Here is a 72,089-nt window from a genome sequence, read left to right on the forward strand (position 1 = left end):
CTTGCTGCTTTTAGAGATCCTCTCTTTGTTCTTCACATTTGAGAATTTGGTTAGTATTTGCCCTGGGATACTTGTACTTGGATCAAATCTGTTTGCTGTTCTCTGACTTTCCTGTACCTGAATATTTATCTCTTTCTCAAGTTTTGGAAAGTTTTCTGTTAATTCTTTGATTAAGTTTTGTACTCCTTGCTCTTGCTTAGCTCCCTCTTGAACACCGATAATTCTCAGACATAATCTTTTGAGGTAATTTCTATATTTTATTGGCAATCTTTATTCCTTTTTTTCTTTTGTTCTCTTCTTACTGTGTATTTTCAAGTAGCTTGTCTTTGAGCTCGCTGATTCTTTCCTCTGATCTATTTTGATTTTATAAGCCTCTAATAAATATTTTAGTTCAACAAATGTATTTCTCAGTTCTATGATTTCTGTTTGGTATTTTTTTTTATTATTGCAATCTCTTTATTAAATTTATCTGATGAATTTCTGAATTTCTTTCTGTATTATCTTAGAGATCACTGAGTTTCCTTAAAACTGCTATTTTGAGTTATTGATCAAAGAGTTCACATATTACTATATCATTAGAAGATTACCATCTCATTGGTTTCTTGTTTTGTCCATTTGAGGAGATCATGGTTCCCTGTTTGCCCTGGTTTCTTGTAGACATATGTCTATGTCTTTGCCTTGAAGGATTAACTGTTTATTCCAGCCTTCTTTTTATGGATTGTTTTGTTTTTTATTGGATATGTTTGCTTACAGATGCTTTGTAATTTAGCTATTGTCTTTCTTTTTTTCCCACAAGATCACTGTCTCCTTTTTCATACCATATGGTGCCTTTAGCCTAGAATTATCTCGGTTCTAGTGAACAATCAGAATGCTGCCCATCCAGAATGGGGGAGGTCCCAAAGGGGATATCCCTGTGGTGTGGGAAGCCTAGGTGTTTGTGCCTGGGGGACCTGTGAAATGAACATGTTATGTCATGGTGCTGGTGAACAGCCACTCTGATTTGGTTTTGGTTGAGTTACAGAGCAGAATTTCCAGCATTAGGAATGGCAGTTCTACCTTCTTCTCTGGCTGTCTTCAGGGATATTTCTTGCTTCACGTACTGCCATTGCGCCCTGTGGGTAAAGACAGGAACATGTCTCCTCCCAGGGGAACCCAAGATGGTGAGGAAGTTGGTTATCCATCTCAATCTCACTTTTCCAAGTGTAGAAACTATGAGTCAAAGGGAAGTTTTTCAGGTACTAGATGCCAAGCAGATTGAGGGGAGGAGCATTGTAGATATGGAGTCCAATTCTCTTATTATCTGCTTGGAGTTTTTTTTTCACTTTTCTATGGCCCTAAAAACTGTCTCATCCACATATTCAAATCCTAGGATATTGCTGGTAATAATCCCAGCACTGTATATTTATTTTATTATTTTCTAGTAGAGTTGGGAGTGGGGAGTGAATCCAGCTTGCTTCTATACTGCCATTTTGGAATCAAAAGTCCCCTAGAAGGAACTCTTTAAAATCACTAGCACAGGGAAAAGCTAGCTCCAAAACCGGCAAATAACTTCAACACATTTCACAAAAGAAGATACACAAATAGCCAATAAGAAAATTAAAAGACGCTCAACATCATTTGCTATCAGAGAAACGTGAATCACACCCCTGATGGGATATCATGTCATACTTACTAGATATACTCAAAAAGAAAATTCTGGTAATACCAACTGTTGAAAAGAGTGATGCAACTGGAACTCTCATATATTGCTGGTGGAACTGTTAAATGGTACAGCTATTTTAGAAAATAGCTTAGAAGTTTTGTATATAGTACACCTACCATACAGCTACTCTGTGGCCCAGAAATTCAATTCTATATAGGCAGTTTTTATAAGATCACCCTCAATAATTCTGATTTTCTGCTATTCACAGGCTTGCATAATCCCCTCCCCTTGAGTAACATGCTTCTAACAATAGAATACAGCAATATTGAGGGGACATTTCTTCCATAATTAGATTACAGAAGATGGTCACTTCTATCTTGCTAACAGTCTCCCTCTATTGCCTTCCCAGCTTGAATGCTTTGATAAATCAAGCTGACATCTTGGAGAGGCCCACAAAGCAAGAAACTGAGAATAGCATCCAGCCAACTGCCAACTAGGAACTGAGGCCTTCAGTTCAATTGACTGAAAGGAACTGAATTCTATCAACAACTATGTGAGCTTGGAGGAGATCCTTCCCCAATCAATCTTTCAGATGAGACCCCAGCCCAGGTGACATCTTAATTGCAGCTTTGTTACAGATTCTGAAGCACAGGATCCAGTTAAGTGGTACTCAGATTTCTAATCCACAGAAACTGTGTGATAATAAATGTGTGTTGTTGTAAGCCACTACATTTGTGGTAGTTTGTTCTGCAAAAATAAATAGCTAATATAAACTCATAGGTATTTTCCAAAGATAAATAAAAACATAAGTCCATTCAAATGATTTGTACAAGGATTTTCATAGCACTATTATCTGTAATAGCCAAAAATTAGAATGTTGATCAAAAGGTGAATGGATAAACAAATTATAACATATTTATGCAATGGAATGCTACTCAGCTATGTTAATAACATGTTAATTACTTTAAGCGTTTTGATTGCTAATAGGATGCACAAAACTTAAACAGTTTATACTCAGGAAACAACTTTGATATGGGCAAAGGATACAATACAGCAATAACAGGAGGTCCTAAATAAAGACTTCTTTATTATTCCAAAATGGTGTTGGGTTTCCCTGGACATGCATTAAGTTCAGCTCTCAAACCACCACTTGTATGCATACAAAGATCCTTGGAACCAGGAAGCCAAATGTCCGCTTGAGGCAGGAGTCTCTTACAGTGAGTAGGATGCTTAGGTAGGCACATTACAACTACATCTCCAATCTCTAATGTCAATATTCCCCTGGTTTCACCCAAACCAGGTGAATCCACAAATGTAATTGTTATTAGTAAACAAGGCTGATAGGCTTATATATCCTGCCCCAAAATCACTTACATGCACATAGTAGTAAAATATCATTTAACCCCAATTATTACATTCTCTAGCTTTGCTCAAGTATTAATACACTCCAGGAAATTCTAGATATAGATACATGGTCAATCTGACTGAGATTAATTAATACTATACATAAGTACATAAGCAATTAAAAGAAACAAACTACTGATACACGTACAAGGATGGATCTGACAACCATTATGTGAGCAAAACAAAAGCCAGTCACAAGAGCGTATTCTGTGAGGTTCCATTCATAGGATATTCTAGAATAGGCAAACCAAGATGGTGATAGAAATTAGAAAGTGGTTGTCTCTTTTGGAGGGAGAAAGGGGCAGGAGGGGGGAATCGAATGACAGAGCACACCAGGGAACATTCTGAGACAATAGAAAAGCTTTATAACTTTATGGTAGATACATTTATTTAGCAGGTAAATAAATTGAGCTCTCCCTTCTGTGATCTTCTGCAGTGACCACAGACACCATGTGTTCCAGATGGCACAAGTACACAACGGCAGAGTTTCCGCTGGTCTGGGGCCCTAAGCAACTGTGTGGAGAAGAGTTTGCAACTGACTTGTGCTGAACAGGTAGCATGTGTGATAAATCATATGTTAAAGCAATGGTATTTATTTATTGCTACTTCATCATAGCCTAGCTATCCTAACTAACATAGTCAGGATATAGATTTTTCTCTATATCTCAAAAGCATCCCATATACTTTCCTAAAGCGATAGTTTCTCCATGAATAGACAGTGAATGAAAACAATCAAATCCCTATTACTTTTCAGGAGAACACAAAATGATCAACTTGGGGGAAAAAAATGAAAGAATGTAATAAAAAAGCTTAAAAATTATATCAAGGAACCTATTCCCATTAAGTCTTTCAAATAAAATGGAAGACTATAAAACATAAATGGATAAAAGACCAGGCTTTAGAACTACATTTGAGCTCAAGCCAAGGAGAGAGGCCTCACTTAGAAACCAACCTTGCTGGCACCTGGATCTTGGATTTCCAGTCTGTAAGAACTGTAAGAAAATTTATTTCTGTTGTTTAAGCCACCTAGTCTATGATATTCTGCTATGGCAGCCCAAGCTGACCAATACAGCCTCTGATATTATCATTATCATCTTCATTGAACATCCTCAATAAGTGGTTTTAGTTAGAGGGATGCTTTCATTCTTGCATATTTTGTTCAACAAATTCGTGTGCCTACTATATGCCTGACACTCTGCAGGGCACCAGCGCTTGCAGAATGAATAAGGCAAAGTCATTGTCCTCATGGAGGTTACATTCTAGTAGAAGAGATTAAAACCAGATAACCAACTACTATATAGCATCCTGTACTGATAAATGCCGTGAAGAAAAATAAAAGCCTGAGGGATTAGGGTATAACCAGAGCTGCCAGTTTATACTGAATGATTCATTCAGGCATTATACTGAATGACTGGAGACCCATGAGCAGAGATTCAAATGAAGTACAGGAGACTGTCACAGAAATATCTGGGGGAAGAACTTCCAGGCAGAAGGAAGAGCAAGTGCAAAGGCTCAGAAATGGCAATATATTTGTCAAATTCAAGAAACTGCAAAGAGGCCAATGTGGCTGAAGCACAGGAAGCAAAAGGGATTAAGAGTGGGAAATTAGGTGAAAATGGTAGCAAGAGTTCAGATAAGGTGGGGCCCTGTGGACCTCAGGGAAATCTCTGGTGTTTTATTCTGAGAGATGGAAAGCTATTCAGGGATTTTATGCAGACGGTAACTTGACTTGACTTATATTTAAAAAAATCACTCTTGGCTGCTGGGCTGCTGAATGGATTGGGAGTGGGGACAGGGGAGACAGCAAAAGCAGGAAGGCTGGTTGGTTGGCAGTTTATTGCAATGTGCATGTGAGATAGATTTGTGGACTGGTCTAGGGAAGTCACGGTGAGATGGTGAGAAGACGTCAGATTCTAAATGTATTTCCAAGGAGAATTGGCTGCTAGATCGAATGTGGAATAGAAGGTAAAGAAAAGAGAAGAGATGATCTCAAGGATGTGGATGTAGCAGGAAGGGCCCTTGCAAAGAGGCAAGATCATCTGGATTATAATTTTCCACCCTACTTCTAACTTGTGACCCCTCTGTGTGTTGTATGATAAACCTTTAAAGTGGGATTAATGATGTGAAGATCAAATCAAACTCAAAAGGCTTTGAAAAATCAGTAACACAAACCACCAAACAGTTATCCTTTATTCATCCCCAAACACATAACCTGGGTGAACTGCTGCTGCTGCCTCACTGCCTGCCTGGTCTTCACCCCCTCCCTGGCATGCAGTGATGCAATAAGTCATAAATAATACTGGCACAGAAACCACTACTATCTCTGGCAGTGGACAGCATGTGGCACTCTATGAGCGATGGTGGCCCAGCATTCAGGTTCAGGTGGCTCAGGAAAACAAGTTACTCACTTTCCTGTCACAGACACTCCTGAAATGACAAAGCGGGCAGGGTCAGGGGCTATCCAGGGACCTTGCCTCTGCCTCTAGCTGCCCTTTATAAAATGTCCATAGCACAATCTGCTGTATTCCTTCACTGTGGTATGCTCCTGAACAATAGGACAAGAAATATTGGCACTTTCAAGAAAATTGAATTTCAATTTAAGTAAAGCAGAAGTGACCCCCTGCCCTTCCTGTCCCTGTCCCTGCATTATTTTTCTCCATACCCCATCACCACTTGACATACAATATCACCACTTGACATACTCGTTAATTGTCCATCACTCCCTCCTGTAAAATATAAGTTCCTTTAGAGCAGAGACCTCTCTGCCCACTCTGTCCACTGCTCCATCCAAAATGTTTGGTAACAGGCAGCCAAGGCACAATAAATCTTTGTTGGATTAATTAATGGATAGCTTTTTGAAAAGTTCTCAGCCATTTTTGGAGATCATGATAAAGATGTTCTTTTGCTTATAAAAATGTATAGACATTCAAAACATGTTGGCATACAAATTCAGGGAGTTTACAGAAATCTTGACATCCATCCATGAATCAGTCTCTTCCATTAAAAACCCATTAGTATAATCAAGAAAGCCTGCATCAGCAGCCCAGGTTTTAGATTCTAATCAAGCTCCACCAATGCCTTGCTTTGTGGCTTCGGACAAGTCATTCCTACAGTCTAGACCTCACTCTCAAGATCTGTAAAGTGGCTGGAACATACAAGGTGATCTAGCACATCCATTTCAGACCTAACATTGTTAATTCTCTAGTGCTGTAGAAGTAAAATACTCTAATCCAGATCCTTCACTGTGCAGACTGAAAAATTGAGACCCACAGAAAATCAAGCACTAGCCATTGCCCCAGAATGACTCTGCTTTGATCTGGAATTTTCCCATTACCCAAAGTTGTGTGTCTTCCTGTTCTTTCATTGCTAAGATGTGGTTTCCAGTTCAAGGCTTGATTGATTGGTTCAGTCAATGCTTTTTTATTGATTTGACCCAATTCCAGAGCCATGGAAAGTTGGCCACTTATGGTTGATGGGAAAAATAAAGGAAAGCTATAGCAGTCTTCTTACCAACTCAGCTATCCTTATCAGCCTATTTTTTTCACATTTTCTTATCAAAGAGGCTCATCCACATGGTATAAATTCAAGGTAATGATCAGGTGGGAAAGGTTGGACTTAACTGGAAGAAGACATTTTGGAATAGGGAAAATCCACATGTCAATGCCTGTCAGTGCTCTTGATTCAGAGTAGGTAATCGGTCACTGGAGGGAAGGATAAAAAAAGTGTGGTAGACACTGGATGATTTAAAGTTGTTGTTTCCATGTCTAACTTTCAGATTCTATGAAGATCAGGGGATGAGGAGGATGCTTTCTGTAACTTCTTCCTTCCCCAAATTCTATATATGCCACTTCCCATAGTTAGAGAGTAGGACTCTGAACTAAAGCCAAGTGCAGATACAGCAGCTCATTACTGCATTAGTTTTCTGTGGCTGCTATAAAAATTACCAGAATTGGTAGCTTAAAAAATGTATTCTCTCACAGCTCTAGAGGCCAGAAGTTCAAAGTCAGTTTTACTGAGCTGTAATCCATGTTGGCAAGAGCACACTACTCTGGAGGCTCTAGAGCAGTGTCTGTTCCTGGTCTCTTCCAGCTTCTGGCGATTGCCACCATTCCTTGGCTTGTGATTGCATCACTCCTCACTCTGCCTCTGTGGCCACACTTCCTCCTCGTCTTCTGTGTGTTGGAATCTCCCTCTGCCTCTGTCTTATAAGGACACTTATGATTGGATTTAGGACCACCCAAAAATCTCAGAATGATCTCACCTCAAGATCCTTAACTTAATCACATCTACAAAGATTTTTTTTTCTTCAAGGAAGGTAAATTTACTAGTTCCAGAAATTAAATGTAGACATATCTTTGGGAGGCCATTTTGCAGCCTAATGTAGTTTCCTTCAGAGATATTCACCCAGGACAGCTGTTCTGGACAGTAACACCTGTGGGAGTTCAGTCAGGCTGGTGGGAAAAGTTTTAAGATGAAGTTATAGGATATTGACACAAATCTTCTTGGAAGGCTGGAAGGTTTTTGCAAAAGTCTCAGGATAGGGTTATGGCTGAAAGCAGCCTAATCCTTACCTTGAGTAAATAACTTAGAGGAGACACATAGGAATGTAGAGAAGTTTATCTAAATAACTTGTTTACTCATGTGGTCCTAAAACTAACCTTTGATCATTCGCGGGCAGCATGGCTCCCTGGGGGAAGGCGACCCGGTTGGTTACCCTCTATGCTGACTCAAAGCCTTTGTCATTTAATGTGTGCTGAATAAAAGCCAGCAGGGCCAGTGAGTCAGGGCCATGGCTGCAACTCTTCACAGCACTCTCCTTGGAGTCTGTAAGTGGCCCAGACCCTCAGCTGGACTGACAAGCATAATACCTGTATCAGTGTAGGTTATTCATCCATCATTGGGTCAGGGGCTGTGGACAGACCCCTGCAAACACCCTTGTCTCCACTGTTACCTAGATATGAAGACAGATGCTTCCTTTCTAATTATTCCCCTTGAATATAATTTGAGAAAGTTATTTCTATGCTTTTTACCACTGTTATTATTCTGAAAAGGAAGAATAAGAAAAGAGAATGAAGAAGAGTCTCCTTCCACCCTGTTCATACAGGGATAAACTATTTCATGCTGACTGGGCTGGGTCATTAGAAATCAGGCCCATAGAAAGTCAGGAGGTCAGACAGGCTGGGTAAATTATAGTTAAAACAAAGTTTGTGAGCATAGCATGGCAGGAGAACTATGAACCACTGTTTTCACAGTTCAAGGTAAGAGATTCAAGAAGGCATCAGGCAAAATCAAAACAGAAATATGGTAAAGGCATTAGGAGCCTACTTTTAGCAAATTTCAGTGGCTTTGTATGGTGTGCTCAGTTCTGCACAGTCAACTTCTCTTTACATAAAGGGACTCCAAATCTCAGGCCAGGATCCTTCCCTGGTGGAACACGTTGCCAACTAAGGGGGCCTTTCTGGGGCAGCTACCTTCCTTACCCAGCCCCAGCTCAAGCCCCTGACTGTAGCACCCTGATGGGAACACAGGAAGCTGCACAGCATTTACCTCTCAGGAAGCAGGTTAGGAGTAGAAGTATGAGAGAAGATGCCTTATAGTCTGCCTTGACAACACTGTTATGTCCCTGTAAGCGAGAATCGTATAAAGGAAATTGCAGATGAAATAAGAACACCTTCAAAGCTGAAAGTTGCCCCAGATTTGTGGCCTTGCATTAAGTGCATGGCAATTGCTGTACAAGTTTCCATAATTGGCTAAGAAATCACACAGCTGGGGCTTTCACTCAGCCCAGGGAGATGGAAATGACTTGTAGTCCTTGCAAACAGAGGTTTTTCATGTCTCTCCCCAGAGTAACCTGAATATTTGCTGCCACACAGAGCATATTACTGTCCCAATTTGTTCTTTTTACATTCCTCAGGAGACAGAACACCACAGGAAAATATTCCTGTCTTATAGAGGCCATATGTGTCTTCCCATTGGCCTCCTCCAAAGACTTCTTGCCACTTTCTCTCTCCCAGCTGTCTTCTCTTCCAAATCTCACTGCCAACAGCCAGTAAGGCTCACATCATTTGTCCTGGAGTTATTGAAATAATCTTCTCATTGTTCTCCCTGCTCCAGTCCCCACAACCCTCATCTCATCGTGCATAGCCTACAGTTTATATGTCAGTTTTATCATGTCACAACCTTGTAAGGGACTCCTCCACTGCCAGCCTCCACGGTTCTGCGGGTAGTGTCCATCAGCTTTCAGGGCTGGCACATCATCACATTAAAAACATTTACACTAATGAAGATTGCAAACAATATATTAATTTTCCATATTAAACCAAATTAAAAGGTACACTTTATAATAAAGTCACTTTCATTGACTCATCGTAGACATTCCCAAGTTAAGAGAAAAATGGGTGAGTTATTTTAGCCAGCAAAGTGGGAATTTCATATGACTCATGGCCTCCTACCTGTACTCTTCATTTTGCAACAATTATGAATTACTAAAATGTTATAAATTTGATTTTCAGTGACTTTCATTTTTTAGAATTTTACTCACATAGTAAAGTCACTTTTTTTAGTTTTACTCACATAGTATATGGTTGAATCATAATACATTAAGTTTCTGTTTGTTACCTCATCTTGTAATAACAGCTGAAGAACTTTCACCTAATTTAAATAGCACATTTGAAATAGTAAGTATAGGTAAAGATAGGAATCCAAGTCAATTCAGATGAAAGTTAATTTGCCAATAGCAAGTTCACTGAATGATGAAGAGGCCACGTCACCCACATGAAGCTGCCTGTGATTGAGAAAATATACTATAGCTTTGAACATGAGACTCAAAGCAAAAGTCACAGATCATAATGCAGGTGAAGACATGATTGAGCTGCTTCTCCAGTTGGCAACTCTACATAGCAGGCTCAACACAGGCTCCACAGATTTTTCAATGGCTAACAAATCTCCTGAACACACTGAGGAGGTCAGCTAATTTTTAATTAGGAAAACATCAGAGATAAATAAAAGAAGAGTGAGCAGTTTATTTCCATCATTTTACATGGAAATTTTACATCACTTTACATTTTACATTATTCATTTTACATGAATAAGAATACTATGAGAAACATTCATGGCACCAACAAATCTGTGATTACAGCAAATGCAAAGCAATGATGCAGTGACATGCACATATTAATGAGATGTCAGAACTGGTCACTTCTTTTATTATTTAACAATATAATATAACAGGATTTATTTATGCATGTTCTTTCAGAGAATATTCTTGCTTTTGTAGAAGTAGAATAGACACCTAACAGAAAAAGCTAAAACTCATTGTCAAAGATAAAATTTAATTGTGAAAAACTTATTTTTACTTTGTTTTCCTCATATATGTCAATGTTTTAATACTTTAAGTAGTTCATTTGCTCGTATGCATGCTTGTTAAATTTTTTTGTGAATACCACAACAAAAAAGATTATGGCACTGATTGCTTTAATTTCCTGAAAACGTGAGTTTTGCCAGGTAGAAGATGAGTTAAGAGGTGGTATCAAAGTCTTCACATGCTTAGTACAATGTGTTGTGCTGATAAATACAAAAAGTCCTATGTATTTCATCAAACAAACAAAGTGATAGAGAACTGTTGATTGGTTTTCCACTATCATGTCTCAATCACTTTTTTAGGCTTACTGTGCATATTAACAAACAGGTACTACCATTTGCTCCATCCGAATTGCACACTGCCTGCACAACTCTTGCTCCACAACTTTCTGGCTTTGTGCCAGCTCTCCTGTACCTGGAAAGTCCTTCCTGCTCCTCTCTATACCTGGCTCAGATCTTTCTTCTTCCATGAAGCCTCCTCTGGAAACCAACAATTCTCCTACTTCAATGGACATAAAGGGGAGGGAAGAGGAGAAAACATATTTAAAATGCTGAGCCACTCCCTCAAGATTCTGACTCAGTAGGTTTTGGAGTCTAAGAATCTTTATCCTAATATCCCTAATGAGCCTGAAGAACATCAGTTGGTCCACAAAACACTTAAGAGTCACTGCAAAGACTTGACTATAGGCATCTTGCTCTCTGACCAACTCTTATAAACAAGCTCTTAACCAAACCTCATTCGTCCAGTCATGTTTCCAACTGGACTGTCTTCCTCCCTTAAATCCACCAGCACATGGAAAGAGCATAGTAAACAAAGGATTGTATTGATGGATATTCAACACGACGTAATGCACCATATTTGACAGAGAACTTCAGCCTCAGACACTCCTCACCTCACACATGGCATGCCTCCTCCCTTCCTTGTGGTCTGGGCATGGTTCATTCCCCGTTGCAGATCATCATAGCAACTCTGCGGGTAATGTAGAAAAGAGACAGACCACTCTGCTGGAGAAGGCCAAGGATAGATTTAATGATAATGACACTCTGGAGGCTGAAGGATAATGTCCAGTTGATTTCCCTAAAGGTGGAACAACAAAAAAAGTATTACATTTTCCGGAATGAGTGATGTAAATTAAATGTACCAAACACATCCCTGTTTAGAATGCTAATTAGGTTAGCATGGGGTGTGGAGGCATAGTCCATCTCTAGAGGATCAGAGAGTATTAGAGCTGGGAGGAAATGGAGCAATCTTTCCACATCCACACACAGCCCTCTTGCTGCAGGAAAAAAAATGTATGTGTGTCTCGCTATCCCAGGCTAGTTTCTCTCCCCAGGTGCACTGGACATACTTCATATATTCATGTGTATATGTGTATGTTGGTAATTTATATACATATTCTTTATATGAAATTTACATGTATTATTTATACACATATATATATATATATATATGTATATGTACCTTTTTTAATATAGGTAAGGTCTCACTATGTTCCCCAAGCTGGTCTTGAACTCCTGGGCTCAAGTGATCCTACCACCTTAGCCTCCCAAAGTGCTGGGGTTACAGGCATAAGCCACCATGCCCAGCTCCTGGACACACTTCTATCTTTGACTTCAGTGACCTTGCCCATCAATAATGCCCTTCCTCATGCTTTTTAAACATTGAGTGGATTTTCTCATAATAATACAAATATACACAGTCTCTTTTCTGCTAGACATGAGCCAGCAGACTTCTCCCAGCTCCTATAAGGGTGGAGAGGGACAGCCTGGCCACAAAGGCACTATGGTGAAGTTGAGCTGAAAGATGAATCCTAGAGATAGCAAAAGTGTCCTGAATCAAGCTAAGCTGTACTTTCTAGTTTAAATCACTGCTGAAATATTAGAAAAACAGAAATTAGAAAAATTCAATATTTCATTGCTGAAATATTAGAAAAACAGGAAGACACAAAGATAAAACATCCAAAACTTCACCATGCAAAGAAAAAGTTAAAATATTTTTTTTTCAGTATTTGTTCTATATGTGTGTATATTTATAGGTTTCACAAAACTAATATTCCATTTTTAAAAAGGCTTGTGGAACATGACACTTCCCAAATATGTCCTTCTCCAAATTGATTGTTAATGACAACATAATATTCCAGTAATGGATAACCATCATTTATTTAACTCAACCTATATTGTTGACCTTAACCTTCTTTCAGTTTTTCACTATTCTAAAATACTTCTTATTTGTTCATGGGCAACATCTCTGAATATTTCCTTAGGATAAATTCCTAATGGTGACATTGCTGGATTAAGAGACATAACTTTTTTAAAGACTTTTGGCATACCTTATCTCTCTCCTAATTGCCTCTCAGTATCGGTAGAGTCAGTTCTTTTATAATGCTTGTTTTGAAAGTGCGTTGCAATATGATTGATTTGTTAGGGAGCAATTCCAACATATCACAAATTTCACATTTGCTTTTATGAAATAATGTCCTCTGCAAGAAACACCAGGTGAACTCAGAAAACTGCATCCTACTCAATGGAGGCATGTAAGAATACACAAAATGCACACATGAATTTACCCCAAACATCTACCACCTACCTCAGTTGACCATGTACATTGTGAGCCACATGTAAGCACATCTGGTGTCATAACTTTCTCTAGTTTCAGATAGCCCTCCCTCCACTTCACAGTAATTCACAAGCTGCAATCTTTCTGTTGCTCACTTTCATAAGCAAAACTTTAGGTCTGTTGCAAGGTAAAATGTTATATTTACTGCAGATTTTAAGAATTTTTTAGCCATCCAACATGTGTAAAACTATGCTATCATCTTTGCAAGGTTACTATTTTCTTTTTTAATATATCACTGATTAATTTTCAAGTGTTGTACTCTGAACCTCATTCTCCCCTTAAACTCTGTGGTTTTTATTGTACAATTTTATGTGGCACGATGATTTTTAGGAACACATATGTCACATTCTAACAGAACTGACTGTACCTGAAACTTAGCACACCTGAAACAGCCTCGATTTGCAATTATCCCAGAACCTCTTCTTTTTCCCATGTCATCTCAGAAAATGCTATTAACATCTATTTTGTTACCAAGTTAGAAACTCAGACATCACCCTCAATGATCAGCAGTAGAAACAACCAGTTCCCTTCACTGTGTGCCTATTGTGTGGTAGACAGAGTGCTGGTTGTTATTCTCCTTGATTTGTCATCAAAACGATTCTATGTCCAGTGATTCCTTAGATTCATTTCATGTTTTCCATTCTCACGTTCCCCATTCTGGCAGGTTCTCATTAACTACTGCATGGCCTATTGGAAATCCATCAACAGACACCAAATTCTCTCTGTTCTAATGCTTCCATTATGCTACTTCATTTGCATGGAATGACCTTCCTCCTTTTTATGCATGATCAATTTCTGCTGAGTCTTGAAGTAGCCGCTCAAATAGAAGCACCTTTTCCAACTCTTCTTTGACTTTCTTAGGCAGCGCATTGCTGCTTATCTTTGTCCTCACAGCACCATTTTCCTCAAAATAATTTAAATGAAGTATATTTTAAATGGATGGGCAGCTTTTATTTATGTGGCTAATTCTTTAATTAACTCATCTTAACCATGTTAGTGGCACACATAAACCGCCAGCCCTCAATAAACTCTGGGATTTTGACAAAACTCTATATCTAACGACATGGACTTCATCTCCTTCCTCTCCACCCACCCAATGTAATCATTGTCCTGAATTTCACGCTCATCCTTTCTTTGCTTCTCTTTGCTTTATCGCATCTGTATACACTTCTAAAAATTATTTATTTTTATTTTCCTGGTTTTCAACACCATAAAGAGTAGCATGCTGTATGTGACTATTTAGAACATTTTTTCACTTCATGTTGTATTGTAAAGTCCATCTACATTGTTTATGTCACTATGATGCACTTGTTTGATCTACTGTATATGTCCATCGTATTGAGCTTATTAATTGGATAGTTCAGATCTTCTACCCCCTTGTGGATATTTTTGTCTTCTTAACAATAATTAAGACAGACGAAGATTAAAAGCTCCCATGATAATGGTGTATTTATCAATTTCTCCTTGAAGTTTGACCAATTTTTGCATCGAATTCTTTTAAACAGTTGTGTTATATTTAAATTGTTGAATCTTTCGGCGAATTGATTCTTTTATCATTATGTAGTGATCTTCTCCATCCCTGATAAATCTTTCTGTTTTTATTCTATATTTTTACATTATTTATAATACAATGTTATTACATAATAAAGTCTATTATTATTTATAATCTGATGTGAATATGACTATTCCAGCATTCTTTCATTAGTCTTTGTTTGATATGTCTTTTTTTAAATGTATTATTTTACATTCAATTTGTGTGTGATATTATACTTTAGGTGTGGTTCTTGTGAACCGCATGTAACTGGACTTTTTAAAACTAGTTTGTCTATCTTTATCTTCAAGCCGGAAGCTTAGACCGTTTACATTATTTGTGATTTTTTACTCCTCTTTTTATATATTTATATATTTTTATATATTTTGTGTTAATTCTATCTTATTACCAATTATAATTTCTTATTTCCAATTATAACATATAATATATAATAAGAAATTTAGCATATTCTAACAACATTTGATCTTGTCTCCACACACCTATCACATTTGTTTTACATATGCTTTAAGCTACTAAGATGTATTCTTATTCTCTCATTATTTTTTGCTTTTAAACAGTATTTTTAAATACTTGATTGTCTTCTTGCATTTGGGGCTCTGTTGAAAAATCTGTCTTATGTTTATTCCCTTGTATGTGATTTCTTCTCTGGAAACTTTTGTAATTTTTCTGTTTTTGATATTCTTAAACATCACTATAATATTCCTAGGTGTGGGGCTTTTCTTCTTTCTTCTTTGGCATTTCATGAACCCTTCCAATATGAAATGAGCTTTCACCTTTTTGAATTGAAATGTTTAGGGCAATTACTGTAGAGTCACATAGCTGTACAGAATAATATAGCAAGATCCCTATATACTTTGCTCAGTTCCCCCAGGGGAAACAGTTTACATTTCTGCTTGGTTATTTTTGTGATTGCTTGTTCTTGTTTCATAATTTTAATATCTTCCCCAATCTATTTTTAGGTTAATGTGGCATTCTTGGTTATCTGGGTTGGAGGTGTTTTTTCCCCAATATTTCACTAATATTTTCCCTAATATTTCTGCTTATGATAAAAATTCGATGTTGTTTTTCTTTTGAAATACTCATGCTCTCAAACATACTGTTACGTTGGCCTGACCCCTGGGACGACCAGCTACTTTGCCAGGCTTCAAACACAGGAAAAACCCAAACGCCTATCTGTGTCAGCCCAAAGAAGCTCAGAGAAGGGAGAAAGCGGGGAGGTGCAAAGACCTTGGCAACCAGAACACCACTGTCAATCCTCCTTACTCCACAAAACAACTCTTTATGTTTAAGCTTTAACTTCTAATCCCCAGGGAATAACAGTTTTATGTGGGAACATTTCTTACATTATAATTCACCAGTGCTATGATTAGAGGAGGAGGAGGTAGGTAAGCAACTATCCTAATAGTGAGTTCTTGCTGATTTTTTTCAGCTTCTCATAAGCAAAGGGCTTCTGTTGTTGCCTCTTTCTCCTCAGGACACTTGTACTAGAGATCGGAGCCAGTGCAGATGTGGTAGCCATACTGCTAGCCTTAAAGTAATGGAGTGGGGGAAAGAGCAGAGCATTAACATTTGCAGAAGCTGAAATCCAGTGAGCCACTTTGTCTTTCAGTGAGTTTTAAACATTATGAGAATATAAGGGTGGGCATTTTTTATATGGCTATTCTATGAGCTGTAGATTTAGAAAGCTGAATACTCATCTTTCTACTCATTATAAATATATATATTAAAAAATATAAGACTTTACCCTGCAGACAAGTGAACCTAACTCCCCGGAACAAGCAACCCTCAGTCCCATGGGAATGCCAGAGAGAAGGCAAGGAAAGAACTTGGAATTCTAAAGCTTTCAGTAAGACCCCACTAGAAACAGAGAAGGCATAGTGAGAACCTTAGGGGAAAATATCATTGCCTACTTTCCCTGCTTCTTCCTTGCCAACTCTCATATCCACAGGTGATAGCACTGATTTAGCAAAGAGATTAGTGACACTAGTGCCAAATGCAATGAAGGGGCCAAAGACCATTTTCTAAATAGTCTTTTTTCTAAATGGTCATAAATGTGTCTAGCAGTTCCTCCTCCTGCCCATATCTAATTAGCACTATGGAAAATGGGCTCGTCTTTCTACAGACAATTCTACCTCCTAAATAATTCTTCTCTACACCTGTTCAAACCAAATTCTAACATCATCCAAATACCCAGTAATAATAATTAATAAATATTTTAAATTTGATAATAAGAATTACAGAAAGTCTGTATTTAGTAAGGCACTGTGTTAAACATTTACATGCATAAATTCTTCATGATAACCCTACTAGATAGTTGATACTATTTTCTCCATTTTTAAAAGAACAAGACTTAGAAAAGTAAGTAACTTCAGCACTTTGGGAGGCTGAGGCGGGTGGATCACCTTAGGTCAGGAGTTCAAGACCAGCCTGGGCAACATGATGAAACCCCATCTCTACTAAAAATACAAAAAGTAGCCAGACATGGTGGCATGTGCCTATAATCCCAGCTACTCAGGAGGCCAAAGCACAAGAATTGCTTGAACATGGGAGGCAGTGGTTGCAGTGAGCCGAGATCACGCCATTGTACTCCAGCCTGGGTGACAGAGCAAGACTCTGTCAAAAAGAAAAAAGAGAAGAAGGAAGGAAGGAAGGAAGGAAGGAAGGAAGGAAGGAAGGAAGGAAGGAAGGAAGGAAGGAAGGAAGGAAGGAAGGAAGGAAAAGGAAGGAAGGAAGGAAAGGAAGGAAGGAAGGAAGGAAGGAAGGAAGGAAGGAAGGAAGGAAGGAAGGAAGGAAGGAAGGGAGAGAAAGAGAAAAAGAAAGAAAGAAAGAAAGAAAGAAAGAAAGAAAGAAAGAAAGAAAGAAAGAAAGAAAGAAAGAAAGAAAGGAAGGAAGGAAGGAAGGAAGGAAGGAAGGAAGGAAGGAAGGAAGGAAGGAAGGAAGGAAGGAAGGAAGGAAGGAGAAAGAAAGAGAGAAAGAGAGAAAGAAAGAAAGAAAGAAAGAAAGAAAGAAAGAAAGAAAGAAAGAAAGAAAGAAAGAAAGAAAGAAGAAAAAAAGAAAGAAAGAAACTTGCTGAAGTTCATATAGTTAAGAAGCAATAGAGTTTGGATTCTAATTCAGGCAGGCCAACTATAGAATCTGACTTCTGAGTGTTAAGATCTTCCTGCCATTCCTGAACACCAACAAAAGTGTCTCTGCCACATATTTTAGTGCTTGTTTGTGTTTAACATAGCACTTGGTCTATTTATTTCTATTACTGTTACACTATAATGGTCTCAGGCTTGTGATCTTTGTTTCTCTGGTGAGATTATTAGACTTGTAGAAGACATAGGCTGAACTGCCAATATTTGTTTCTCCTGGGGTGCTAGGCAAATAATAGCTGTTGAATAAATATTTATTAAAATCAAGTCAAATAAAGTAAAAATTAGAAAAATTACAGTGTGCAGAGGAAAAGATAAATTTACCTTTGAATTAGTAACATCGTAGCATGAGTTGAAAAAACATCCATCAGTTAACACTTGCCTCTGTGAAATACCATGTAGCTTTACATTGTCTTCTCATCCATGATATCCTTTGCAATGCAAAGCTTTATTAGAGAGTTCAAAGAATATTTGGTATTCACATTTTACAAACTAGAATGCCAGGATTCAGAGAAGTAGTTGGCCACATTCACGTGCATAATAATCAATTTCTAATGTAACGGTGGTAGATGGTGGACATTTGGAGTCTAAAGGGATTGGATTCAAATCCATATATGGAATACCCTAGAAAAAGAGACTTGAACTCTGAGGTCAGTTTCCACATCTGTAAAGTAGGGATAGCGTCTTTAATAGGGTTTTTATAAAGAAAGATATAATTCAGAAAGCAGTGAACACTCCCTAGCACCTAATAGGCCCTTAATACATAGTAACTATTATGAAAAGAATATAGTAATTATAGTGGATAAGAACATAGGCTTGGGAGTCACAGAGACCTAGGTTTAAATCCTAGCTCTGCCATTTACAAGCTATTTGACCCTGGGCGATTTACATAACTTCTCTGAACTTTAATTTCTTCACTTAAAATTGATATAAAACTTCCAAGCCCTGCTCTGATAAAGAAGTGTCAACAGGACTAACCCTCCTGCTAACTACAACTATAAAAGCTGCACAAAATCTGTAAAAACTGTTAGAACCCAATGTATAGCAATCAATGCAGGCAAAATATGAAAAGCTGTGATTCTGGAGAGATTCTGGAAAGGGGCTATCTTAGTCCATCTATGCTGCTATAAAAAAATACCACAAACAGAATAATTTATAAATAATAGAAATTAATTTCTCATGATTCTGGAGGCTGAGAAATCTGAGATCAAGGAACCAATGGGATTGATGTCTGATGAGGGCTGCTGTCTGCCTTGCTTTGTTTTGTTTTGTTTTGTTTTGAGACAGAGTCTTACTCCAACACCCAGGCTGGAGTCCAGTGGCCCAATCTCAGCTCACTGCAACCTCCGCCTCCTGGGTTCAAGCAATTCTCCTGCCTCAGCCTCTTAAGTAGCTGGAATTATAGGTGTGAGCCACCACACCCAGTTAATTTTTGTATTTTTAGTAGAAACAGAGTTTCACCATGTTAGCCAGGCTGGTCTCGAGCTCCCAACCTCAAGTGATCCGCCCGCCTCGGCCTCCCAAAGTGCTGGGATTATAGGTGTGAGCCACCGCACCCAGCTCATTTTTGTATTTTTAGTAGAGACGAGCTTTCACCATGTTGGTCAGGCTGGTCTTGAGCTCCTGACCTCAAGTGATCCACCCACCTCGGCCTCCCAAAGTGCTGGGATTACAGGCATGAGCCACCACACCCGGTCTTGCTGTCTGCTTTCAAGATGGTGTCTTGTTGCTGCATCCTCCAAAGCGGAGGAATGCTGTGTCCTCACAGGGAGCAGAGGGCACAAAGGAGACAAACACTGTCCTCACATGGCAGAAGAGCAGAAGAGTAAAAAGGCCTAAATTCGTTCCCTCCAGCCCTTTTATACAGCAATAATCTATTTATCAGGGCAGAGCCCTCATGGCCTAATCACCTCCTTCAGGCTTCAACTCTTAATACCACCACAATGGGGACTGTTTCGACATGAATTTTGGAGGGGACACATTCAAACCATAGCAGGGGCTATTCATCTTGGCTTTTTTCCCTGACAGTATTTTCCAGTTTATAGTGCAGGTGAATAGAGCCTGAGAAGAAAATGGCAAACTTACTGGGCTGAATAGGTAAAAGCCAGAACTCAGGACTGACAAAGCAGCTGGGATCTGAGGGTGAAATCCCAGAGACAATAGAGTCTGGGCACTGGGACCATATTCCTCTTAAATTATGGATCACATCGTAAACTGTATTATGCGATTGGGACTTCAAGCCAAGCAGTAGAAAAAAAAAATCAAATCAACTGGAAGCCAAAAACTATGAGCAAATATTTCAGCCATCATATGGTACTGAAAAGATGAAGATTGGAGTTCAAGCCCCATCAAGATGGACAGGTCTTTGTAAAAAATCCTGAGGTACCTTAAGGGCTGTTAGGGAATAATAACAACCACCCTCTAAGAGTAAGGGCAACTCAAACAGGTCAATCATAGGAAAGACTATGACAAGATCAAGATGATTCACCCATACTCTATGTGCTTGCTAGGAGAAATTCAGACTCTTTGGAGAAAGATAACTTTATCTAGAACTTCTACAACTTTTATCCATTGTGGGAAATAAAGAAAAAATTAACAGGGATGATTTTAAAAGGAACAAATCTTTATTTGACAATTAAATATTTTAAAATTAAAAGAAATTAGAAATAGGACCAAATGACTCAAAATCAAGAGAAAAGGATTAGTAGAAACAGATCCACAGATGATTAGGTAGTAAAGGTATCAGACAGAAACCTTAAAGGAACTATGGTTAATATGTTCAAAATAGTAAATAAAAATACAGATATTTGGCAAAGACCTGGACTCTATTAAATAATGTCAAATAAAAATTTTAAAACTTAAAATAGTATAAATGATACTAAGAATTTGAAATATGTATTTAATAGAAGTTACAAAAGGAAGAACAGAGGATTAGTGAGTCATTTTGTGAGCTTAAAATATATATATATATAACAAGAATAGCACAAAAAGTGAGAAGGGTAAATTGAGTTAAACTGTTGTAAGGTTCTTGCATCACTTGGAAAGTGGAAAAATACCATTCTAAAAGAATCTGTAATACATCCAGGATATGTAATGTAATTTCTAGGGAGACCACTGAAAGCATAATAAAACAATATCTAATTAAAAAGTGAATAGAATAGAATAAATATAGCAGAAATAATTATTTGACCAAAAATAAACATAAAAACAAATCAAATAGAAATTAAATAGCAAGATATAATTAAACACAACAATCTCAGTAATTAAATGTAAATTGAACAAATACCTCAATTATAAGACATTGATTGTCAGACTGTATGAAGAAGCAAAATATACTTATATACTGTTCACAAAACATACTCTCTGCATATAAGGGCATAAAAGGATTGTTGTAAAGTATGCATAAAATATACCTTCAAAAGTGATAAAGCAAAAGCTGACAAAACAGAAAGAAAAGAGAAAAATGCATCATCATAGCAGGAAACTTTAGCACATTTTTCTTGGTACCTGATAAAAAATTAGTTGACAAAAAAAATCAATAAAGATAAGTAAATAATATGACTGTCATAATTAACTTACATATCTATTTCCTTTAGTATAAAAAAATTAACATGATTAGTATATGTAGAACACTATTTGCACTAGTTCAATAACTGCAAAATACACAAAATTTTCATTTACAATAATAGATCAAATAATCTATGGAAATGATGACTGAGACCCAGGATTGTCTGGGCAACCACATCCACTCACATGGTTTCAGCGGCTCTTCTGCTCAGATGCTCCCAGACTATCTGGTTTACGGCAATAGGCTCTTAGCTGACTTTTCTGCCACCTTTTCCCTTCAGTTCAGTCCATTTTTCCACATTGCTGATCTTTGCTTTATAGTGAAGAGCAGAATGTTTGCTTAGCTCTAAAGCTTCTTCCTCCCCCAGATTATCTGTTGGTTGCAAGGGAAAAAAAAATCCAGCTATACAGCAGAGAAGTCAGACAACACCTTGACCAGGCGATCAAAATTAAAATCACCAGATTGTGGCAGATGAATGTGTGTGCCTCTAGATGTGATGCCCTGAGACGGACACAAAATCACTTACAGAGTATTCCATCTGGGAATGCATAGCCTGGTTCTATGAGGCTCTATGTGAGGAAATATCAGGCAAACCCAAAATAATGAGTATTCTGTTACAGAGGCAAAGGAATCCATTCTTCAAAGTCGTCAGTATTGTAAAATAAAGAAAGGCTTAGGAACTGTTCCAGGTTAAAGACTAAGTATATGTAACAATTAAATAAAACATGTGACCAAAGACTGGATTCTACACTGGAGGCCAAAACCATTATATGGGGCATTATTACTGTATTGATTTATAGTTGTTGTCAGTTGACAAAATTGGAATAGAGACTATAGAGAGACAAACATCACATCGATATTAAATGTCCTGAAGTTAATTACTGTTCTGTAGTTATACAAGAGAATATCTGTATTCTTAGGAAATACACAATGAAGTATAGAAATAAAATGTGTATTTTATTTCTATAATACACGGTGTATTTCCTGTATTATACACCATGTATTAAATATAATGCATGGTGTATTTAACTTATTATCAAATAGTTCAGGGGAAAATACATAGCTATTTTTTACATATGTGTATTTTTACATACATATTATTTATATGGAGAAAGAAAAACAGACAATACAGTGAGAGGTGACAGAGCATGCAGAGAGAGAGAGAGGATGATAAAGTGAATGAGAATATCCTAACAATCAGTCAGATAAAGGGTATAGCAGAAAGACTTTGTATTATTTTTGCCCCTTTTCTACAAGTTTAGTTATTTTTAAATAAAATGCTTTCTAAAAATGAGAGGAGAATAGCTTAGTAGTTTTCTACAATGTATGTGCATCTTTAAACGAAGGTAAACATGAGAATGGCCTGAAGACTTGGTAAAATGCAGATCCCTAGGCCTGCCTTCCACCACCAGCCCCAGATGTCCTAAATCCATAGTGGATCTTTTTAATAAGCTCTTTAGGGAGTTCCGAAGTTTGAGACATATTCACCTAGTTCATGTCCTGAGAGTGGAATGCTGGTGATTTTACAGAGTGCAAAATTTTATACTAAATAGTTATTTTCTTTGCAATTCTTTCTTTAATCTTTCTAATGGTATCAAGAAAACAGTCCATATTTGGAGATGGTTCATTTTTAACACCTCTTAATACATGTACATCTTCCCCGTAACAAAGAGAGAACAGGTTACCAGTTCAGAACTTGTGCAACAATATTGAGTTAAAATTTTAATAAAATTATCACAAATATGTTATTTTTCTATGTGTGGTAACTGATAACAGTTTAATATTAACACTAGTGATACAAAGTTTCTCTTAAAAATTAGTTAACATAATAGACTTGACTAAAAAACTATTATAATAATACAAGTGAAACAGATATGACAAAAATTCTAATTGCTATAAAGCAAATGACTGAAGTTTAGAAAACACAACCCAGAAAGAAAGATTCTGGTTCAGATTGTCCCAAGTATCCCTTCCAAGTTCACCTTTCACTACTCCACGGATCCTCATGCAGATTTCCAGCTCCTTGAGCAAGCCCTGCACTCTCACGGGTCTGGCCTTGTGCTGCTCTTTCTACTTCCTGAGTCTCCCTTATCTCCGCCTCATCCTGACCTCAGCCGGTTCTGTTCTGTGAACTGATTTTGTCAATGTAGAGAAGATATAAAGGTCTGGCTCTTTAAGAAAGCAGAGGGTGGGGTGGGGGGTTATGAAACATGTATTCCCTTGAAAAAAGAGCCCTGAGTCAGTGAGATAAGAATAGCCAGAAGAGCAGTTCTACATCTAGGAATGTACTTGGGGGTAATAATCAGAGAAGCACACAAATGATTGTGGGCATTGACATTTCTTACCATGTAATATATAATAGCAAAATACTAAAATTATCCAAGTCCAATAACAGAAGACTGGTTAAATAATATAATCCCTTATATAAAAGAACCACGGTTTATTTTACCAATAAAACCCATACATTTAAAGCACGTTTTATGATAAGGCGGAAATAGTCAAGGATGTAATAGACACTTTGATTTTCTCCCCACCATTCAGTTCATTCTTTCTGTTTTATATGGCCACAAAATATTTGGAGAGATTGAACTCATCTCCAAAAGGGCTCTAATTTCTCTAAGCCGGTGTGGTTCTCAAAGTGTGGCCTCTGGACCAGCAACATTAGCACCACCTGGAAGCTTGTTACAAATACAAATTCTTGGGCACCATCTTGATCTACTAAACCAGAAACACTGGAGGTGGAGCCCAGAAATCCATGTTTTAACAAGGCTTCAAAAGTCTTCAAAAGGATGCTGATGTGTGGTCAAATTTAAGAACCATGGATCTAGGCCATCTTGGTAAACCAATCTCTTACAGCTTGGTTCGGGAATGAGCACATTACTCAACAGGGGCCAAAGAGACATGAATGACAATTTGCTGGGAACTTCTGGGAAAGGTTTTTCCATGCTTAAGGGAGTCAATAGGAAGAAACAACCCTTCTTCTCCTGGCCTCCTTTGTGTACAGATGTGATGCCTGGGATTGCTGAAGCCATGTTGCCTTATAAATTAAAGCAGAAACTGATGGAGGAGAAGACAACAGAGCTGAGAGACACAAAATGGAGGCAGAGCCACTGGGTTAAGGGAATCCTAAATTCTATGCTACTTCTGGATTTTCAGTAATGTAAGCTAATCTCTTTCTTCATTTTAATCCCAGTTTGAGTTGATTATTTCATCACTTGTAGTTACAAATTCTCATCTGCTACACGGTGTAATACTAAGCTTTAAACACATATATAGGGAAAAAATACTCGAAGAAAAGATATTTAACATATAAATCCTTGTTTTATCTAGGTCAAAGGGTTATAAAACAGGGTTATTTTCCATGTATTTTTACAACTTTTTGATAATAATTACTTTTATAATCATAAAATATATTTAAAGATAATAGTTGGAGGAGGTTATTTTAAATGTGTTCCTTTTAAAAGAGAGTCAAGAACCACTAAAACAACAGAAGAGATCATGAAGACAAGTAGTATGGGACCTGGGCAGATGGCAAACCAAAGGAACCAAGAATACAGAGTACTCAGAATTAGTAGCAGTGAGGTGTTAAAGAGATAATTAACACTTATATTCCAAATAGCAGCTGAATATAAATGAGAACAGATGGGGCTCAATAGCTATGAAAAGACCCAGGGCAGCACAAAGATAAACAAGCAAATATTTAGAGAAAAGAGATTTATAATTAGGAGCACTGTGCTCAATTTGTGCCAGAGGTTTCATTTCCTTTAACCCTTGCTCCAACTCAGTTATTCCAGATTTATGACAATTAGCTACCTATATTCCTAGTATCTATCGCTTATTATACCTATTAGCTACCTATATTCCTAGTATCTATCGCTTATTATACCTAACAAGTATTGCATGCTTACTATATACCAACCACTGAATATATATTATCTCACTTAATTCTCTTTGAGGTAGGTACTATTCAGGTTAGGTTGCTAAAGCTTAGAGTGGCTAGCGCCTTATCCAAATTTACATATGTGGAAAATGATGAAGCTGAAATTTAAACTGTTCTGACTCCAGAACCTGCCTGCCTGCCTCTATGCTACCATGGCAACCAACAAATGTTTGTGGAATAATAAATGTCATTGTACACATTACCTTGCTTTATGTGCTACTGTCAAAATAAACACTTCAAAGCCTTCTCACTCTTTGTTATCTGTGAAGCCTAAACACTCCTGGTCAGAGACAAATGCAATTATTGAATGGGCACCCCTGATGAAAGGCCATTTAGAGCCTCCCAAAGGACAGAAGAGAGAAAACCTGAAGCTTGGAGCTCTGGACAGACAGTAAGTTAGATAAATATATTTTCAGGGTTCAGAGTTAGTGAGCTCCAATGAGGGATCACCTATCATTTCATGGACATGATGAGAATTACCTAGAAAGGATTGAAAGAATCTCAGCCTGCAACTCAAGCCCCGTTTATTGATGGGTACTACTTAAGGAGTAAATTGAACCAGATCAAGAGAAGCTGAAAAAAAAAAAAAAGAATATCTGTCTAAACAGGAAAGCAACTCAAAAAAAAAGAGTGAAGATTAATGGGGTAGACAGATGCATCATTAACCTATTCTCTCCCTAGATGCAGTTGTCCCACTAGCAGCTCCTTTCCAAGAGGACAGATTCTGAATGAAGCCACTACACTCCAGCATGGGTGACAGAGCACAACTCCACCTCAAAAAGAGAAAAAGAGAGCGAAGCATTATGGTAACCACACGATGCTCAGGAGGAACTAGTGCGTCCTGGGCCCCTACTTCCTTATATCTAATGAGACTTGGCTGTCTTCTTCGAGTGTACCCCCAGCCTGGGGTACAGCACCAGGAAAGAAAGCCTAGCCAGAGAAGCTTTCACAGTCTCATTGTTACTACTCTGAAAAACAATATGGATGACACGGTACCACCAGTTTCCCTGGCTCCAGCAAAGTTGGTGCTTGAAGCCACATCCACTATAATTGTCACTGAAAGCTACTTGGAGACAGAGCCTGCTCTTGGCTGAGACATGCAGAGAAGGAACAGGGCAGAGAAGAACTTTGCTTGTAGGGAAATAAAAAGGTAGCATCAGGACCCTGAGAGCCAGCTGGCTTTTAAACAATTAAGCTCACTTGGGAAAACAAAAGTTATATCTTACTATACTTTCTACTATGACAGTTCTAACTGGGGTTTTCTGGCTTTCTGTTTGGCACTGGGTTTGGCCATTTAGGAGGTTGATGATCAAGAGGATTCTAGAATTATGGTGGGGGAAATGAACAATCTAATCTACCATACTGGATTATAAATTCAAATGTACAGAGACTAGGTGTGTTTTATTCACCAGTGTATACTCACCAGAGTAGGGAATGAATGGACACATGCATACTAACTTTCTAGAAATGCCTTAGAATCTCAGGTTGGAAAGTGACCTGAAAATATCTACCTCAGCCTCCATAAAATTAGGGACCCCTTTTACAACATTCTTGGCAAGAGTGCATCCCATGTCAACCAGCTCACTAATCCTTTACCTCACTCTAGGAAACATATTTCATATTCAGATGGCTATGATTTTTTATTCACCCTTACCCTGAACAAAAATCTTTCCTTCTTCCTGAAAATTGGAGACCCTGGTCCTCATTCTACTCTCTGGGAAGCCAAAAGTAAGTCAAGGCCAAAATATCAGACCATTTTAACAAGCCATCCCTTTGCATATCAATTGTCTTGACTCTACTCCAAGTTTAATATACCCTGTTCCTTTAACAATGTTTGACATTATTCCAAGTTCCCTGGCCATAGCATTTCCAATATTCCTTAGATCCAACACGTGACCTAAAGAATATTAGTATCCAAGTGTTACCCAATCAGTTTAGAATGGAGCAGGACTATCCAATCCCTGGTCTGAAGAGTCTTGACATAATTCCAGCCCAAAATGAGATAAGCATTTAGTCAGCAGAAAAGACTATTTAAAAATTACCTATGAATAAGCCCCCTAATGCTGAAACATTTGTTCACTCATTCAGCAAGCATTTACTGAGGACCTAATACATGCCATGCGCTGTACCAGATGGTGAATATACAGAGATCATTCCCACCACTGTAAAACTTGATTATAGTATACAATGGAAGCTACTGAAGGCTTTCAAAAAAAAAAAAAGGAAAAATAAATAAAAATTATTTTATCATTACTCAATTCCTTTCCTATCAAATGATCAATATGCCTAGGATCTTCTTGGTACCCATCTTATTTTCATGACCTTTTAACACTCTGGCCCAAGAACCCTCATTTAGTGTGGGGTAGTGAGTGGAAAGGGCATTTGCCTGGATATCAGAACTTGATTCTAGTCTTGGCTTTGCCAGTAATTTGCTTTGCAACTTTAGTTTTGTCTATTCCCTATTGATTAATCTGTTCATTAAAAAGGTAGTACTAGATCACTAAGACTTATTCTGAAATATTTTGTTTATCCCTACAGTAGCTATGTCTTTAAGCACCTTCAGGTGAAAAATGAAATCGCTTTCAGAAATAGGGTGCTCCCACTGTCATTGGTTTTCAAATGCAGCTAACTCCTCCTCTCTTTTCCTACACACAGATATTCCTTCGAGCCTCAAGGATAAAGGACATGTTTTTTTACACCCACAATATACAATTTATTACTAAGTCCTGATGTTTCTGCCTCCAAACACATAACTGAAATTCATCCTCAGCCCAGTGCAGTGGCTCACGCCTGTAATCCTAGCACTTTGGGATCCTGAGGTGGGTGGATAACGAGGTCAGGAGTTCCAGACTGGCCTGATCAACATAGTGAAACCCTGTCTCTACTAAAAATACAAAAATTAGCTGATGTGGTGGTACGCACCTGTAATCCCAGCAACTCGGGAGGCTGAGGCAGGAGAATCACTTGAACCCAGGAGGTGGAGGTTGCAGTGAACCGAGATCTAGCCACTGCACTCCAGCGTGGGTGACAGAGCACGACTCCACCTCAAAAAAAAAAGAAAAAGAAAAAGAAATTCATTATCTTGGCTCTTTAACCCAAGTACTGTGCTACCTCCTCAATGTCTTCTCACTATTGCCTTTCCACCCTGCAATGCATTCTCTGCACATAGCCAGACTGCTCTTCTTAAAACTTAAATCATGCCCCTCAACCCCTGAGAATCCTCTAGTGACTTCCTACAGCAGCCAAAATAGAATCCAAACTCCTTTCCTTAGCTTACAAGTCCTTTCCGAACTAGCCCTGCCTCCTTCTTTGTTAGCATCTTGCACCTTTCCCTCCCTTGTTCCGTATGTACCACCCTCCCTGGGCTCTTCCCGTCTATTCCACACACCTAGTTCTCTTATTCGAATCTCTTTGTACTTCCTGTTTCCTTTACTGAGAATGCTCTTTCCCCAGTCCTTGGCATGGCATCCTGCCTTCTCTTTTAGGCTTATGCTTCTAAACAATCACCTCAGAAGCTTCTCCTGACCACTCCATCTAAAGAAAAATCAACCAATCCCCATCTCTCTCTCTTCCTCCCTACCTTACATACATGCATGGATGCATACGCCATATACACATGCACCCACACAAACACATGATCATGATCATTTCTCTGTGTTTATTTGTATCAAAGTACTAGCCAACCTGTAATTATCTTGTTAGTTTATTTGTTTGGCATCTCTCTGCTCCACTAGAAAAAGTTCCATGAGAGCAAGAACCTGGTCTGTCACTCGATTCCCAGTGTTTTGAAGAATATCTGGCCAATAGCGGACACTTAAACGTTTGTTAAATGAGTAATGCATGAACCAATGAATGAGTGAAGGGATGAATGCCACTCTCATTTAATGCCTTTTAATACTTGGATGGGAGACAGGGAAGGGAAGGGTGGAAATGGAAAAGATAAAGGATATTGAAGAAAGAGTGATGACCGTGATGGTGAGAGTTTAGGAAAACATGACAGGGAGCAGTAATCAGCCCTCAAAGTTGTACTCAACATAAGAAAGGAAGTTATACACTTCTAACAACCAGGGATGTCCAACCAAGATATGGGCTGCCTTGTAAGTGAGTCAGTCCCGTAGGATGTGCAGAAGAAGCTGTATGGCCACCACCAGGGCTATTGCAGAAGGGATTTATGCATCTTGAGATTGGACGAGGTGTCTTTAAACAATGAGCTCATGGCTAGAGCAGTCCCAGGCCAGCGAGCATGGGAACACTAAACCCCTGCCGAGGAGCTTCCTCCTCCAGTAAATACACAATGTATGTTTCATTAGTTTATCTGCTCCAGGAGAACTATCTCTTTGTGCCCTCAGCAATGAGATTCTGCTAATTGAAAACACTTCATTCTATCTGCTTGAGAGGATTGGACTAAACTAGGCTATTGAAATGTAGCACATCCCTAACTGGGGCAGGGGAGCCACAGTGGAGCAGAAGCCTAGACAGTCTAGGCAGAGGGTGACAAGAAGTGCATTTCATTTCAGGCACTATTTCAGAGAGGCTAAAATTTCCAGTCTTAGAGAATGCATTTCAGATAAACAGTCCTCCCAGTTAGGGAAAACATTTTTCCCCTTCGCCTTGGAATGATTCATTTAAACAATGATAAAAATAGGGCCTCTCCAGGCCCTGAACCTGCTTGTAGGGAGATCAGATTTTAACCCAACAATTTTGCTTCTGAAAGAGGCATTCATTGGTATGTGAACTATGGATGGTAAGGTTAAGACCTAGTTCAGGAAAAAGGAGCACACATCAGAATTCAAGGCAGCAGTAGTAACAGCAAAAAGCAATAACAACAAAACACGGTATGCCAATCTCTGTGATAACTTCTCTGCCACATTGTCTTCTTTCATACATTCCAAGAACAAGTGCCACTGTGATCCCATTTTACAGACTAGAAAACTGAGCCCCTAGAGTTAAGAGACTTGGCCAGGGTCACAAAGCTAGAAAGTCATGGAGGAGGCTCAGCCTCTGGTCTGCCTCCAGAGCTAGGGCTCAAAATGAAATGTGTTCATAGATCACACAAAAACTTGTCAAAATGCAGATTCAAATGCTGCAGGTCTGGGCCAGGGCCTGAGATTCTGCAATTCTAACATGTTCTAAGGTAATGCTGATATGCTGGTCCATGAACCACACTTTGAGGAACAAGATTGTAGGGACAAAAGCAAAGATGGCACCTAAATGTACCCAGAAATGTTCTTAATTTACCACTAAGGCACATAAGTCTTAAATAAAGGAAATAAAAGCTGGTTTGTTTTTTGGTTCAATTCTCTGCCTTGAAGGCATTAGATCTTAAAGGCTGTAACCTACTGCTCACTTTAGCCCAGAAAAGATTTGTCACACTGTTCTCCAACCCGGCCCCTTTTTCCTCTTAAAAAGGAACCAGCAGTTGGCAATACATAAGGAGACAAACACAATTAAACCCCAAAGAAAAAAATCCCACAGCCCTTCCATTTCAATTAGAATCAGCGGCTGTTGGAAATGGGCAAATTTAGAGCTGTAATACCAACGGAAACAGTGAATTCTCAATTGTGATCAAAGGCTTCATTTAGCAGGCTGAAAAGCAAGCATGAGCTTAATTGAACAAGAGAGAGATCGCCTCCAAAGCAGCCAGGCATAATCAAATAGCATTGAAAAATATAATGCATCAGATGGAGAGGAATTAGCCCTAGGTTCCAAATGCCCTTGCCTGACCTATAGATCCCAGCTTCAGGGGAGAGAGACCTCAGCGGTTACCTGGTCCAATTCCCCATCTTATTCACTTTAGGCCAGGAGTTTCAAAATCTTTGGCTGTAGTGCACAGTTCAAAATATATTTTACACCCAACCCAGTGTACAGGCACCATCTATAGATGAATCTCTTTAAGTAAAAGCTTCACAATATGATATGCATTTTTTTAATGTGTAAAGTACCTGCTCTTTTTTCCTGTTTTTCAGTGCTCAAGAGCTGTGGAATTGATTTCAAGACCCACTAATGGGCCATGACCCATAGTTTGAAAAACACTGTGTTAGATCATCCCACTTAAGTGCACAACCAGCCCCTTCATCTTACAAGTGAGAGAGATAGACATTAAACAAATGATCACACAGTTACATATCTAAAAGGACAAATTGAAGTGAAAGTAAAAAGGTAGAACAGGGATGTGATGGAGATAACAGGGGGAAATATTTTGGACCAGAAGGATGGCTGGAATGAGTCAGGAAAAGTCTCTCTTGAAAGATACTTTAAGCTGGGACTAAACAATGAATATAGAGTAGCCAGGCACAAAAAAGAAAGAGGGGTCTCTTTAAACATCTCTTGTTCTGGGAAATGGACGGTTATCTATGGCAACCGCACGTGGTAATAGCAGCAGTAGCAGCAGCAGCATCTGCCCAACCCAGATTCATCAAGTTTTACTATTGTCAGAAGCTGAGCCAAGTGCTTCACAAGGCTACTGGAGCTTAAGGGAACCGACTGCCTGGTTTGAATCCCACCTCCACCCTTTACAAGGTATCTGATTTGGGGCCAGATAGTTCAGTTTTCTCATCTGTGGAGAAGGGATTATTCATCGTGCATGCCTCATCACATTGTTACTAGGATTAAATGAGTTAACACAAGTTAAGGGGCTTAGAACAATTCCTGGTGCATGGTAAGTACAAAATAAATTGCTAAATAAGGGGATGTGGACTTGAAATCTTCAACAACTTGCTTCAGGCAAGCACCACCTGTCTATTGGCACCAGAAAAGAAACCCATTTGCCATCCCTGAACTAGCTGGTTTCCAAGAGGTATTTTGGTTTATTTTGTTTTTTCCATAACAGTATTATAAACCTAGTGGGGGCAGAGGGCTGAAGTCCTAAACTCGGCAGAGACCTACAGACAAAGGAGATAAGGAGAAAGGGAATGAATCTGATTCCCTGCTCCTAATTGCCATCTCAGGGCCTGCATTCACCACTATTCTCTCTCCTGCCTGATGAATTTCCCAGTTCAGCACCAAGGATACAGTTGATTTCTCCAGAGAACTATATTAATGAAATTACAGTATGTTTACTTGATGCAGAAAACCTCTGGATAGATAGTAAATTAGTGGCCTCACAATGTTGAAAAATCTTCAAGCTTTCAAGAGGCCTAAACAGATCCAAAATGCCAGGTTCAAGTCACATCAATAATTAAAATTAAATTATCATGCTGAACTGAAAGTCATCTCCAATATAACATTTTTAAAAATGGTTCTCCAAAGAAGAACTCTATCTTGGCTTCAGGGAGGCATCTATCATACACCCATGGAATCAGAGACAAAAAAGCAAGCTGTGTCCATTGTGCACATGCTACAGCTAATTCCTCAGGATGGGCAAGAATAGAGAGGTTCGGCGGGGCATACAAAAACACTCATTGCTGGGGAGAGGCAATAAAAATGAGGAGCAAACCTGATATTTGTAGGTTTACTGTTTACATCCATCTTCCCAAGTTGTCCACTCATTGTCTCTGCAAAGTAGGAAAGGCTGAGATTTTCAGTCCCATTATGCAGATAAGGAAACTGAGGCTTTTAGTGGTATAGTGGCTGGAGTCAAGACACATGGCCAGTAAGTGGTGCAGATGGGATGAATATTCATCCTGGAGTAAAGGAAAGATAGGGAGAATGGAACGAAGTAGAAAAAAGGAAATTGGCATGCCTGTCTTAATAGCAGATGATATAAAATTTAAACACAAAAGACATGTTTGGGACAACTCAGCAAATTCACACAAAAATAGTAGTTATTAAAATTATGCTTGTGCCTATGCACTCTTGGAAGATGCTTATGATGTTATTATACTGCTATTAACATAAAAATACTTACCGTTAGCCAAAACTTTACCATGGGCTAAAGACCTGTCTAAACACTTTATATGAATTAAGAATTCTCCATTTAATCCTTATAAAAACTTTACAAGGTAGAAGCTATCATTTTATAGTCGAGACACCCAAGTTCAGAGAGGTAGGTTATTTGTGAAACACACACAGCTAGTGAGTCTAGGTCTGATGGCCACGCCCAAACCCCTAGTCACTTCAATATGCTGTCTTCCTAGAGACCGGGTGGAAAGAGGTGAGCATTAGTTGCACCAAGCTGTAGCAAATGGATGAATCCATATCAACCAAGTATTAAACTGAATGCACACAGTTCCGATGTGCCCCAGCAGGCCCCTTTTTGAGCTAATGAAATGGTAACTTCTGTTATTTGCTTGACAAATATTTATTAAGCACCGACTATGTGTCAAGCCCTGTGCTAACACTGGGAATATAGCAGTAAGTACATCAATAAAACTCTCTGCCCTCATGAAATTTTCACAGGGTACAGGAGCAGATAAAAACAAAACAAGTGATATAAATATTATGTTAGCTGGTACCAAGTACTGCAGAGAAAATTTAAGCAGGAATGGGAGATAGGAAGCAATTTTTAAAGAAGGATGCCCAGGAAAGGCCTCACTGAGAAAAGTGACCTTTGGGTAATGTCTTGAAACAGATGATGCAGTGAGCTGTGTTGATATCTAGGGAAAGAACATTCTAGATAAAAGGAGAGCAAGAGCAACGCCTCTGCAGTGGGAACAATATAGAAGAGCAGGTGGCTGGGATGGAGTTTTGAAGGAAATGAGGTCAGAGGACACGGGGCCAGGACATGTGGGGCCCAAGGGGCCATTATTAGGACTTGGGCTGTGAGTGAGATGGGAGCCATTGGAGGTTTCGCAGAGGAGTGACAAGATCTAAGATCCAACTCACCTTTATATGATAACTCCGGCTGCCATTTAGACAACAGACTCAATGGGCAAGGGTGGGAGCGGGGAGACCAGTAGAGAGGTGAGAGGTGATGGCAGCTCATTACTAATGATTATTATGATATGAGCATGATTCTTTACTTTTTACCAGTACCTTAATATAAATTATTTCACTTAATCTCCATTTAAATAAAGAAAAGGAGACTATGGCTTGTTGAAGTGACTTGCTATGTGGTTTGCTTAAAGTCCTTCAGCAAGTTAGTGGCAGAGCTGAATCTTAAATCTGGAATGTTTTTACTTCTCATGCAGTTCTCAAGTCCCATCTGATCTTCATCTCCCACGCAATTGCCTTGCCTCTGACTTCTGTGGGCTCAGATGATATCCAATTGACCATCATGGCCAGCCAAAGAGCCTGACTATAAATATCACTGATAAGTATCTGGTAACCAGCAGACAGGTGGCAGAACCCACACATCACAAGGAACAGAATCCAAAAAAGGAAAAGTCATCATCAAGCTCTGTCCTCACAAGGGCATGAGCCTCCTGAACAACGCATAACAGGAAAGGAGGGCAGGGGGCTCTTAGAATGTCAATTGATGTTTATTCAGCACTTCTGTATGCTCAGAACAATATTAGATGCCATTTCAGAGAAAGAAAGGAAGAAAATTCTCTGTTGTCAAGGAGATTATAATTCAGTGGGGAAAGAAGACACGCATTTGTGGGTAAGAAAGACAACGCAACTGAGCAGATGAGGTGTCACGCACAGACCGAGTGCTCAGGGTTTCAGAGCTCAAGGAGTTCTGTGAAGGTTGAGGAGATTAGACAAGTCTCCAGAGAAGGGGAGGAAAAAATCTTGAGAAAGAAAACTTCTGGATCCTTTCCAAAGGTAGTCACCAAATTCTATAATCTAAGTGCTTCTAACCATCTCAGGAAAGCCTTCAAACATCGCCTACAGTCTTGGTGTGCCACACAACTTTAGTGGGTCTATGTTTACTTTCCACATTGCTTTGCCCCTTTGAGGGGTCCACAACATGCATGCCACCAGAAGAGGGATTTTAATCATGAAGGCCAAGAAGTTGAAGCCAAGGAGAGCTCCTTACAAGATGGCCAATAGGGAATTTAAAACGTCCAAATGAGGATGGTCTGTAGTGGCTGTCTAGTCCAGGGATCAAAAAACTATGGCCCACGGGCTGGCCTCTTGTTTTATTAAAACACAGCCATGCTCTTTCATTGACATATTGTCTATGGCTGCTTTCACACTAGAACAGCAGAGATCAGTCATTGCAGCAGAGACTGCGTGGCCCTCAGAGCCTAAAATTATTTATTTTCTGGCCCTTTAGGAAACACCTGCTGACCCCTGTTCTAGTTCAACTCCTTTATTCTAGAGGCATGAAAACAGAAGCCCAGAGAGGTTAAGAAGATTGGCCAAGGTTATTGGGTGAGTTCAAGTGTTGTCCAGCCTAGAATAGGAAAAGTAAAGTGAGAATAAGTCATCCTTCATTCATTTGGTTATTCACTCAGCAATTTTTTTATCATCACCGTGGGCCAGGCACAGGGTAAGAATACTGCAGTGCATAATACAGATAAAGCTCCTGCCCTCTGGGTTCCTGTTTGAGGGAGGAGGGGAAGGATATTTTTAAAAGTGAAGAAAATAACTACAAAGTATGCAGACTGCTATAAAAGAAACTAACAGAGGGAAGGGACAGGATGTAAATTGCAGAAGAGAGGGAAATATTTTAGACAAGGAGTCAGGAAAGACCTTTCTGAGGAGGTGATGTTAGAACTGGGCAGCGAGTGATAAAAGCCATGAAGAGTAGGTGGAAGGGCATTCATGCAGAGGGAATAGCAACTGCAAAGTCTCTGAGGCAGCAACAAGCTTGGCATGTACAGGGAACAGCAAGTAGGTGCATATGGCCAGAGAAGGGTGATAAAGGACAAGAGTGGTATGAAGTAAGGACAGAGGTGAGCCAGTTCCTGTGGGTGGTGGCGACTATCTCCTGAGCATATTTTTACTGCAGTTACATCATCACCATCATTTTCATCATCCCCATAATGAGGTTCTAGGAAGCCCAGGAAGGGAACATGTGGTACCTGTATTTGCATGCTGTAGAAAGCAGTGCTGGGTATAGTTCCCTCCTAGCCAGGGGCTGTATAGCACTTTCAATGATTGTAAGGGCATATTTCACCTTCCTCAGACCACGAGACAGACAGCCCACTAGTTAGTCATTTGGAGTCTTCAACACCTGGATTTGAATCCCTACTCTTCCTGACCTTGCACAAGTAGCTTACGTGTTTCTGAGCCTTCAGTAATTGGAGGTAATTGTACCTACTTCCTTGGGTTGTAAGAGGAATTAGATAAGACAAAGTGGGTAGAGCTTAGCCTTTGCTCAGTGCTTGGGACATGCTCAACAGTTTGATAAGTATTTATTATTATTAGTGGGATACGCACTGGTAGAACTTGCTACTGCATCTCAATCTTTGTGTGCCAAAGAGACAGAAATTTCTTACTGCTGTCAAGTTATCAAATACATGGGTAGAAAAACCAAATTCCAGAGAAGCCAAATGACCAGCCCAAGGCAATGAAGGAGAAGGGTCGCACGATGACTCAGCCCTTCAGCGCCCACCCAGCTGCTCACTACATTTCACCAACACAGCAGCCTGAGTTGTACTTTGACCATTCACCTCCAAGCAAATACCACTGTACTTTGAAAACAAGGGTGGGAAGGGACCAAAGAAGTCCTTTGAACAGCCCTGCAGCATTCAAAAGAGTCCTTATAATGTACCTGCTATATATCACGGGTACAAAGACGAATGGTCCATGCTCACTGTACCCTTGAGGAATTCACAGGCTTGTGGAGAAGACAGTTATAAAATTATAATCTTAAGGGTAATCTGCCTATCAAATGGAATAATTTACTCAGCTCACGGAGTCAGGGACAGGAACCAGAGAGAAAGTGACACCTGAGCTGACTCTTGAAAGGTATTGAGTAAACCAGAAGGAGATTGGCTTGGCTGAGCAGAGAGTGATAAGACTGAAAAGCACAGCTCGTGGAGGGCCTAAACCCCTGAACCAAGGAGATTGGCTTGATGGGCAAAAATGAGGCATTGAGCAGGGAATAACCTGCTCAGAGTCACATTTGGCAAGGTCACTCTGGGTGCAGGCTACAAGGATGTGAGGGAGCAGGACCAGAAACAGAACAACCAGTTCTGAGCAAGTCCAGGCAAGAAGCAACAAAGACCTGAGCTATAACCATAAGGGAGGGGAAGGAAAGAAGAGACCGGTTCTGGAGCCTCTGGTGAGGAGAATCTCCACCATGTAGTGACAGCTGGATGCTAAGACGAAGAAGAGAGAGAAGAGGCAACTGCTGAGCTGGGTCTGCCTTTCACCAAGTGGGGAAATGGAGAGAAAGGGTAGGTAGGAGCAGGGAAGGAAGGCAGAGTTCATCACAGAAAAAGAAGCAATCAAGCATGGTGCTTTCCAATGGTTTTTTTTTTTTTTTTCTTTTTTATTGGTGATAATACTTTCAAACTTCTGTGACAAAAACCAGATGAAATGAGAGATGCCCCAGGTGAAGGGGAGGAAGGAACAGAGGCCGTTCCTCTCCTCACAGACCCCAGAGAAATGAGAGCCATTCAACTCCTTGGATCTTTGATCTGATGAAGTGGAAGCTGAGTTCTTAAGACCAGGAGAATGCAGTTTGAAAATTGCTGCTGTAAAGAAAAAAACAAATCATTCCATTAAAAAGTGGGCAACTGATATGAATAGATATTTCTCAAAACAAGATATACAAATGGCCGAAAAAGGTATGAAAAGATACTCAAAATTACTAATCATTAGGGAAATGCAAATTAAAACCACAATGAGACACCACCTCACTCCTGCCAGAACGGCCATTATTAAAAAGGCAAAAAACAATAGATGTTGGCATAGACATGGATGTGGTGAATATGGAATGCTTATACACTGCTGGTGGGAATGTAAATTAGTACAACTGGAAAACAGTACAGAGATTTCTCAAAGAAATAAAAGCAGATCTAACATTCCATCCAGCAGTTCCACTACCAGGTATCTATCCAAAGGAAAAGAAGTCATCATATCAAAAAGACACCAGTACACATATGTTTATTGCAGCACAATTCACGGTTGCAAAGATATGGAACCAGCCTAAGTGCCCATCAACTGATGAGTGGATAAAGAAAATGTGGGCTGGGCATGGTGGCTCACGCCTGCAATCCCAGCACTTTGGGAGGTTGAGGCGGGCAGATTGCTTGATCCCAGGAGTTCAAGACCAGCCTGGGCAACATGGTGAAACCTTCATCTCTACCAAAAATACAAAGAAGAAAAAAATTAGCCGCATGTGGTGCCATGCACCTGTAGTCCCACCTACTTGGGAGGCTGAGGTGGGAGGATCCCTTGGGCCCAGGAGGCGGAGGTTGCAGTGAGCTGAGATTGCACCACTGCACTCCAGCCTGGAGCAAGGCCTTGTCTCAAAAAACAGAAAGAACTAAAAAAGAAAATGTGGTATATACACACCATGAAATACTATTCAGCCATACAGAAGAATGAAATAATGTCCTTTGCAGCAATCTGGAGCTAGTGGCTATTATTCTAAGTGAGTAACTCAGGAATGGAAAAACAAACACTGCATGTTCCTACTTATAAGTGAGAGCTAAGCTATGGGTACACAAAGGCAAACAGAGTGGTATAATGGACATTGGAGTCTCAGAAGCAGGGTTTTGGAAAGTGGGTGAGGGATAAAAACTGCATAGTGGGTACAAGGTACACTACTTAGGTGATGGGTGCACTAAAATCTTAGGCTTCACCACCATACAATTCATCCATGAAACCAAAAACCACTTGTACCCTTACAGCTTTTGAAATGTTTAAAAAGAAAAAGAAAGAAAAAGTAACCTTGTGGTGTGTGAGCCAATAGGAGGCCACAGAGGAAAGGGCCAGGAGCCAAGAGCAATTGCAACAAATCCAAACTAGAACGAGGGCTTTGGAACCATTTTCCACCCTCCACTACCCAATAGCATATAGTCCATCTTCTATCCCTCCTCACAAAATTATGAAAGTGATAAGACCCAAATCTACATTACAAAAGAGGCCGGAGCTTTGGCCCTCTCTGCCCCATCTCTGTAATGGTTCTGTTCCTGAACAGGACCTTGCTAGCCTTTCCCTTCTACTTCCCCAGGCCCACCTTGTTGACTGAAACCACCCCAGATCCCACAACAGTCTGGACCCCTCCGCCAGCCCAGCCACCCCAGCACAGACAGCATGAGAGCTGCTGCTGTGTCTCTGCTACCACTATTCCAGGCTGCCTTTCTGTTTTCCCTGGGCCTGATTATTGTAAGCTGCCTCTGAGGCCCCACAGGGCTGGGCCCAGTGTTATCTCCTATGTACAGTCACCGCCTTGTTAAAAGGCAATCAGAGGAACTGACTTTAATAAATGTTAACACCCTCAATGTGAAGTCTGGCAATTAAAACCCCTCCCCAGGACCTCTGAAACAGGCCTGTGGAAAATCCCCCATCTTAATAAGCTCCTATCACCAGAGGACACTGAGAGAAAGCAGGGATAAGAAGGAGGCATTAAAACTTTCAAAGGGGAGGGAAGCACCAGGAAAGGCACCTTCCTCCATTTCTCATCCCTCCCTCTGGGGATCCCACTCCAGGCCAGTTTCATCCAACAAGTCTGAGAAGCAAAAACAGGCAGTCGGGAAGGCCTCAGGGATCATCTTATTCAGTGGTGTTTAGATTTTTGGTGCATTAGACTCACCTGGAGGGCTCCTTAAAACACAGATTGCCAGGGTTTAGTTTCTGATTCAGTGGATCTGGGGTAGGGCCTGAGAATTTGCATGTCTAGCAAGCGCTCAAGTGCTGCTGCCACTAATGGTTCAGGGACCACAGTTTGAGAACCACTGATCTAGCCCAATACTGTCATATTACAGATGGGGAAACTGAGGCCCAGAGAGATAGGAACTTGTTCAAGATATCTCCAGTTAGCACACCCCATCTGAAAGGATCAAAGCAAATCTCTTGAGAGCAATTCCCAATTGTATGTTTTAAATTCTTTTATTCTCCATAGAATTTAAAACATTGTGTTTATTAACAGTCATCACCATTGTCACCATTATCCTGAAATGAGACCTGTGATGTCAAAGCAAGAAATAGTTGGTAGTTGGCATGCCAAGTAACAGGACAGCCTGCCTCATCAATACACAGGAAGCCAAATTGGAAAAGAGTTTTCCTAAGTGAGTTCTTTGACAAGATTTCCTTTCTTTCTTCTTCCTTTAGATCACATTAGAGACAGGTTAGATTAGATTTAGGTCCAAATTGGATTTCAGGGCCCTTAGACATCACTTAGTCCCCTGATCACCCAAACAAAAACACATGCCATCATATTATTCTTATCACTTATTAGTGTCTGAAATTCATACTTATTTGTTTTCTTGCTTCCCACAATCTCCTCCACTAAAACCCATGTCCATGAGAGGATGGATATTCTCAGTGCCTGGCACTTCCAGGCTTTTAATAATTATTTGTTGATTAACTAACTGAATGAGAACCATATTAGCTAGGAAAGGATTCATTAATCTGATGAATTTATTGACATTTGGCAGGAATTTGAGTCCTGAGGCTATATAGTCTGAGAAAGATGTGATCAGGTAGAAGGCAGGAAGGTTACCCTGGCACCAAGATCCCAAGAGGCAGCAGAAAAAAATGTTGCCACAATGGAAAAGAGATTCTAAGGGCCAATCCCAGCCACTGTCCCTTACCCCCGCAACACACACACAAGCTCTCACACATATTTTCACACATGCCCCACACTCTGCCTCCCAAGAAAAACAGCTTAGCAGCTGAGCTATCCAAATCACACCATAAAGATCCCAGACAGGGGGAAAGATCATCCATTATAATTACCGTGTAGGAGCTTTCATATGGCACCCTGCTAAGAGCAGGGAAGCAAGACAGATCAGAACAGACAGCTTATTAAATTATCCAGTGCATCAACTCAATGAACACTTCCAAATGGTTTTCTTTTCCTCTTTTTTTTCTATCCACGAGTTTTTAATGTTTGCTCTCCTTTCTCCACTGTTTAGGATTCCTCTTAGGTGTTTGGATCACTACTTTCCTTCTGCTGGCTGCTGTCTCTTATCATCCACCTTCCTGAATCATTCACATAGTGTGGGAGATACAGCATGTCATGTTGCAGAGTGGACTCAGCTTTTGAAGTTAGAAGATCCACGTTTGGTCTTGGTTCTTCTGTGTGATCCTGGGCATGCTATGAACTTGCCTGAGCTGTGGGTTCCTTAAAGGTAAAATAAGGGTGATAGCACAACTCAGTTTGGGGCAGAGATTAGAGGGGATGATATATAGCAGCCCACTTTCCAAACTGCCAAAAGAGGAACAAGTGTGAGCTGCCAGGACTATGTCAGATGGATTTTTGGCCTTTGTCTAAGGCACAAAGTCATTTGACAAGTGCTAGGAAGAGGTCCTCTGCCTCCGGATAGCTCTACAGAAATGCACTACACAAGAGCTTTCAAATTGATTAGCAAATATCCACCTTGAAAATGCAAATAGACAGGTGAAAAAACACATCTGTCTACCTTCCAGTCATCCTCACTTTACTGTGACTCTGATTAAAAGCATTCCTTTCCATGAAAGGGCTAAATGAGCCCTGCCTGGATGAAAGAATGAATCATCTGGTAGTTTGGGCAAGCAGGAAGGAAATGTTCGAGCCTGGGAATACTACAAAAGTGAGTTTGTTAGAATCTGGGTGGCTATAAAGAGAAGTGAAATTCTCTAAGCCCCAGTTTCCTCATCTGTAAAATGAAGGTAATAGTACCTACCTAGAGTCATTATTAGAATTAAATAAGACATAGTATGAACCACTTAGCATGAGCATAGCACAAAAAAGAACTTAGTAAAACTTAACTACCACTACAGTTACTAAGAGTGGTATCATTATTATATAACATTTATTTTTATTACTACTACTACTAGCTGTCAATAAGCAGCATATGGCCCTCTGAACCTTGTTTGGAAAGATGCTTATCTTTCAAAGCCTCTTTTGTGTCATTAATCTGTTGCTGTTTAATAAAGCACCTCAAACTTGATGGCCTAAAATAACCATCATTTATTTTGCTTATGAATCCGTAATTTAGGCAGGACCTAGGGGAATGGCTTACTTCTGCTATATATGGCATCAGCTGGGGTAGCTCATCTGAAGACTAGAGGATCTAGTTTCAAGATCACTCACTTATACTGCTTAAAAAAAATGGTACTACCTCTTGGCTGGGACCTCAGCCAAGGATATGGGTTTCAGTTCCTCTTAATGAGTTGGTTGGGCTTCTAAACAGCACGGTGACTGGGTTGCAAGAGGGAGCTTCTCAATAAGATAAAAGAACATGGCATTTTTATGATTTAGCCTCAGAAGTCACATTATGTTCCTTCCTCTGTACTCTGTCTGTCCAGGCAGTCACAAAGATGCACCCAAGTTCAAGGGGAGGGGACACAGACCCTACCTCTTCATGTAGGAGTGTTAAGATTCTAGAAAAACATGTGGGATGGAAAATACTGTTGCAGCCTTCTTTAGAAAATCTGCCATACCTCTCAGGAAAGTCTTCCTGAATTCTTCACCCTCACCAGTTACATGATCTCCTTTCGTGTCCAACTTTCTTGTACCACTCACATTACCCTGAAATGTTCAGCACGGTCTTTCTATTTTCCCAGTATCCAAAATAAATGGCATGGAGATGGTGGCAGAAGAACGAAATAGAGATGCTTTACAATTTGATCTTGCTATCACTGTTTGGACACAGACAGCTCTGGAATATACTTTTATTCATTTAGAACCTTTAAACCTCTCAATTTCCTCATCTATGAAACAAGGAATAATAGTAATGACACCTCAATGAATTTTTTGAGAAAATTATATTAAGCACATCTAACTTCATGAAGCACTTAACTTACATTAGTAAACCTGGCTTTTAAGAGTTAGCACAAAAATGTTAGCTATTATGACACCACTAAGTTGGGATTTGCGACAATTCATACAGAAAATAGATTTTTCTTACCTTTAGAACTTCTTTGTGTTATAACTAGTGAAAATTAAAGGTGGAGAAAATGTCAGGGAATGAAGCAGGGAGGAAAGATATCGTAAATATTTATGGTACGGCTCTTTTAAGCCTTTCACGTAGAGGAGGTGGGGCTCGTATGGCATCCTCTAAGCTGAGTCCATTTTGGAGAGGTAGTGGAAGGGTGGAAGAGCATGAATGAGTTAAGAAAACTGGGCCAGTCTGAAGGGTCTGAAGGAGTCACATCAAGCAGAGAGTGCCCTGCCATGCCCAGCCAGACCACACAAAGAAGAAGATGACATTTCAGATGCCCTTCAGCTCAGCAAGTCTCTACTCCTCCATTAGCAGAGGTTCTTTGGCACAAAGAGAACCTCTTAAGCTACAAAGGGAACTTAATGGAAAGGTGCTGGAATGTTCCAGAAGAAAGGAGGTGGGCTGGCTCCAGGGGCTTGGGCAGCAGGGAAGGCTGTGTGGGCCTTCTTACCAGAACATTGCCGTGGAATGGGATTTGGCTCCAGGGACCACCACGATCAGAGTCTTTCCACCCCAAGTTTCCAATTCCCAATGTCTTACCCTGGGTTAATCAGCTATGGCAAGGGAAGCAGGATCCCACAGGATGGGAGTGGCTGCTGTTAGCTCATTCTACATAAAGAGACAACTGTAGAGAAAGAAAACGAGGCAGAATTGACACAGAGAGGCAGCAGTGGGCAGGGAGCCCCAACATAGAAAAGGTCCTGGCCAGCCTCCTCCTCCCTCTCCATTGTCACAAAAACTGCTCTGCACTGGGTGTCGCGGTGGAGTTCCAGAGAATTTAATAAGCAAAATGTGTTTATTATTCATCTATCATGTGCCAGACAGTGTGTTTAGCACTACACGTACAGAAACGAACAGACACTCCATTTTACAGCACGGGATATACTTAGTGGTTAAGAGCCCCCAACTGGGAATGACAAAGATCAGTGTTCAAATTCCAGTTCTACCCCTTATGCATTGTGTAAATTTGGCCCTGTTTCCTCAAGCTACAGTGAAGACTGGCTAATAATTGTGCCTACCTTACAGGTCATTATAGTTCGTTACAAGGATTTAACAAGAGAAGGTAGACAGCCCTCACACAATGCCTTACACCTAGTGAGCACTGAATATACTTGACTGTAAAAAAAAAAAAAAAAAAAAAGGACTTCCTTGCCAACTCTACCTGTCAGTGCTAGAAGAGACTGTATATTCTTATTCCAGGGTATAGGCAGATGTCCTGCCCATTGGGATCCAGCCCCACAAACATCAGAATCACCTAGGAAACCAGTTAACAGTGCAACCCCCAGCCTTGCTCCCAGATTGTCTGATTCAGGACATCAGGAGAAAGGTCTGGAATCTACATTTAAAGCTTCCCCTCACAATCTAAGTGATTTTAATACACAGTTATTATGAGTACCAGTGTTCTAGACTAGAAAATCCTGTTACTTAAAGGCAAGGAAACTGACAACGACAGAAAAAAAACAATTCGACTTGAGATCTCACAATAAGAATTACTGGGCAAATTAGTTTTCTATTGTTGTGTAACAAATCACCACAGACTTAGTGGCTTAAAACAATATGGTAAAACTATTTTTTCCTAGTTTCTGTAGGTCAGAAGTCTAGGCATAAGATGGCTGAGCCCTCTGCTCTTTGATCCCAAAAGGCTGAAATTAAGGTGTTGAGCTGCCATCCTTTCTACAGCTCAAGGATCCCCTTTCAAGCTCTCATGGTTGTAGGCAGAATTCCATTTCTTGGGGTTATAGGACTAAGGGCTCTGTTTCATGCTGGCTATCAGCCAGGGTTCACTCTCAACTCCTAGAGGCACTCTCTAGCCTTACCATGTGGCCCCCTCCATCTCTAAAAGCCAGCAATGGAGAATCTTCTCACATTGAGTCCTCCTCATGTTTTGAATCTCCCACTTTTCCTGTCTTTAACCTCTAGACTCAGATGTAAAGGGCCGATATGTAGTTAGGTGAGGCCCACCCATTTGGTTAACTCAAAGTCAACCAGTTAGTACCCTTTATAACAGCTACACAATCCCTTTTGCTGTACGCCATAACACAACCCTGGGAGTGACAGCCTGTGATAATCACAAGTTTTGTCTACATTCAAGGCAAGGAGATTTTACAAGGGTGAGGGTCATGGGAGGTCATTTTAGAATTCTGCCTACTACACGGGGAATATAATCTAAAACTTAGACAAAACACAGCTTGTCAGTCATGCAGAAGTCACCACCCCTTACATTACAGCAATAGCTTCCTAACTCCTAAATGAACATTTGTACCTCCAAACCAAATAATACAAGAAAAGCTCATCGATGTAAGATGTAGCTTATAACTGTTATTTCAAAGCATTCTAAGCATGTAGGCTGTCGACAAATTGAACAGACACTTTCTTTGGTGTATCTAGGTGAAAAAATGACAGTTGAGCTTACTCACCAACCCTGGCCTGTGTCCAACAAACACAACTGAAATGGAACTTAAACTGACCATCCAAGCCAACCACTCACAAAATCAAGTGCTCAAACAGAAACAGATGGGAATGACAAAGGAATCTAACCTAGTACAAGTTGAGTTTATTTTGTCTGAAATGCTTAAGACCAGGAGCATTGCAAATTTTGGATTTTTTTTTTATTTTGGAATGTTCACATTATACTTACCAGTCTCCCTAATCTGAAAATGCTCCCATGAACATTTCCTTTGAGCATCATGTCAGAATTCCATAAGTTTTGAATTTTGGAGCATTTCAGATTTCAGATTTTTGAAGTAAGGATACTCCATCTGTACCTCCTATGTACTTAGCACAATCTTTGTACATTATCTTATTTAAGAGTTAAGACAGTCTCAAGAAATAGACATTATTATTCCTATTATAAATAAAGAATATGAGATCTTTGGGAAAAAAAATTACAGGTAGTAAGAGGTAGCATCGGGATTAAACCTAGGTCAGGTCAGTCTAACTTCAAACTACATATTCTATCCACAGATCCAATATTAATAAATGTTGGTTATTTTCTCTATTACCTCAATCATACAATATATTTTTAAGACAAACAAAAAATCTCCACCAGCAAAACAAGGCAGTGTCCCTCATGCAGTCTTAAAAAATAAGAACTACATTTTGTTCCTGCCCCAAGTAAAACTGAATCTTTCCAACAGTGTCAGATGTATTACTAATTACACAATTACATTATGCAGTCGTGCTTGTAATAAAATTCTTGGAGTGCTTTTAGCAAATTCAACTTTGGAGAAAATAATGACTTGCTTTAGAATTATTTACTAAATTAAGCAATTCTTTACTCAACATTGTTTTTAATAATTCAAGTACAGGATGTTTTATTATGAACATTTTCTAAAACAAGTTTAAAAATAATTTCATTTTTATGAGTATGAGCATGGTTGTTCCAGTAAGGTATTTTTAAAAAATATTTAATATTCCTGTTTTGCCAGACAGTGAAAGGTTTTACACATTTTCCATGATTCTTTCAACTGGCATGCATCTCCCTCCTGCCCCCAGGGCTGACAGAGTTGGGGAAGAAAAGCCACAATGTCATTTATATCACTCAGCAGGTTACCACAGACGTTTGCAAATTCTTGGGAGGAAGGGGAAATAAAGATGCCATGACAGAAGTTTTTCTCCCATTTCCAAAGACAGTTACAACCTTCCCCATCCCACACCGTCTTCTGCAATGTGATTTTGCCCCCCCAACCTCCACCCACCCATCAGGAAGTGACATCTACTTGATCTCCTAGAATCTTGGTGGGCTTGTGACTACAAGGACCAGTAGAATATGGCAGAAGTGGTGTCAGTTCTGGAATCAGCCCTCAACCAGTCAGGTGGCTTCTGCTTCCTTTTTTGGACCACTCAATTTTGCGATGCTCCCTCTGAGAACCCAGCCAACATGCTGTGACATGCATGACCACATGGAGAGACCCTGGGGGAGCACTCTTGTCAACTGCCAGCTTCAACTGTCAGTCATGGGAGGCAACCATCTTGGATGCCCAGCCCAGTGGAGCCTTCAGATGACTGCATCCCGGCCACCATCTGACTGCAACCTCACCAGCAAGCCCACATGAGATCCACCCAGCTGAGCCCAATCAACCCACAGAAACATGAAAGAAGATAAATTGTGGCTTTGAGTCACTGAAATTTGGGGACACTTATTATGCAGCAATAGATAACCAGATACTCCTCTTCTAATTAGTCATGTATGTGAACCAAGACCAGACTTGGCCACTAAGTGAGTAACTGTCTCCATGAAGGAACCATTAGAAATGTCCTGCTTTTCTTTGGGTACCCATTCTCCCATCTGGGAAAAAAGAGGTAGGGCTAGATCAGGAGTCACAGTCTAGAGTCCATGATGGGTAGTCAATGGTTAGAAACAACATTTCTAAAAACTTAATGAAAGCCACACATTTACATGTGATGAAGCCACATTGGCTAACTAAAAACCAAGTTTCCTTGTTTTTGAGTTGAAATTACATCAACTCGGTGTATCAGCACTGTTCCTTCTGCTAGTCAGAAGCTGGTTAGCAGTCCCAGATGGCTTTGACAGCTAAAAATGAAACAAAAAATTGAATGCTGCTTAGTTCATGCAGTTTGTTCAGCATAGAAAAAAAAAATTTCAACATGAGCTTCTCAGCTGAGAAAGGAATCTTCAAGGAAGAAAAAGATGGTAATGCCAAGGAAACATGACCTACAATAATGCTAATGTCTCTCACATATTGATCACTTACTATGGACTAGGCCATAGACTGTGCTGAGTGTGTCACAAGTAGTGGCTCATCTGATACTTCAAATAACCCATGATGTCAACACTACTTTTCATTTGACATAGAAAAACTAGGCACAGAGAGGCAAACTATCATGTGTAAAGCTATATAACTAGGAAACGACAGAGCCAGGATTAAAACCCATCAGATTTTAAAGTCTACATAGTACTAACTTTAAAAATATATATATATATTTGTATCTAACTCAAATTAATTGCCCCCCAAAATTGTTCCTTCCAGCTTTCCTCCTCATAAGCAATCTGTGTCAAGAAGACTGTTGGTGTTTGAATAGGAGTCCAGGCCTTGGTCATGGCATGAAGAAGTGGGACTGTGTATTTCACAGGACTGGCCAACATCACACACTGCCTTATGGGGTACAAATTGGTAGCAACCCTTTAGAAACTTGTCTCAACATTTAATAATATTGAAGACGTGACTACAGCATGTCCTAGCTCATTCTTAGGTGAAGAATGATATGTACCAGAAAACCTGATGCACATGTAGCAAGTAGGTACTTACATGGAAGTTTATCACAGGATGTTGGTTATGGCAAAAACTCAGAAACAACCCAAACATCCATCAACAAGAAAATTAAAAGTAACTGCAAATTATCATCATTCAAGGAATTACCACATTTTAAAATGAATCAACTAGAAATGTATGTTTCAGCATGGATGCATGTCAAAAGCAATATTAAAAGAAAAAGGTAAATTGCAAAAAGATACAGTATGACTCCATTTCTATAAAGCTATACCATATGTAAATTTTATATTCGGTTTATACATGCATATATATGTAACAAATGTAAAAGCATTTGGGGAAGATCACAGTTATCTCTGGGAATGGAAAAAGATGGAGAAAGGCCACAAAAGAGTCTTATTTTTATGTGTAATATTTTATTTCTCAAACTTGGTAGTAAATTTTAAGTGTGTACTATATTGTCAATTCATTTTGGATGCTTGAAAGATTTCATCATTTTCTTTAATTGTTCAGGAATGCAATTTTTATACCATATCCAAGCTTTTGGCCTTGGGAATCCTCTGCTCAGTCATTTCTTCCCTCCCTCTACCTATTCTCCACAGTCTCCCTCACTCCACATCCCTAATCTGGACCCCATGCTTTCTTTCAATCAAAAGATGTCATTTATTTAAAATTTAAAATCCAAACAACCCTGAAATGGTTTGCATTTTAAAAGAAGATTTAAGTAGAAAGGGCTTTCAAGACCTGAATAAGTGACATTATAAGGGTGGAACAATTCTCATTGGGTCCTATGTGACATCTGCTCACATCCGTTCATTCTACAAATATTTATTGAGTACTTACTAAGTGCTAGGGACTCGTAAGTTGCCACATTGCCCACCTCCAAGAGGAGGTAGCACCCCCTGCACTTGTATTCTGTGAGCCCTGGTCCCAGGTTCTATGGGATATAACAATGACAAAGAAAAACAGAGCCATGTGCTGTTCACATTAGCGACCACTCCAAATAGAATGAGAGAATACACAGTAATTGATGAGCTCTGTCATTCAGCTGCCTCATTTGATTAAATGGGGAAACAGGCTCAGAGAGGAGGGCCAGAATTACCCAGTCACAGAGCAGAGCAGAGATAAGGCCTAGGTTTCTGGACTCCAAGCCAGTGCCCATTTCTCTGTCCTATACTGCCTCTTTCTACACTCCATAAGGCTGTCCCTGAGTGGGGTAGACAGAAGGAGTAAACAGATAAGAAGAAAAAGATAAATACCTATACTTCTCTCCCTGAAATGATGCCACTTCTCTCCTGACCTTTTCCTTTCACCATTTCCCCTGCCTTTCAATCATAAGGTACTAAAAGGCTACAATTGAGTGCAATGATTTCACACTCTTGTTGTGGATCTAGTGTTACCATTAATCCCCTCCTTGACAAAGCAAGCAGCAGTCCCCATTGCAGTAGGACTCAGCTAGGTGAATAGCCCTTCTGGTAGCTGACTGGGGAGATGGACAGAGTCACCCAGAATAGAGGAGAAAAATCCAGGCTGAGAACCAGCAGACTTTATCCTCATTCCAGCTCTGCCACTCAGATGCTGGGTGAGCTTGGACAAGCCTTCCCCATCTCTGGGCCTCCACTTGATCACCAGGTTCTAAGATAACAGCATCATAGCTCTTATCATTGACAAATACCTTCAGTGGTTTGCAACCCTAAGACATATACACAGAATATAACCTGATCCTCTCTAGATATTCTGCCTGAACACAGGTCCTACAAAGCAGCAGAATGGTCACAGCCTCTATGACTTGAGACGTCCTCCACCCATTTCCTATTCTACTGAGTCATGTACCTTGATGTTTCCCCTAAAAACCATATTCTCCACCACTTTCAGCCAACAGGCTTTGGGGAGAGTTCCACCCCTAATTTCAGGTACAGATCATTGAAGTGAGACCTAAACCAATCAGACTATCCTATCCCCCCTTGACACAGCGATTGGCTCAGGAATGGACACATGTCTCAGGCAGAGTTAATAAAAGAAATTGCCTTTTGCAGAGAATGTTAGAGAGGAGGTAGATGCTCTTCTCTGCTGGGTATGAAGCTGAGAAGATGGTAGGTCTTAAGTTTCTGCTCTCATCTTGGAACCTAAAAGCAAGCTTAAACAAACAAACAAAAACAAAGTAGGACCAAGAGAAGGAAAGAAATAAAGTGGTTCCCACTGGCATCAAATCATTCCTGAAACCAGCCTATCCCTTGACTTTAAATGGTCTAAGCCATTAAACTTTCTTTTTACCTACTTGAGATAAGTTTTCTGTCACTTACAATTGAAAGAACCCTGAATGACCCACTGTCCTACACAGGAAGGTCATTAGGCCTCTCTTTGAACATCTTTAGTGATAAAGACCATTCTCCCTCTTATTCTTTCCTCCAAGCTTATTTTGTCCTTGCCAACCCAACCCTGTCCAAGGGAGACATCAAGAGGCATCTGGGAGAAGAGAAAGGAAATGACAGATGTGGCTGGGCAACCAAGATGGCCCAATAGGAACAACTCCAGCCTCCAGCTCCCAGCGTGAGTGACACAGAAAATGGGTGATTTCTGCATTTTCAACTGAGGTACTGGGTTCATCTCACTGGGGCATGTCGGACAGTTGATGCTGGTCCACAGGTGCAGCCCAACCAGCAAGAGCTGAAGCTGGGCAAAGCATCATCTCACCTGGGAAGCGCAAGGGGGAAGGGAATTCCTTTTCCTCGCCAAGGGAAATTGAGATGCACAACACCTGGAAAATCGGGTAACTCCCACCCTAATACTGTGCTTTACCAAGGGTCTTAGCAAACAGCACACCAGGAGATTATATCTCACACCTGGACCAGAGGTTCCCACCCCCACAGAGCCTCCCTCATTGCTAGCACAGCAGTCGGAGATCTAACTGCAAGGCAGCAGGGAGGCTGGGGGAGGGGCACCCGCCATTGCTGAGGCTTCAGTAGATAAACAAAGCCTCAGGGAAGTTCGAATTGGGTGGAGCCCACTGCAGCTCAAGGAGCCCTGCCTGCCTCTGTAGACTCCACCTCTGGGGACAGGGCATAGCTAAACAAAAAGCAGCAGAAACCCCTGCAGATGTAAAAGTCCCTGTCTGACAGCTTTGAAGAGAGCAGTGGATCTCCCAGCATGGAGGTTGAGATCTGAGAACGGACAGACTGCTGCTCAAGTGGGTTCCTGACCCCTGAGTAGACTAACTGGGAGACATCCCCTGCTAGTTGCAGACCGACACATCATACCTCACATGGCTGGGTACACCCTGAGACGAAGCTTCCAGAGCAAGAATCAGACAGCAACACTCGCTGTGCAGCAATATTCTATCTTCTGCAGCCTCCATTGCTGATACCCAGGCAAACAGGGTCTGGAGTGGACCTCAAGCAAACTCCAACAGACCTGCAGCTGAGGGTCCTGACTGTTAGAAGGAAAACTAACAAACAGAAAGGACACCCACACCAAAACGCCATCAGTACGTCACCATCATCAAATACCAAAGGCAGATAAAACCACAAAGATAGGGAAAAAGCAGGGCAGAAAAGCTGGAAATTCAAAAAATCAGAGCGCATCTCCCCCTCCAAAGGAATGCAGCTCATCGCCAGCAACGGAACAAAGCTGGACAGAGAATGACTTTGATGAGTTGAGAGGAGGCTTCAGTCGATCAACCTTCTTAGAGCTAAAGGAGGAACTACATAACCAGCGCAAAGAAACTAAAAACCTTGAAAAAAGAATGGATGAATGGATAACTAGAATAATCAATGCAGAGAAGACCTTAAAAGAACTGACAGAAATGAAAACCATAACATGAGAACTATGTGACAAATGCACAAGCTTCAGTAACCAACTTGATCAACTGGAAGAAAGAGTATCAGTGATTGAAGATCAAATGAATGAAACAAAGTGAGAAGAGAAATGTAGAGAAAAAAGAGTAAAAAGAAATGAACAAAGCCTCCAAGAAATGTGGGATTATGTGCAAAGACCAAATCTATGTCTGATTGGTGTGCCTGAAAGTGACAGGGAAAATGGAAACAAGTTGGAAAACACTCTGCAGGATATCATCCAGGAGAACTTCCCCAACCTAGTAAGGCAGGCCAACATTCATATTCAGGAAATACAGAGAATGCCACAAAGATACTCCTCAAGAAGAGCAACTCCAAGCCACATAATTATCAGATTCACCAAAGTTGAAATGAAGGAAAAAATGTTAAGGGCAGCCAGAGAGAATGGTCAGGTTACCCACATAGGGAAGCCCATCAGACTAACAGCAGAGCTCTCAGCAGAAACTCTCCAAGCCAGAAGAGAGTGGGGGCCAAAATCAACATTCTTAAAGAAAAGAATTTTCAACCCAGAATTTCACATCCAGTCAAACTAAGTTTCATAAGTGAAGGAGAAATAAAATCTTTTACAGACAAGCAAATGCTTAGAGATTTTGTTACCACCAGGCCTGCCCTACAAGAGATCCTGAAGGAAGCACTAAACATGGAAAGGAACAACCAGTACCAACCATTGCAAAACCATGCCAAAATATAAAGACCATCAATGCTAGGAAGAAACTGCATCAACTAATGGGCCAAATAACCAGCTAATATCATAATGACGGGATCAAGTTCACACACAACAATATTAATCTTAAATGTAAATGGACTAAATGGTCCAATTAAAAGACACAGACTGGCAAATTGGATAAAGAGTCAAGACCCATCAGTTTGCTGTATTCAGGAGACCCATCTCACATGCAGAGACACACATAGGCTCAAAATAAAGGGATGGAGGAAGACCTACCAAGCAAATGGAAAACAAAAAAAAGCAGGGGTTGCAATCCTAGTCTCTGATAAAACAGACTTTAAACCATCAACAATCAAAAGAGACAAAGAGGGCATTACATAATCGTAAAGGGATCAATTCACCAAGAAGAGCTAACTATCCTAAATATATATGCATCCAATACAGGAGCACCCAGATTCATAAAGCAAGTCCTTAGAGACTTAAAAAGAGACTTAGACTCCCATACAATAATAATGGGAGATTTTAACACCCCACTGTCAAAATCTCCCATTATTATTGTATGGGAGTCTAACACATTAGACAGATCAATCAGACAGAAAGCTAACAAGGATATCCAGGAATTGAACTCAACTCTGCACCAAGCAGACCTAATAGATATCTACAGAACTCTCCACCCCAAATCAACAGAATATACATTCTTCTCAGCACCACATCACACTTATTCCAAAATTGACCACATAGTTGGAAGTAAAGCACTCCTCAGCAAATGTAAAAGAACAGAAATTACAACAAACTGTCTCTCAGACCACAGTGCAATCAAACTAGAACTCAGGACTAAGAAACTCAATCAAAACCGCTCAACTACATGGAAACTGAATAACCTGCTCCTGAATGACTACTGGGTGCATAACGAAATGAAGGCAGAAATAAAGATGTTCTTTGAAACCAATGAGAACAAAGATACAACATACCAGAATCTCTGGGACACATTTAAAGCAGTGTGTAGAGGGAAATTTATAGCACTAAATGCCCACAAGAGAAAGCAGGAAAGATCTAAAATGGACACCCTAACATCACAATTAAAAGAACTAGAGAAGCAAGAGCAAACACATTCAAAAGCTAGCAGAAGGCAAGAAATAACTAAGAGCAGAGCAGAACTGAAGGACATAGAGACACAAAAAACCCTCCAAAAAATCAATGAATCCAGGAGATGGTTTCTTGAAAAGAGCAACAAAATTGATAGACCGCTAGCAAGACTAATAAAGAAGAAAAAAGAGAAGAATCAAATAGATGCAATAAAAAATGATAAAGGGGATATCACCACTGACCCCACAGAAATACAAACTACCATCAGAGAATACTATAAACACCTCTACGCGAATAAACTAGAAAACCTAGAAGAAATGGATAATTTCCTGGACACTTACACTCTCCCAAGACTAAACCAGGAAGAAGTTGAATCCCTGAATAGACCAATAGCAGGCTCTGAAATTGAGGCAATAATTAATAGCCTACCAACCAAAAAAGGTCCAGGACCAGACAGATTCACAGCCAAATTCTACCAAAGGTACAAGGAGGAGCTGGTACCATTCCTTCTGAAACTATTCCAATCAATAGAAAAAGAGGGAATCCTCCCTAACTCATTTTATGAGGCCAACATCATCCTGATACCAAAGTCTGGCAGAGACACAACAAAAAAAGCGAATTTTAGACCAATATCCCTGATGAACATTGATGCAAAAATCCTCAATAAAATCCTGGCAAACCGAATCCAGTAGCACATCCAAAAGCTTATCCACCATGATCAAGTGGGCTTCATCCCTGGGATGCAAGGCTGGTTCAACATATGCAAATCAATAAACATAATCCAGCATATAAACAGAACCGAAGACAAACACCACATGATTATCTCAATAGATGCAGAAAAAGTCTTTGACAAAATTCAACAGCCCTTCATGCTAAAAACTCTCAATAAATTCGGTATTGATGGAACGTATCTCAAAATAATAAGAGCTATTTATGACAAACCCACAGCCAATATCATACTGAATGGGCAAAAACTAGAAGCATTCCCTTTGAAAACTGGCACAAGACAGGGATGCCCTCTCTCACCACTCCTATTCAACATAGTGTTGGAAGTTCTGGCTAGGGCAATCAGGCAAGAGAAAGAAATCAAGAGTATTCAGTTAGGAAAAGAAGAAGTCAAATTGTCCCTGTTTGCAGATGATATGATTGTATATTTAGAAAACCCCATCATCTCAGCCCAAAATCTCCTTAAGCTGATAAGCAACTTCAGCAAAGTCTCAGGATACAAAATCAATGTGCAAAAATCACAAGTATTCTTATACACCAGTAACAGACAAACAGAGAGCCAAATCATGAATGAACTCCCATTCACAATTGCTTCAAAGAGAATAAAATACCTAGGAATTCAATTTACAAGGGATGTAAAGGACCTCTTCAAGGAGAACTAGAAACCACTGCTCAGTGAAATAAAAGAGGACACAAACAAATGGAAGAACATACCATGCTCATGGATAGGAAGAATCAATATTGTGAAAATGGCCATACTGCCCAAGGTAATTTATAGATTCAATGCCATCCCCATTAAGCTACCAATGCCTTTCTTCACAGAATTGGAAAAAACTGCTTTAAAGTTCATATGGAACCAAAAAAGAGCCCACATTGCGAAGATAATCCTAAGCCAAAAGAACAAAGCTGGAGGCATCACGCTACCTGACTTCAGACTATACTACAAGGCTACAGTAACCAAAACAGCATGGTACTGGTACCAAAACAGAGATATAGACCAAGGGAACAGAACAGAGTCCTCAGAAATAATACCACACATCTACAGCCATCTGATCTTTGACAAACCTGAGAAAAACAAGAAATGGGGAAAGGATTCCCTATTTAATAAATGGTACTGGGAAAATTGGCTAGCTGTAAGTAGAAAGCTGAAACTGGATCCTTTCCTTACTCCTTATAAGAAAATTAATTCAAGATGGATTAGATACTTAAATGTTAGACCTAAAAACATAAAAACCCTACAAGAAAACCTAGGGAATATCATTCAGGACATAGGCATAGGCAACGATTTCATGTCCAAACCACCAAAAGCAATGGTAACAAAAGCCAAAATCGACAAATGGGATCTAATTAAACTAAAGAGCTTCTGCGCAGCAAAAGAAACTACCATCAGAGTGAACAGGCAACCTGCAGAATGGGAGAACATTTTTGCAATCTACTCATTTGACAAAGGGCTAATATCCAGAACCTACAAAGAACTCAAACAAATTTACAAGAAAAAGCAAACAACCCCATCAAAAAGCGGGCAAAGGATATGAACAGACACTTCTCAAAAGAAGACATTCATACAGCCAACAGACACATGAAAAAATGCTCATCATCATTCGCCATCAGAGAAATGCAAATCAAAACCACAATGAGATACCATCTCACACCAGTTAGAATGGCAATCATTAAAAAGTCAAGAAACAACAGGTGCTGGAGAGGACGTGGAGAAATAGGAACAAACACTTTTACACTGTTGGTGGGATTGTAAACTAGTTCAACCATTGTGGAAAACAGTGTGGCGATTCCTCAAGGATCTAGAACTAGAAATACCATTTGACCCAGCCTCCCAATACTGGGTATATACCCAAAGGATTATAAATCATGCTGCTATAAAGAGACATGCCCGTGTATGTTTACTGCAGCACTATTCACAATAACAAAGACTTGGAATCAACCCAAATGTCCATCAGTGACAGACTGGATTAAGAAAATGTGGCACATATACACCATGGAATACTGTGCAGCCATAAGAACGGATGAGTTTGTGTCCTTTGTAGGGACATGGATGCAGCTAGAAACCATCATTCTCAGCAAACTATCACAAGAACAGAAAACCAAACACCGCATGTTCTCACTCATGGGTGGGAATTGAACAATGAGATCACTTGGACACAGGAAGGGGAACATCACACACCAGGGCCTATTGTGGGGAGGGGACAGAGTGGAGGGATAGCATTAGGAGATGTACCTAATGTAAATGACGAGTTAATGCGTACAGCACACCAACATGGCACATGTATACATATGTAACAAACCTGCACGTTGTGCACATTTACCCTAGAACTTAAAGTATAATAATAAAGAAAAAAAATGACAGATGTGAAGAGACCATCTACAGCTACAGGGATGGCTGACATTTATAGGATGTGTTAAATCACTAGGGTCTTTTAGGTTATTTAATATCATATATTGATTTGCTTTTGTTTCCCTGAAGGGAAGAAGGATTTGACTAACAGCCAATGTTCCCATGACAGCAAGTGCTAGAGGGTTTTATTGAACACAGAAGAATGGAAAGCCAGAAAGGAAAATAAAAACAGAAGGATAATGGGTTGTAAAATTGGAAAATAATATATACTTCACTGAGGCTGACGTGGCCCTGAACAAGCAAGTGAAGAAGGTGGAATTTATCTTGGGTATCTTGCCACCTCCTCTATTAGCATCTGTAACCTCTTTTCTACTTCACTGCTCCTCTCCCCAAGGGGGCACCATCTTGATACTCCCTAAAACAAAGGTAATTAGAGTTGTTCTTAAGTACTTTCACACGTCAGCACTTGGTCCATTCACATACTCTCTGTTCTTTCTAATAAGTATGGTTAGGGGTCTCTTATGGCAGAACAATCTTTTTTCTTGTGGTGGTGCTGTTCCTTTTAGAACACAAGTTGAATTTACAGTTAAACTTGTAATTTTAATTTTAATTGCTAATCCTCCCAATTTCTGCAAGCATCACAGCACTAGTCCTCACAGTGTCTCCATGTGGTGAGCACAGTCAAGACTGTTCTGCCGAACACTGAAGGAGAACCAGGACACCAACTGTTTCCCACACATAGCCCAGCATGCCTAGCATGAAGCAAGGGCATGGTCAACAGTTCACAAACGAATACCATGCACTCCCTTTGACTGCACAGGGAACAGAGACTCAAAAGAGGAGAAGCAAGCTACCCAAGTGACTTTTTCACACTTCCTTAACCCAGAACCTTCCCCCAAACTCCATGCCACACATACAGTATCCCATCCCCCTGTAGCCTGCCCGGCTGGAGTTCTACACAGTTACAAGGATTGCCACCCTTGCCCACCTCTGCCTGGACCTACTGCCTGGATTGTTTTTGACCCGCTCAGTTCTAATTTTTCTGTATGCTATCAATGCCATCATTGTTATCACTGTCGATGTTTATTAAGTGCTCACCATGTATCAGACACCGTCTTGAGCCATCTCACATATATTACCTCATTTAATTCATGGACAGCCTTATGAAACTATATCCTTATTATTCTTGTTTGCTAATGAGAGAACTGAGGCTCAGGGATAGCTTCAAGGTCATGTAGCCACTAACTGGCAGTCTGGACCCGAATTCAGGTCTTCTGATTCTTCCTCCTCCCACAAGGGCCTGAACTAACTGCCAGGCAGTAGAACAAAACAAAAGGCATTATGGTTTCAAATGCAGGCAGCCTTTGATTTCTCACCTACTTCCTCTCTTTTTTTCTGTAACAAACTTGCTGTGTGTCTTTGGGAAAGTCACTTGGCATCCCTGGGCTCTGGGCTCTTCATTTGTAGAAGTGAGGAGTTGCACTAGAGCTAGCTGGCCTTAAAGTGTCCCATTTTCAGATTTGTTCCTTCCTTTGCTGCCCAAGGCACACTCACCGAAGGCCACCATCTACCTTTCAGGAATGAAGAATAGTGTAAAAATGAAAAATACCTGCTGTTGTCTTTTCTCAGAAATAATTAAATGAAATTCATCAAGCATTTGGGTGTAGGAGATCAAAGAATCATGGAGTGTCAAGATAACATTCTAATTACAAATTAATTATAAAAATCTAATAGCTATCACTTATGAAGGGTCTACTGTGTATCTAGCACCTTGCTGAATATTCCATGGATTGTCCCACTGAATCCTCAAACACTGTAAGGTCAGTATTCATGTCATCCACCTTGTACAGAGGGTGAAACTGAGGCTGTATGACCTCAGAGTGCTTAAGTAACCTACTCGAGGTCAAAGAGCTGGTTGGGCTTGAAACTCAACTGGGCTTTACTACAAATCATCTCTCAGAGATTTTGCTAAAGTGTCCAACCCAGAGCAGAAATTGTCTCTGAAAATCCCAATTAATCGGTTCAGACAGAACTTTTGCAGTAGTGAAGAATTTCTAAAATATGCAGACTTTTTAAAATGGATATCACAAGCCAGCGAAACATAGCCTTGGTCTCAATTAAAGGGAGAAGAGAAGCGTGTGTGCCTCTCTCTGAAGTGGTTCACCAAATGCAGATGGAACTCTGTCTTCCTGTCAGTGTTGTCTCTATTTGTAGCAAAAAAGGTGCTTAAAAATGGAAAACATTTTCTTGAATGCAGCCATCAATCTCTTGTGCAATGTCAATGTCATTAATCTAATTAGTAATAAGAAGCCAGGTAGATTGTTATGAGAACAACCATCAGTAGACAGCTGCTGCCCTGTGTAGGAAAGCTTTTTTTTTTTTTTTTTTTTTTTTGCCTGTATACAGAGACAGTGTGATGATCATTACTCCTGTGGCAAATATCAGGACAGGAGAGCAGCTTTGCAGACACCTCTCTATGGTAGCTTACAGAAGAATCTTACTTCAAGGACTCAGGTTCCCCAGTCTCTCCCCAACAATCCTGTATGTCATTATGAATACTGCTCTCTCTTCTTTCTGCCTATTCAATTCCTCTCATGTCCAGATAGATCAAATCTTTGCTCTAACATCTCCCCAAAGTCTTCCAGCACCCACTAGCTTGGTACTTTTGTTGCGTTCTGATTCTCTCATGGGATAGTTTTATCCTCTACACTAAAAAATGTTTGGTTCTGATTCTAGCTCAGCCATATGACCTGTGGCTAGTCATATTCTTTCTCTGAACTTCAGTTTTCATTTATTTTAAAAAAAAAGTGGTTGGGTGAAGAATGGAAGATCAGTTTCATTTCATGAGTCTTCTCATTTCATTTCGTAGTGGCTGTCTGTGAAAGCCTGGACATGCAATGCTGAGAAAGCTTATGAGTCCAACTCTGATCTCAGCACAAAACACTATTAGGATTGATTGGTGATGTCTGCCATAGGCATAAGTGGGATGAGAAATGTATCCTTGTGCTATGTCACTGCCATCCAGGGTCCAGATGGTATCTGAGACTCTTCAGCTCTGACAATACATAATTGCTCTTCTTTGTATCCACTGTCAGGAGCACGCTCAAACTCTTTCAAGCTTTTCCAACAAAATATCCCAAGTGGCAGAGGAGAATTAACTGGCATATACACTTAGAGACCAATGGAATAAAGGCATATAGAAAAGCATAATGAAGGAGTCACTGGTTCCACACTTTCCAGGTAAGCCCCCACAAAACCAGCTGGATTTATTTCCTTCTTTCGTTGCCTTTGAGATTGCTTGTTGTATTTTTACAATAAACCATCCTTAGCTGAGCTGGACTGAGTTGATTGCAACCAAATTAACTCTGCTCTTACCAAGAGCCTATAATAGTCCCCACTTGCTAAGCACTTACATGTATTAGGCATGTGCTAAGAGGTAAACTTAATTCCATTTGGTATTCATTATAATCCTGTGAAGTAGATATTATTACCTTCATCCCACTCATGGTGAAATTGAGATTTAGAGAAGTTAAGTCACTCACTGAAGCTCACAACTGTTAAAGCCAGGATTTCATGCACTTTTGCCTAATCATAAGTCCTGTGTTTCTAACCTCTAAATTTGCAAAACAGCTTCCAAATTACATCTTTTTAATTTTAATCTTTAAAGGAGGTGGGAGTGCCAAAACCGACTGGTACTACAGGATATGGCATATTTATTCTGCAATGTCACATGCCTCTTGGGTGCAGCACCATATACCCCTGAAAGTGTGCATATGCCAATTTGAGAAAGAGAAAACAAAACAGGCCAATCAAAGCTTATTCATGAAGAGTTATTCTGACATATTTTCAGACAGCATTTTGGATGATTTTCTGAAGTTGCCCTCTCCCCTAGGCTGGTGACCTTGGGCACCTACTCAGTCTCCGTAGTCCACTCCTAACTGAACAACTCAAATGCGCTCATTGCAGAAGCAACCTCCTGAATTCAAGTCCTCTGTTACTGTCCTCTTTCTCAGAAAGCCTTTCATCTTCCAAAAAGGTGGCCAAAAGTATTTCATATGCTTATTAGAAGGTGATTTAGAAGTGTCAATATTTAATTCCTTCTCCCATTTTTTTAACAAGAGTTTGATTTTAAGACATCAAGTTGGCCAACTGAGCAATAACAACATGGCTGAGAGTGAAGAAATAGTATGCTATTAACAAGTGGCTTCAAATTAATCCCAGGATATTTCCAACACGGAAATGCACCTCCTAACACCCTTATCTTTTTGGCCTTACACATCTGGCTGTGGAAGAGATTTACACTTGCAAATTCTAAGCTCTAACAGACTAATAGTTCTGCTTCAACCCAGCTTCAATCTATTCTTTAAAAAGAAAGAAAAGAAAACAGTTTGTTGTATTTGGCACTGAGATTTGTTCAGTGCAAAGAGGTGGCATTTGCTGGGATGAAGGAAAAAGGAATATTTAAGGACTGGCATAAAAAATTGGAAGAAATAAACTGGAAGAGTTGATGGCTCATGGGGTTTGAAGACAGATTTAGTGAGGAAAAAGGCTTTTCTATTTCTGCAAATTTAGTTCAAAGTTATTGCTTTTGTTTGGTAGGCCTGAGTTTGGGGTTGACCAAAAAAACCTCCTGGTTTCCTTCAGGTAGAAGGAGAGAAGTATAATAAGAACTACAGGGACAATTAGCTTTTTATTAAACATATACCATATGCCAGGAACTGTGTTAAACTCTTCATTTTGTATCATTTTGTTTAGTTTTATCCCCTCAGCAACCTCAATAGGGAAGTTCTGTTATTGCCACTCTTTTGCAAATGATGAAAATTAGACACGGATAGGCTGAAAAACTTACCACATCAGTAATAAGTGACAGAGCTGGGGCATTTCAAACCTGGAGGCTGCCCTCGCAGTCACAATATGCTGCCACTGTGGAAAGGTCCTCCAGGCCCAAGAAGCTACAGTTCTGATCAAGGTCACTTCACCAGCACTGAGAAGGGGACCCTGGACTCCAGTGTGAGGGATGCCTTTTCTGTAGCATTCTCTATTCTTCCTACTACCCTACAGATGGGGTCCTTTACAGCTGAAAGAGACCTGAACACCATGGAATACTATGCAGCCATAAAAAAGGATGAGTTCATGTCCTTTGCAGGGACATGGATGAAGCTGGAAACCATCATTCTGAGCAAACCATTGCAAGGACAGAAAAGCAAACACCACATGTTCTCACTCATAGGTGGGAATTAAACAATGAGAACACCTGGACACAGGGTGGGGAACATCACACACCACGGCCTGCTGTGGGGTGGGGGGAGGGGGGAGGGATAGCATTAGGAGATATTCCTAATGTAAATGACAAGTTAATGGATGCAGCACACCAACGTGGCACATGTATATATATGTAACAAACCTGTACATTGTGCACATATACCCTAGAACTTAAAGTGTAATTTTAAAAAATAAAAAGATAATCTACTTCCCTTTTCCACTCCATTTTACTATGAGGTCACCAAGGCCCAGAAGTAAAAATAGCCTGTCCAAGGTCAGAAACATGAGCAGTGTCTCCAGGATCATCTTGTCCTTACTTCTTTACGTTTACCACTTACTCCAACACCCTTTCCCACCTATGGCTACTGTGCATAACACATCTATATTCAATAGTGCTTCTGTTACACCCACTTCCCTCATCAAAACTCATTCATCCAGTGTCCTAATACCACAGGTTTTTGCTAGTTGATCCTATTATGTTAAAAAACTAAAAGAATCCTAGAATGTCAGAGTAGGAAAGTCTCAAACACATAATCTTACCCATTTCCTTCATTTTAAAAATCAGAACAGTGGCCCAGAAAAGACAAGACATTTGATAGGGCCTAAGAACCTCAATGGATGTGCAGTACTGGAGTACAGGAAGAAAATAAACCAGAACCTCTTTTATTTTGATTTTATATTAAAGTTGAGAAAGAAATTAAGCTTTACTTCTACATAACATGCAGGCTGGCACTGGTTCTATCAGCCTGCAGTTAGGAGATCACTTATTACCTATTGTACATGATGGACCTGAAAGAAGAATGACTTTCAACACAGCTTAGAGATGACAGTGGATCCTCTTGCTTGCTTGGTTTTTAGAATATTACAATATATTGAAACTTATATGCTCTAGGATTTCACTACAGTTATTAATTTATTAAATAAATAAGACTGGTACATGGTAGAATGTTCTTTCTTCATAGTGGGATGCAGTTGGCATTTAATTAATTGATTTTTAACTGCTATATAGCAGCACTATACAACAATCTCCTTTTTTCCAACCTATAAGTTCAGAGGTACAGGTGCAGGATGTGTAGGTTTGTTACATAGGTAAACATGTTCCATGGTGGTTTACCACACAGATCATCCCTTCACTTAGGTATTAAGCCCAGCATCTGCTAGCTATTCTTCCTGATCCTATCCCTCCTCTCACCCACCACCCTCCAACAGGCTTTAGTATGTGTCGTTCCCTCCCATATGTCCATGTGTTCTCATCATTTAACTCTCATTTATAAGTGAGAACATGTGGTATTTGATTTTCTGTTCCTGCATTAGTTTGCTGAAGATAATGGCCTCCAGATCCATCCATTTCCCTGCAAAGGACAGGATCTCATTCCTTTTTATGGCTGCAAAGTATTCTGTGGTGTATATGTACCACATTTTCTTTACCCAGTTTATCACTGATGGGTATATAGGGTGATCCCATATATTTGCTATTGTGAATAGTGCTGCAATGAACATAGAGATGCATGTGTCTTTATAACAGAATGATTTATATTCTTCTGAGTATATACACAGTATTGGGATTGCTGGGTCGAATGATATTTCTGTCTTTAGTCTTTGAGGAATCACCACACTGTCTTCCACAATGGTTGAACAAATTTACGCTCCCATCAATAGTGTATAAACCTTTTTCTCTGCAGCCTTTCCAGCATCTGTTACTTTTTGACTTTTTAATAATTGCCATTTTGACTGGTGTGAGATGGTATCTCATTGTGGCTTTGATCTGCATTTCTCTAATGATCAGTGAAGTTGAGCTTTTTCCCATATGTTTATTGGCCACATGTATGTCTTCTTTTGAGAAGTGTCTGTTCATGTCCTTTGCCCACTTTTTAATGGGGTTGTCTGCTTTTTTCTTGTAAATGTGCAATAAGTTCCTTATAGATGCTGGATATTAGACTTTTGTCAGATGCATAGGTTACAAGAACTTTCTCCCATTCTGTAAGTTATCTGCTCATTATGTTGATAGTTTCCTTTGCCAGGCAGGAACTCCTTAGTTTAATTCGATCCCATTTGTCAATTTTTGCTTTGGTTGCAATTGCTTTTGGCGTCTTTGTCATGAAAACTTTGCCTATGCCTATATCCTGAATGGCATTGCCTAGGTTTTCTTCTAGGGTTTTTATAATTTTGAGTTTTACATTTAAGTGTTTAATCCATCTTGAGTTAATTTTTGTATATGGTGTAAGGAAGGAGTCCAGTTTCAATATTCTGCATATGGCTAGCCAGTTCTCCCAGCACCATTTATTAAATAGGGAATTCTTTCCCCATTGCTTGTTCTTGTCAGGTTTGTCAAAGATCAGATGGTGGTATGTGTACAGTCTTGTTTCTGGGTTCTCTATTCTGTTCCATTGGTTTATGTGTCTGTCTTTGTACAAGTACCATGCTGTTTTGGTTACTGTAGCCCTGTGGTATAGTTTGAACTCAGGTAGCATAATGCCTTTTTGTAGCCTTGTTCTTTTTGCTTAGGATTTCCTTGGCTATTTGGGCTTTTGGGTTCCATATGAATTTTAAAATCATTTTTTCTAATTCTGTGAAGAATGTCAATGGTAGTTTAATGCAAATGCATTGAACCTATAAATTGCTTTGGGCAGTATGGCCATTTTCACAATATTGACTCTTCCTATCCATGAACATGCAATGTTTTTCCATTTGTTTGTGTCATCTCTGATTTCTTTGAGCAGTGGTTTGTAGTTCTCCTTGAAGTGATCTTTCACTTCCCTTGTTAGCTGTATTTCCAGGTGTTTTATTCTTTTTGTAGCAATTGTGAATAGGAGTTCATTCATGATTTGGCTCTTGCCTTACCTGTTGGTGTATAGAAATGCTAGCAATTTTTGCATATTGATTTTGTAACCTGAGACTTTGCTGAAGTTGCCTGTCAGCTTAAGAAGTGTTTGGGCTGAGATGATGGGGTTTTCTAGATATAAGATTATGTCATCTGCAAACAAAGATAGTGGACTTCCTCTCTTCCTATTTGAATGTCCTTTATTTCTTTTTCTTCCCTAATCACCCTGGCCAGAACCTCCAATATTGTGTTGAATAGGAGTGGTGAGAGAGGGCATCCTTGTCTTGGGTTGGTTTCCAAGGAAAATGCTCCCAACTTTTGCCCATTCAGTATGATATTGGCCATGAGTTTGTCATAGATGGCTCTTACTATTTTAAGGTATCTTCCTTCAATACCTAGTTTACTGAGAGTTTTAACTTGAAGAGATGTTGAATTTTATCAAAGGCCTTTTCTGCATACATTGAGATAAACATGTGAGTTTTGTTGTTAGTTCTGTTGATGTGATGAATCACATTTATTGATTTGTGTATGTTGAACCAACCTCGCATCCCGGGGATGCAGCCAACTTGATCATGGTGGATAAGCTTTTTGATGTGTTGCTGGATTTGGTTTGCCAGTATTTTGTTGAGGACTTTTGCATTGACGTTCATCAAGAATATTGGCCTGACCTTTTCTTTTTTTGTTGTATATCTGCCAGGTTTTGGTATCAAGATGATGCTGGCCTCATAGAATGAGTTAAAGAGGAGTCCCTTCTTTTCAAGTTTTTGGAATAGTTTCAATAGGAGTGGTACCAGCTCATTTTTGTACCTCTGATAGAATTTAGCCATGAATTCTAAATTCCTGAATTTAGCCATGAATCCATCTGGTCCTGGGCTTTATTGGTTGTTAAGCTATTTATTACTGCCTCAGTTTCAGAACTCGCTATTGGTCTTTTCAGGGATTCAATCTCTTCCTGGTTCAGTCTTGGGAGGGTGTATGTATCCAGGAATTTATCTATTTCTTCTAGATTTTCTAGTTTATGTGCATATAGGTGTTTATAATATTCTCTGATGGTTGTTTGTATTTGTGTGGGGTCAGTGGTGATATCCTCCTTATCATTTCCAATTGTGTTTATTTGAATCTTCACTCTTTTCTTTTTTATTCGTCTAGCTAGTGGTCTACCTATTTTATTAATTTTTTCAAAAAACCAGTTCCTGGATTAATTGATCTTTTAAATGGTTTGTCATGTCTCTATCTCCTTCAGTTCAGCTCTTATCTCTGTTATTTCTTGTCTTCTGCTAGCTTTGGGGTTTGTTTGCTCTTGGTTCTCTAGTTCTTTTAGTTGTGATGTTAGGTTGTTAAGATGAGTCTCTAGATTTTTTTATTTGGGCATTTGGTGCTACAAATTTCCCTCTTAACACTACTTTAACTACATCCCAGAGATTCTGGTACATTGCCTCTTTGTTCTCATTAGTTTCAAAGAGCTTCTTGATTTATACATGAATTTCATGATTTACCAAAAAGTTATTCAGGGGCAGGCTGTTCAATTTCCACATAGTTTTATGGTTGTGAGTGAATTGCTTAATCTTGAATTCTAATTTGATTGCACTGTGGTTTGAGAGAATTTTTGTTATGATTTCAGTTCTTTTGCCTTTGCTGAGGCTATGTGATCAATTTTAGGGTGTCATGTGGTGATAAAAAGAATGTATATTCTGTTGTTTTTGGGTGGAGAGTGCAACAGATATCCATCAGGTCCACTTGATCCAGAGCTGAGTTCAGGTCTTGAATATCTTTGTTAATTTTCTGTCTTGATGTATTCATCAGATCCACCTGACCTAGAGCTGAGTTCAGGTCCTGAATATCTTTATTAATTTTCTGTCTTGGTGAGTTGTCTAATATTGTCTGTGGGGTGTTATATTTTCCCACTATTATTTTTTAGAGTCTAAGTCTCTTTGAAGGGCTCTAAGAACTTGCTTTATGAATCTGGGTGCTTCTATATTGGGTGCATATATATGTAGGATAGTTAGCTCTTCTTGTTGAATTGAACTCCTTACCATTAGGTAATGCCCTTCTTTGTCTTTTTTTAATCTTTGTTGGTTTAAAGTCTGTTTTGTCAGAAACTAAGATTGCATCCCCCCTTTTTTCTGCTTTCCACTTATGTGTAAGTTTTTCTCCATCCCTTCATTTTGAGCCTATGTGCATCTTTGCATGTGAGATGGGTCTCTTGAAGACAGCATACTGATGGGTCTTGGTTCTTTATCCAGCTCCCCACTCAGTGTCCTTTAATTGGAGCATTTAGCACACTTACATTTAAGGTTACTATTGTTATGTGTGGATTTGATCCTATTATCATGAAGCTAGCTGGTTATTTTGCAGACTTGTTTATGTGATTGCTTCATATTGTCACTGGTCTGTGTACTTAAGTGTGTTTTTGTAGTGGCTGGGGGGTACTGACCTGTTGCCAGCCCAAACACATCTGTAGGAGGTGGCTGGAGACCCCAGTTGGGAAGTCTCACCCTGTTAGGAGGAATGGGATCAGGGACCTGCTTAAAGAAGCAGTCTGGCTGCATTTTGGTAGAGCAGCTGTGCTGTTGGGGATCCCTTCAACCTCTGCCCCAACCTCAATCAGTTCTGGCTCTCCAAGGCCCACAACCTGGACTAGCTGAGACACTCAAATAGCAAAGGCAGCAGCCCACTCCACTCCCTGGGCACTCCATCTCAGGAGAAATTTAGGATTCTGTCAGCTGCAGAACACAGGTAGGGGCGTCTAGAGGCCCTGACTGGGAGGACCCACCCAGCAAGGAGGAATGGATTGGAGTCCCATTTAAAGAAGTGGTCTGGCCATGCCTCAACAAAACAGCCTCACAGTGCTGGGTGGTCAACTTAGACTCTCCAAAGCCCACAGTCTAGAACAGGCAAATAATCCAAAAACAAAGGTAGCAACTTGCCCCCTCACCCTAGACATTTCATCCCAGAAAGACCAAAGTTGGAGGTAGCTGGAGGCCCTGGCTGGGAGATCCTGCCCAGTGAGGAGGAATGGATCAGACTTCCACTTAAAGAAGCAGTCTGGCCACATTTTGGTAAAGCAGCTGTGCTGTGCTAGGGGGTCCCCTCCTTGTCTGGACTGTTTGGACTCTCCAAAGCCAGCAGGCTGGAATGGCTGAGCCATCTAAACAACAAAGGTGGTAGCTTGCCTCTCCTGCTGGGCACTCCCTCTGTCCCAGGGACAGAGCAGGCAGGGTTGGCTGGAGGCCCCAGCTGGGAGGTCCTGCCCAGTGAGGAGGAATGGATCAGGGTCCCACTTAAAGAAGCAGTCTGCCCTCATTTCGGTAAAGCAGTTGTGTTGCAAGGGAAGTGAAGTGGGGCGCTCTTTCCTTATCCTGTACTATCCAAGGCCCACAAACTGGAATAGCCTAGTTGTCCAAACAGCAAAGATGGTGGCCTACTCCTCCCCTTGGGGGATCCATCCCATCTCAGGCAGGCTTCACCCTATTGCCAGTGACTGGCTAGAATTCCAAACCAATGGGTTGTATCTTGTGAAGTGCCAGTGGAAGTGGAGCCCGCAGACCAAGACTGCTTGGCCCCAGCTTCAGGCCCCTTCTTAGGGGTATGTACAAACCTCCCACCTTGCCTGAGTTGCAGTCACCTTTATCAGGGATCCCAGGGCTGGAGTATGTAAAGCTCCTGGGTCTCTGTGCATGCTTGAGCAGCTGCTCTGTGGAGACTCCACATAGTCCTGTGTGTGTTGGACCCAAGGCCCTGGTGGAGTGGGCTCATGAGGGTATCTCCCGATCCCAGGGTTGCAAATATCCATGCAAAGATCTGTGGAAGAAACGTGGTTTCCCAAGGTCACAAATTCACTCATCGTTCCCCTTGGCTGGGAGTGGGGGTTCCCTTGGCTCTCTGTCGCTCTTGGGTGGGTTGTCACCCTGCCCTGCTTTTCTTTGTTCTCCGTGGATTGAGTTGTTTCCCTGATCAGTCCCAGTGTGAGTACCTGGATATTTCACTTGAAGGTGCTGTATTCACTCACCCCTCCGTTCCTCTCCATGAGTGCCCCATGGTAGCTGCTTTTAATCAGCAATCTTGCTCCATTTACTGGAATGTTTATAATATTCTGTAATGAAGCAAAAACTAATCATGAAAATTTTTGGTGCCACACTGAAATTAGCTAATTATTTTATGAGAAAATACCAAAGAGTTGTTGAAATTAAAGTTATTCTTTTTTAAAAACGAAATTTTGGGTCTAAAAAACTAGAATCTTGCAAATCTTGTATTTTCTGGGATGAAAACTAGCTGTCAGTTTACACTACCAAGTATATATTTTCAACAATGACAAAAAGAATTCACCCTTCAAGGTAAATGTGAAATTTTGAAAATGTATTTTTAAAAATTATCTGCTTTTCAAAAAAAAAAAAAACTCATGCTAAAGAGAAGGCATTTTGAAAAGAAATATTGGAAATGTTTTCCTGTTGTATGTTGCCTAGATTGAGTTCTGAATAAAACTTCACTTTCTAAGCTGGATTTTAAAAATCTTCCAAATGAAGAATTTCAGTGGTTTTAACCTAGTTTTAAAGAGAAAGCAACAACTAATTAGCCTCTAATGAGATAGAAATTTGCTAACCAAATTTAAACTAAAACCTGTATGTAAAAGTGGTGGAGAGAATTTTAAAATGAACATTATGATTTACAAAATACATCCAATTATACCTTTCTTCTCAATAGATTAACATATTTCTGTGTAGTATCTTTTTTATTTTTATAGTCATTAAAAAGCAAGTATCAGAATAAACTGAAATTGGACAAGAATTCCTAAATATCTAAGTCCTAAACCAAGCATAGCTCAACTACATTGATCTCCCTAAAATATTAATACTGTTTAACTGTTTTACATGCTATGTGAATAATATTTAACTAAGAGTGAAAAACATTTATTTTAAAATATTTTATTTCAGCTCTTATGCTTTTAAAATATCTATTTGCTGTATGTTTTATAATATACCAAATATCTAGTACAGTGAAATTTGAATGTCATCTTAAAATAAATATACACACATTGAAGATGTGTGCTCCACAATATCTTACTGAGACGAAAGCTGGTACAGAAAGCTTGGCAGTCTCTGGTCTAAAGACTCATAGATAGGAGATTTGGAAACCCAGGGCCTAGAAGCACTCTTGGCCATGGTCATATTTGCCAGAGTCAGAACAGCTCAGCATCAGATGCCAAGTCCCTGCCATGGCAGCCAGCAGATAAGAACAACTAAGCCATGTGAGTTCTCTGAATGCAGGGAAAACCCCAAGGGTCACTCTCCAGTCCTATCTCAATTCTAACAGGCTACATGCTTTTTGAAAAGCTTCACAGAGTTTAAAACTTTGTGTGGAGCTAGTGTCCAGCCAAAATATTTCCCTTGCTCAAAGTTTACAATCCATGGACCTTTCCCATTTTCCACTGAATTTCTCTTACCAAAAAAGGAATAAATTTTACAATAAACTCACATCGTCCTTACATTAAAGATTTTAGAGTGCATCAATCCAATGGTAGAGTAAGTAGTCATTAAAATAATAAAGTAGACACTTATTGATTGATATGAGGTAGAATAATGTTTATGATAAATTGTAAAGCAAAAAGCATATGTACAGGATATGTACAAAATATAAGTGCAGAATAACTCTGCAACAAACATACACACACACACACACACACACACACATAATTTCTAACTGTAGTTATATCTGAGTGATGGGATGGGGGTGAATTTTTTTATTGCTCAAGTGTATTTTTTTTTCCATTACAAACTTGTATCATTTGTATTGGGAGGAAAAAGGCTGTTGTTTTTTGTTGTTTTGCTTTGTTTTGTTTTGTTTTTTGAGACAGAGTCTTGCTCTGTCGCCAGGCTGGAGTGCAGTGGCGCAATCTCGGCTCACTGCAGCCTCCGCCTCCCAAGTTCAAGTGATTCTCCTGCCTCAGCCCCCAGAGTAACTGGAACTACATGTGCACGCCACCACGCCCAGCTAACTTTTTGCATTTTTAGTAGAGATGGGGTTTCACCATGTTGGCCAGGATAGTCTCTATCTCCTGACCTCGTGATCCACCCACCTCGGCCTCCCAAAGTGCTGGGATTACAGGCGTGAGACACTGTACCCGGCCAAGGCTGTTTTTTAATTGAACTGATCCAAATAGGTATTCCCACTGAACAGCCCCTAAGACGGGTTTTACTTGAAACAATGAGAATAACAATCACCCTTACTATAGAATGATAATTTTGTTTTAAAAGCCTTTTTAGTCCATTACCTCCTTCAACTCTGGCAACACAATATTCTTAAGGCACCAACAACCTGAAATTGTTTCTCTCCTACTCAAACCCCTTCTAAAGCAGTCTACTATTCCAGAATAAAATCCAACAAAATCCAATAAAATCATTTGTATGGTATGCGAAACTCTTATAATCTAGCCTCATCCTGCGACTTCATCTTCATTTCCTTCTGCTTCCCACCTTCCCATATATTCTAGCTACCCTGTTCCTGAATCCATCATACACTTCCCTGCCTCTTTTTTATCTTTTCTCTCTAGAATGCCCTTTTTATATGTTCTACTTTATAAACTCTTGTCAGTTCTTTAAAACTCAGATCAAATGTTTCTCTATTGAGAAATTATTACTCACGCATTATATTCTCTCTATCCTCACAGCCCTTTCATTTTTCTTTGATAGCACACTTCCCTAGGGGACAGCAAATCTCTCAAGAGCAAGAGCTCTGTTTATTCAATTCTGAATTAACATTAAGAACAAATTCTGGCACACAGGTGATAGTCAATAACTAGTAGGTTTCTTAAAGAAAAGAAAGGTACTTTTGCACAAGACATAGGGAAGAAAAAGTTAGATTAAGATAGGATTCTCAAGCGACATGGCTAGACTTAGTAAGGGAAATCTCAGTGTGGTTCAACAATAAGTGATAAGACAGACCCAAGCAGGAAAGGGATATAGCAACTGCTATATTTGAATCATCCCACCCAATCAGCACTCCCAAAGGT

The 72,089-nt window shown here is 39.9% G+C and overlaps 2 long non-coding RNA genes across 2 annotated transcripts; both read right to left on the reverse strand.

The window, feature by feature from the left end:
- Positions 1-10,431: 10,431 nt before the first annotated feature.
- Positions 10,432-21,623, reverse strand: LOC114678716 (uncharacterized). Its single transcript, XR_013418136.1, has 3 exons — positions 21,465-21,623; positions 11,299-11,483; positions 10,432-10,907 (listed from the first exon to the last, which is right to left on the reverse strand). It is a non-coding gene; the product is annotated as an uncharacterized LOC114678716 (long non-coding RNA).
- Positions 21,624-32,805: 11,182 nt separating this feature from the next.
- On the reverse strand, positions 32,806-44,333 carry LOC144341254 (uncharacterized). The gene is made up of 4 exons (XR_013418137.1): positions 44,252-44,333; positions 43,541-43,714; positions 40,901-41,146; positions 32,806-32,841 (listed from the first exon to the last, which is right to left on the reverse strand). It is a non-coding gene; the product is annotated as an uncharacterized LOC144341254 (long non-coding RNA).
- Between the last annotated feature and the right edge of the window lie 27,756 nt (positions 44,334-72,089).

This window comes from Macaca mulatta, chromosome 6 (assembly GCF_049350105.2).
Source record: "Macaca mulatta isolate MMU2019108-1 chromosome 6, T2T-MMU8v2.0, whole genome shotgun sequence".
NCBI lineage: Eukaryota > Metazoa > Chordata > Mammalia > Primates > Cercopithecidae > Macaca > Macaca mulatta.